The 72,089-nt window shown below is 42.8% G+C and overlaps 1 long non-coding RNA gene across 1 annotated transcript; it reads left to right on the plus strand.

Annotated features, from left to right (window-relative positions):
- Positions 1-6,815: 6,815 nt before the first annotated feature.
- On the plus strand, positions 6,816-35,475 carry LOC104006407 (uncharacterized). Its single transcript, XR_680124.4, has 2 exons — positions 6,816-7,250; positions 35,319-35,475. It is a non-coding gene; the product is annotated as an uncharacterized LOC104006407 (long non-coding RNA).
- Positions 35,476-72,089: the final 36,614 nt, after the last annotated feature.

Raw genomic sequence — 72,089 nt, forward strand, 5'->3', positions numbered from 1 at the left:
TTTCCTCCTGAACCAGCCCTGAAGGCTGCCAAAAAGAGTAGTATAGTTGTTTTAGGCAATTGCAGCTTCCCAAAGTATTGATATCAACTTTAAAGGGCTAGCATTTACTTGGCTAAAAAGGTTATGAATTACTTGGGTTTTTAAAAATCATTCTTATTACTTAAAATCACACACATTTATGTAAAAACTCCTCCTCCTCTTAAATAACATGTGATTTTGTTGGCGTTTGAGCTTATTAACCAGCACTGTTTTTCCTGTATTTGTCATAGGCCATTAATTTATTTCAATAGTCCTACCATCACTCCTGTGTTTTCATTGGCAGCAGTCCAGTTCCTGAATGTACTGCCAAGCAAGGAGCAAGTAGTTTATCATAACAAGGGGCCAGGATTATTGTCGAGAAAAGCAGAGGGAGGTTGCATCTGCCCTGCCGGCCAGGGGCTGGAATTCGATTTGGGCTTCTTTTTTATCCAGGGCAGTTGTTCCAGGGAGGTCATCCTCTGCCGTTCAGTTCATTTCACTGTGATTTGCTGAGCACTAAACCTGGTCCTGGCATTGGGCTTGGCACTTGAGAAGGTTTAAAGAGAAGGAGAACATGGTTGCGCCGCACCCCCGTCCCCCCTCCATTGCCTCAGGGAGTTCATCAATAACTGCAAGTGAAGAAAAGGCAAACGCCATGAAAGAGGTGCAAATAAAATGCCATGGGGCCACACAGGGGGAAAGACAGAAAAAGGCGTCCCAAAGCAAGGGGATTGGAGGCACCGCCCACAGAGGGTGGCAAGGGTGGCATTGGCAGTGTTGGTGCAGAATCTGCGGCCACCTACCCTTCTTCCAACAACCGAGTTCCCAGCCAAGCAGTGACAAGCCAGGCCAGTTCCATGTATGGGATTACAGCGTTAGGTGAGAAGTTAATCACAAACATGAATCAGCCTTGTTTTTCCCTTCTAGGCTTGGCTCCCGAGCTCTGCAGGAGAGTGGGCAGGGCCCCTCGCTGTATGTACAGGAAATCATACTGGGGGAAACATGAAGCCAGCCATTTCTCACCAGGGCCAAGCTGTTACCTGCATCTTGAGATTATAGGGGAATTTATTACGTTACATAGGAAGAGAATCCCCTTGGTGTGACAGGCAGGAAGAAAAACCATTCACGGGCCAACTGACTTCTTCAGTTCCACCCAGGCTGTGACCACTGGGCAGTGTCTCCTTTCAGGGCCCCCACATGCCCCACCCCCCTACCCCAGCTCTGTAGCTCTTCTGGACTGAAGGCATCTAGTTCAGAAACCCTTTTGTGCTAAGGTTTCTGTTCTCTGTTTTCTCCCAGCCCAGATGGCCAGCCTATACAGAAACTCCACTTGTTGTCTAAACCAGCAGGACTGGGTTAGGACCTGTGGTTCTGCCAAAAACCCTGCCTAACCCTCTCCTGGAATGTCCCACACTCTCGGCCACTCTTATGTTCCCTCACATCCTTACTACTTCAGCTCTAGAGCATCCCACTTGCCACCTAATATTTGCAGGGTGGCTGTCACTTGCAAAGACTGGCAATAGTGTCTGTCTCCATCGCGTTGGAACTCTCTGGCCCTGTTTTCAGATTTCATAAATGCCACCCCTCTGTCTTGATGCTGACCTGGCTGGGCAGCCTTTTAGTGAATGCTATGCTTGGCTCAGAGTCACGCCATCATGAAGTATTTCCCTCCCTTCTGAATTCTGTTTGCAAAATCCTCAGTTGCCAGCAGCTCCCTACAAAGAAAAGCCCTCAATGTCATCAGAGGAAAGTAAACCTCTCTAGAATCTTAGTAAATCTTAGTAGGTAGCCAGTATTGCAAAGTGTTTTATTTATTTCTTTCTTTCATTTCTTTTAGAGCACTAAAGTTACTACATGCAACTAATTAATCAGAAAACTTTAGTGACTTTGACTTCATAGGTCATTGCACAAGCCTACTAATGTTCGAGAAATTCCATTTAACTCTGGATTTGAATGTCACATCTATTTATGTAGCAAAAGGAGTCTAATTCTTTTTTTTTTTTCCTTCTGCCCCAAGAAATGTTCATCTGGGAAACAAGAGCTAGGGAGTACTAGCACCAAAAGGGTTTCTTACTGTTAAAACTTAAGTCAATCTCAAAGTTGGAGTCAAAATTAAAGTGGACTTCGGCAGTTTGATCCAGAAGAGAAAAATCCTGAAGGGAGTGGATGGCCCAGAGATGGCAAGCGGGAGAGGACTGAGGAGGCGTGAGAAGAGCTCACAGGAAAAGTCACACACAACACATCATTCAGGGAGGTTTTCTCCCTTCCTAACCAACAGAGCTGCACAGGGGAGGGCCCAGATAACGTATGTGACCAGACACAGACATGTGTCCTTTTAACATAGACACACATACACCAGAGGTTAGGCACACATGACACCCTTAAAAGTCAAAATCACTTGTTATTAACAAAGCCCATGCTCACATCTGGGCAAAGGTGAAGGGAAGGGGACGAGATCACACACAGACACACAAACACGCACACACTCACCCGAGACACGGATAAACAAGCATGCTGCCTGGAGCTGTCACCTCTCTCTGTAACAGACTGCAGGGGTCTTCTCTTGGGCCTCTCCTGGTGTGTTTCAGGGCTAATTGTTTTCTCAGACCTCTGTTATTACTTTCAACACAATTCAACACATTAACAGCTCAGCTTAGCCAGGATATGCCAAGACCATGGGTTGGGGGAGGAAGGGAAGTGGTGCCCAGAAGAGGTGCATAGGGTGGGTGAAGAGACGGGGGTGGGCCTGTGGCGATGAGGGAATTGGGGCATGAGCACCAGCACCTTAGAAAACATATGTGCCTCAAAAAAAGCTTACGGCCAACCTCAGGAACCAAATTCACAAAAAGTCTCAGTGGAAGGTGGCAGCCTCGTGCCGAGGCAAGCTGTTTGTGGGACAGCCCGTGATGATAGCAGATGGGAGGCTCAACAGTTAGGAGAGTTTCTGGCTTTCAGATGAGAATTGACAACAGCCCCTGGCAAACTGACATCATACTAGATTCTTAAAAACCCTGCGGTTTGGCCACCTTCCAACCTACCTATTCACTTGGACGTTCCAAGGTCACCTGAGTGAGGCACTCCTCAAATGTGAGGTTTTACACTGTTCAACAGCTGATGAATTTCAACACTGTTTCAACTACCTTTCTAGGTAAGTGAGGGAAGTTTTAGGGAAATGAATCAAATTTCCCTTACACTGACTCAAGTGGAAGAATTAGTCCTTTAATTCTGAAGGATGGTTGAAAAATGCTAATGGACATTTATATTAGGAAAATGGAAACAACTTTTATAAAATTCCAGTCAGTTTTCCAAATACTTCCCACTGACACACCGAGGATGTGTTCTAGTTCTTTCAACATAAAGCACACATTTAGGTAGCTCCCATACAAAGGAACGAGATACACAGAACCTCACCATTGAAGGACTGGTGGTGCATGGAGACAGTGTGTCTTGAAGTTTCCTGCTCCAGGAGACACCCAGGTAGCTAAACGGTGTGCTGGGCCCAGTGCCTTGCTGTGGCCTTCCCCACCATCATTCTACTCGGCCAGCAACTGCTCAGTGGCAGAAGACCAACAACATTCTACACACAAGGAATCCGAGGTCTTTCTGGAGAAACAATGCCTGTCCACCGAGGGAGGGGCCTAGGGCCCAGTAACTGAAGGGAGAGCTCAGAATTGAAAGAAATGTTGCAGAATGTCTAACAGGTTTCAGTGAAGATGCCATCTCCTAATGGGACTGAAGGCCCAGCACTTTGTTAGATGCACAGGATGCAGCATGGAGCTCCAGCCTCATGCAAAATTTATAATACAATCAATCCATGGCGTCTGTTTCCCCAATTGGAAGAGGCTTTTAGTGTATTTAAATGCCAAAGAGAAAGAACTAGTATATACAGAGAGAGGTAGAAGATATGGGAAAGGAAGAGAGATTGGGAAAGAGGCAAGAAGCAAGAATCCAGAGAACAAGTTGGGGGGTTGGTCATGAACAGAGGAAGCAGCCTCTTTCCCTGTCATAGGAGGGTAGGACCCGGTTGCAATTGGGCTTATAGGTTTGGAGTCTGAGCTGCTCACCCACAGCTGCTCACTGTTCGAATTTTGTGTGTAGGCAAGAGCTGGCACATATCACCTAAGTATTTTTGCAAGCACTCAGTCTTTCAGAATTGGAGCTGAACAAGGGGAAAGAGAACAATGGTGAGTAGTCAGGATCCTGAATGGAGCAAGGCTGTATGACAGGAGTCTCTTGTATTTGTATGATGTTTTTGATATTTTTCCAAACTTTTCACTTTGGAGTGCTTAGAGTTAATCAGAGAAGCTGGAAGACACCCTGGAGATGTTACTCATGCAGTGCCCAGAGATGACAGGTCTAGCAGATCCCGGAGGCAGAGCCCTTGGTTCAGCAAAGTCTTTAGGGGCCATGGAGGAGCAATTTCAGCCCAGGTCTGGGTGTGCTGTCTGGTGCTCAGCCAGGAAAGATGACAGCGGAGCTGCTGCATGACACCTATTGTTGTTCTACCTGGAAAATCTCTTAAAGGTGAGCATTTAAATTACACCCTCTCTCTGTCAATTTAAAAATGAAACCACCTATACCCAGTTATTTCAAATGAAAGCACCTTATTCTTAGGGTTAGTGACTTTGCTTTTACAATGCTGTGTCTCCAGAGTCTCACACAGCCCCTGGCACATAAGAGTCATACAAGAACTCCTTGAGTAAATGAATGTCTGTAGGACAAGAAAGTACCAAGAATAAAAATGAGAAAATAATTTGGAAATGCATGAAAACCCACTGAAGCAATTTCTACTTCCTCTCCATCCTTGTGGATTAAAAGGTTAATCTGACATTTGAATGAAAGATTTTAAATCCTTAACTTCATTATCCATCCACTGTTAACATCTTGTTTGTAGATCCTTTTAGATTTCTTTTTACATACATATTTTTTTCTTTCTCCCATTTTGCATTAATGGGATCAAACAGCACATCTTATCTTATGAGCTGTTTTTCTCTTAGCAGTACACTTCAGACATCCTTTCCCAATGTCGATAGATACCATTTTGGTGTCTAGTTCTAAGTGACAGTAAATGTTGTGGGTAGACATAAGATCACTACCCAAAGGACTATGGGAGAACACTGGTGACATCTGCATTTAAGGGGCAGGCAGAAGAAGAGAGACCCATGAGAGACTCAAAAATGGGCCAAAAAGATGAGGGAGAAGCATGGAGAAGTAGTAACACAGAAGTAAGGAAGGAAGAAGTTTCAAGGAGGAGAAAGTAGCCACTCGCCCAAATGCTGCTGAGGAGTTTGATAAGTCAAGGGCTGAGAGGTATAACTAATTCAGCAAGAGGTGAGTATGTTATGCTTTCCACTTTCCACTGTCTCAACTTCCTCATGCTGTGAAATGAGAAAGGAGATTCTTGTCTGTTTACCTCCGGGGCAGGAGCATTCTTTGACTTAAAGTGATGTGAACTTTGTGTTTTGGAAAGGTATTGGTTAGGATCACATTTAGCTACATTTAAGAGAAACCCCAATATAAAAGACTTAACCAAATGGATTTTATTTTGCTCAGCTGAGAAGAAATGTTGAGGCCGGCAGTCAAAGGGTTGTTACAACTGATCAAGGTAGTCAGCAAGGACTCACACCCCTTTAAGCTGCGGATCCACCATTCTTTGAAGATTTCCTCCTTGCGGTTGCAAGGTGGCTGCTCTGCCACCAACCATCATGTTTACATTCCAGTCAGGAAGACAGATCAAAGGAGGATGTGCAAAATGTTCATATTATCTGATTTTTTCCATTTCCATAAGAAACTCTACCCCCTAGACTTTGCTTACACATCATTGGCCACAACTGGGTGGCATGGCTGCTGTCATGTGTCGGAATATCTGGAGATGGGAATATTTTCTCCTGAGCACGTTGCCAACCATTTCTTCTGACAAGGAAGAAGGAAACAGACCATAGGGAAGCAACCAGTGGTATCTTCTACAGGGTGATTATATGAGAAAGATTAGGCCTGAGCATAATGGCAGGCGGGCTTCTGAGATTTAATACATCTCTTTGTAAAAGGCAAAAATATTAAAGCAATCCATTTAATTCTAACAGGAAGTAAAGAATAAATCACAATCAGTCCCAGGCTGGTTTTCCTCATAAAGTAGGTCAGTTAGAGGGATCAGTGTCAGCTAAACCTCTGTATTCCAGTCCTTTCAGTTTTAATGACAGGCCCCTTATATTTTAAAAGTAAATTTCACCTTGCAAAAATAGTTGGAAAGATCCAAGCTCAGCAAGTTGCTAGGAGACCTGAGGGACCTCACTGGGTGAGCCATCTGGGGCCTGAATTTCTCTTTCCTAATGACAGATGCGCCTGAAACCTGTTCGGTCTCCAAAGTTGGTTGGAAGTGGGTGGAATTTCAGCTCTGAGCAAACACAGGGAGATTCCCCATCACCAGGCCGCAGCAACTTCTGCAGGGAAGAGCTGCCGCCAGTTCTCTGAGGTAGAAAGAGAAGCCAAACTGCTGAAGTAGAGAAAACGTTTCCCAACCTTCCTTCATTAAGCAGTAACCCAGCTACAGCTGTTCCATTTTCTCCAAGGCTCCTCTGCCCTCATCCTGTTAAAGTTTTCTCCCTAGGGGGCTGGTCTCGAAACAGCATGCTACTAGGGGAAAGGGTCTGTGAGCTGCAGCCCACGAGAGCCGAGGCCATCTGCAGATGCCACGATAGATTTGCTTTTCTGCCAAGCCCCCGCCATCTCTCTGCCCCCATCTCCCTGCCCTCCACATTGCTAGAATGATATCTTTGTTAGCTAAATGTGAGCACATGCCAGAAGCCGTTCATCTAAATGAGCAAGTGCTTTCTGGGAATAGGCCTGATGAAAGAGAATCCGAGGAGAGCTCTGTAAGCCTGCCAAGCCCTGGCTGCTGAAAGGAAGGCAGTATTATTTTCAGAGGATGGGGTGTGCCAGGCAGTGGTGAGACACCAGGAAGAGGCAGAGTCGCTTAGCAGGATCTTCATTCTTGCCCTGCTCTCCCGGCCCGGCACCCTCCCACTGAGGATGGGAGATGGCTCTGGGGAAATTCCATTCCGTAATTCATTTAAGCAGGATAAACAGAGCTCCTGCTCTGGAAGATCCAGCCCTGAGCAAAAGGCACTTGGAATCGACATGAGGGGCTCGAATGTCCCTGTGAAACATAAACATAAGGAGGCAGGAGACATGAGATGCAGCCGGCTCTGACCCCAAAAAGCCATGGGACCTGAGTAAGTGACTTCGCCTCTCTGTTTTGGTCTCTCGGTAAAGTGATGCTGGGCTTTGTGGATCCCCAAAGGGCTGCAAAGGTTTTTTAGAGTTTCCACAGACATTATTTGATTAAATTTGATTTAAAATTTTTCAACAATGTTAAAAAATAGGAGATAATCAAAAATGACATGGGCCAAATTTTAACCCACTGAAGACTGCCAATGTGTTCATTATAATGCCGTGTAAACACCTACTTGTGGGTAAACCTTGGAATGAAGTTGTCCTGCCATCTGTTTAATAGAAGAGTATCTGAGGTTGCAAGGAAAGCTATCTTTGAAAAATAGAAAGAAAAAAACAGTTACCATGTGCAACTAGTTATCTGAATAAGGATTTTCTCCGTATTGCACAACGAAGCATTCCAGAAATAAGCAGACCTGACTCCTCTTATCCATCTAACTTCACTTTTTGGGGGTCAACAAAATAGCCTTATTACCTCAGTGACTAGCCTACAATTTACCTTCATTTTAACTTCAAAATGTATTAGCACTAATAAAATACTGCTTTGTCTAATTATCTGTATAACTGTTCTAATATGGTTATATTACTAAAATATTTGAAAATCACTACAGCAGAGACTGCAAAGGGGCCTCAGCTATTATGAAGGTTCTGGGACCAGGCACATGCTGTGGGTCAGGCAATCACCGAGACAGGAATGCCACATGAAAACGGGCAACAGTGAGCAAGCAGATTTCATGGGGAGGGGACAGTTCAAGATACCTTCTACATAGCAAGCACTCAATAGCTGTTTGTTCATTGTCAACAAATAGAGCCAACCCTTGGAAGGGGTGTGGTTCTGTTCTAGATTCCTGCACATCCAGGAATTCGTAAAGGAGCAGGGCAAAGACGAGGGTGTAGCATTGGCAAGCAACGAGGAGATCAGACTGGCTGCCTCAAAGTGTTTATGGGGGAGTGGGTGCAGTGGGAGAAGAGAATGTAAACTTTGGACTTTCGAGAGTGACCTCTCAGCTGGTAAGCAGCCCTTAATCCTTGCTGCTGATTTCAGAAAATGTTCTGTTTAGGACCACAGGCAGAATTGCTGCCTATTGGCCAGGAGAACCTTGTAACCCGCTGCCAGGGTGTTTGGTTTCATAGAACTGGAAGGAGCATGATACTCTCCCATCACTGTCACTTCATTCCTACAGTGGTAAGTTGAGACAGCAAGTCTCATGCTAGATAGGAATCACCTGGAGAACTTGTTAAAACACAGACTTCTGGACCTTAACTCTCAGAAATCCTGATTCAGTGGGTTTAGCATGAGGCCTGAAAATTTTCATTTCTAACAAGCTCTCAACTGAGACTAATACTGCTAGTCCCTGAACAACATTGAGCAGTATCTTAAATATTGATAGGACACTTAATATATCTTGGTCATGGTGCAGGGGGTCTACAGAAGATGGGGAAAAGCTCCTCAATAGAATAACCAGGACAGGGTGTCCTTTTTCACGATTGATGGGTGGCATGGATTAAAGAGGAATCTCAGATCTGAATCCACAGATGGAGGAGGGAAGTCCCATGAACATGGAGCAATAGGGCAGGGTACCCATCTCTGACCCAGCTTCCATATAGTTGTCAGAGAACAACGTGAAGTACAGAGAACAATGTGAAGATGAAAAGCAAGTTCAGGTCAAGAGGAAGCCCTAGCAAAATGAGCATGAAAAATGAGAGAGAGTCCAAACGTGCTCATACAGCATCCTCAGTGTTGGGGCTAGCAGTCCATGGTTATCTGAGCAGTGGGATGAGGCATGTTCTTGAAAGTTCTGTTGTGGGAAGAATGTACATTTGATGTCAAGAGCGAATCTTGCCCATGGTTACAGATTCAATAATTTGTCTAGTCACAGACCACTCACCCTATTTTCTTTATACTGCTCTTATTTTCACAATGAATAACTTTCTTTGGCAAAAGAGATGCCGGAATATTCCCCTTCCCACATCATTGGTTTAAAAAGTATGTACAGCTTGACAGGATCTCAAAAACAGCTATCATCTTTTGATGTAGTGTCTCTTTGCCAACATGGTGGTAAATGTAGCCATGCTGTTTTCAAATTTGCTGTTAAAATTCTGTTCTAAACCTTTTGAAAGAGACAAACAGATGTCATACAGGGCAGGGTATTGTGGCTTCAGTTGGGAAAATCATATGACTCACTCCTATAAATGTGTTGGAATACTTTCTTTCTTCCATAATTTAGCCACAAGTATTAATTAAAGCATCAAATGTGTATTTGGACCTATAAAATCTTCATAACCAGCCAAAGCAAAAGGAAAAGCTATTGAACACTTGGAACTTTAAAAATACATTTTTGAAATGGCCATGTTGGAGTTGAACATTTTCTTTAGCAAAGCTAAACTCCAAAAAGGAAAATAGCAACTAAGACGTAAAGCAAATTGCTTTTAAGAATGATCCTGTGGTGGCCAGGCATGGTGGCTCACACCCGTAATCCTAGCACTTTGGGAGGCCGAGGAGGGCGGATCACCTGAGGTCGGGAGTTCACGACCAGCCTGACCAACATGGAGAAACCCCATCTGTACTAAAAATACAAAATTACCTGGGCGTGGTGGCGCATGCCTGTAATCCCAGCTGCTCAAGAGGCTGAGGCAGGAGAATTGCTTGAACCCGGGAGGCAGAGGTTGCGGTGAGCCGAGATTGCACCATTGCACTCCAGCCTGGGCAACAAGAGTGAAACTCCATCTCAAAACAAAAACAAAAACAAAACAAAAAAAAGAATGATCCTGTGGCAAAATTGTTTTACTTTGAAGAACCATCCTAGAATGCATTTGTAGTGAGTGCTCCATATTTACATATGGTAGAGATGGTCCTCAACTTAAAAATAATTACAAAAGCCCATTTTCAACTTGGCGTTAAGAACTAAGAAGACGTTTTCTCATTTAAAAAGTCATTGAATGTGGTAGAAAAGTGCCAGGATGGACACACACAGGCTCCACAGCCTGTGATTAAGTTGGATAGTGGAGCAAAGGGTGTTCACCTGAGTGAATGAAGCCAGTGTCTCATGAACAGGGATCTGCAGTGGGAAGGAAGACTAGGAAGGGGAACGAAACCTCTTTCCCAGTCTTCCCCCATCCTTTCCTGGATGTCTGAGTGTTGAAAATAGGTTGTTTTATTTATTTATTTTTCAAATAAATACATTTTAAAATATTTCTTTAATTTTTTAAATTTATTTTAGAGACAGAGTCTCACTCTCTTGCCCAGGCTGGACAGCAGTGATGAGGTCATAGCTCACTGCAGCCTCAAACTCGTGGGTTCAAGCAATCCTGCCTCAGCCTCCCAAGTAGCTGGGACTACAGGTGCATGCTGACCATGCTTGGCTAATTTTTTAATTTTTTGTAGGGATGAGGTCTCACTATGTTGCCCAGGGTCAAATAAGCACATTTTTATTGAGTATCCTATGTGCCAGATATTATGCTGGGCCACAGGATGTAATGAGAAAGACTGAAAGATCCTTCCCCTTAAGGAGCAAATAATTTAAGTGGGAAAGAGACAATTTAATAAAGAATTACAAGAAACAAAAAAAATTAAAAGAGAAAGAATTATGGCCGGGCACGGTAGCTCATGCCTGTAATCCTAGTACTTCGGGAGGCCAAGGTGGGCAGATTACCAGAGATCAGGAATTCAAGACCAGTCTGTCCAACATGGTGAAACCCCATCTCTACTAAAAATACAATAAAAAAGTAGCCAGGTGTGGTGGCACACACCTGTAATCCCAGCTACTTGGGAGGCTGAGGCACGAGAATTGCTTGAACCTGGGAGGTGGAGGTTGCAGTGAGCTGAGATGGCGTCACTGCACTCCAGCCTGGGTGACAGAGTGAGACTCCGTCTCAACAACAACAACAAAAAGAATTACAAGCATAAGCTTATGAGATTACAGAAGCATCTGACTTATATTTGGTGAATCAAGAAAGGCTCCCTAGAAGAAGCAACATCTAACCTAAGGCTTAAGAGATAATAGCCCAATGAAGGGGTCAGAGGGGCAAGGGGAAAAGGAATGTTTTCAGGCTGGAAAGCAGCCTGCACAAAGTACCCAGGACATGAGGCATTGGGCTGGTGGGGTAGGGAGACACTGTGATGGGTTCCATTTTGGAGGTGTTGATTGATGTGTCTGCGAGGTGTAGATTGTCCTGTAGACAGTTGGGTACAGGGATGTGCCGCTCAGGAGGGAAGTCTGGGTGGAGAGTACAGACATGGGAGTCATCAGTATGAAGACATTGGGAGTGGATGGGGATGGGACCCAAGAAGCCAAGAAAATAGAGAGTCAAGAAGTAGGCAGAAGTCACCATGATCAGGGCTTTGGGGAGGTCACGTAAGCCAAGAATGGAAGTTTTCATTGCATTTCATCATAACGTCACTGGTGATTTGAGCAAGAGCAGTTTCATAGCAGGAAAACAGGCAGAAGACAGATGAAGTGGGTTGGAGCTAGAGTGGAAGGTGAGGACCTGGAGAGCACACAAGGCAAACGACTCTTCCAAAACCCTTGCTGAGAGAGGGGGCAATGCCAGAGTGGAGCGGGAGTTTAGGGAGAGGACATTTTTGCTTGTTTGCTTAGATGGCAGAACAGACGGAGGGAGGCAGTAAAGATAAAGCAACTGAAGATATTGGAGGCAAACAGGAAAGAACTAAAGTAAGGTCACCGAGAGAGCAGTAGCAGGTGGGATCCAGTATGGGAGGAGGACTCAGCCCAGAAGGAAGGACGGTGGAAAGATGGGTGCTTGCAGGTTGTTTTGGAGAGCTGGTGGAGTTAGGAACAGGAAACTGAGGAAGTTCTTATGGGTTTTCTCTGTGTGAAGGAAGGCAAAGTGTCCTTTAAGAGTGAGGGGGAGAGGGAGGATCTGAGACCTGAGGGGCAAAGAGGACTGCTCTCTCTTCAAACATCTCTGTGTGCAGCTTTCTTCAGCCCCCTAGGGTCAAAGTGCTCCCCTGCTGCCTTAATCTTCAAGCTGTGCCCTTTTGTCCCCACCTACCACCTAGCTCCCTTTCTGTATCATCAACATTTCCATATTTCAACCTGGCTGCCTGGGTGTCAGAAGGGAAGTTAGACCAATGTCTCATAACCCTATTGAGGCATTTGTATTTCTGTGGAAACAATCATGTTAACCTAAATAAACCTCTAATTCAAGAGTTTCAACAGAGGAACAGATGGAGTGAATAGTTCTGGGCAGTGGCCAGGATAACTATCTGGAGTCTTCCTTTGGGGGTACCTTTTATCCACACGGTGATCTAAAAGACAAATGCAAATAAAACAGGAAGGTCTGCAGACCTTCAGGTGCAGGGAAGGCACTTGGCAGCCAGCTTCATTATCTAGATGGAATGAGATCTGAGAGCAAAGTTCTGCATGCTCTCCCAGCTCCAGCTGCTCCCAGGACCTGGAATGGCCCATCATCTAGAGATTGTGGCTCCTGGAACAACCAATACAGTTAAAGCTCACAGCCAGGGTCAGCCTGGCCTCCTCCATAGCACACTAGCCTCCACTGTGTTAACTCACGTGGTGTAACACACAAGGTGTAAAGCAATGCATCATCCACAACTGGAATGGATCTTGCAGATGGTGTCTACCAGTGGTGATGGTAACAATTTGCAATAGGTCAGAACACTTTATTTTATCATCTGTTACTATAGCCTGGGGCACTGGAACTGTTAAAACATGTTCAGACTAAAGTCTTTATACCTATCTATGAGCTTATGCCAAATATGTGAGACTGTATGTGTGTACTTCCTGTTCCCTTGGGCCTGGAAGTTCAGTAATACACATAGAAACTCTACCTTTAACCACCCTGAACTCTATCAGCTTATGTGCTCAGACTCAGAGGTAAAGACAGTTGCATTTTGAGTGAGAAATCATTTTTAAAATATTTTATTGATTTTTATTGTCAAAGAAAAACATCCTCATTGTAGGGAATTTGGAGAATACAAAAAGGCCCCAAAAGAAAATAACTGTGATGTGCAAGCCCAGTTCCCAGGAATGACCTATTTGGATCCATTTCATTTAATCTTTTACCTCTGTCTGTCTTTCTATCCCTGTTTCTCTCGCTGTCTCTCATTAGGGATCATATCTCTGTGCAATTGTATATCCTGCCTTTTTCACTTAAACCAGGAAATGTAAAAGCAGTATCAGAACCTTTTTATTTCCACATTTTCCTCCTTTATTTCTGTCTGCATCTTTCCTTCCTCCTTTGCCAGTATGCCTTTATTTTGGAGTTTTTCCATTTTTATCAAAGTTCAATTCAAAATGTAAAACAGTTTATGCTTTTTGAGTTTTATTTCCTCCCTACACTTGTTAAAATAGACTAGTAAAAAGAAAAGTTTTCCAGATTATGATAGATCCGCCTCCAACTGTATAACTGATTCAATTTAGAGTCTTAGGATAATGATCTGCCACCATATGTGGGTTATAACTTGAGGTTTTATAAAAATGTGTCTTGGATTAACTGACTATGCCACAGTGCCGGGTAGCTGGCTTGTTTCTAAGAAGTAAAATGCCTGACATTTGCTTGATGCCGTCAGTAGAGCTTTCTGATGAAGGCAAATGAAGCAACCAATTAGGGATGTGACTTCAGGTGTGGTCTCCTTCCAATAGAGGTGTTGTGCTCTCTGTCCAAGAAGTTTTCCTACAAGGAGGCATAATGCCTTAGAAAGCAATTATCTTATTTAAGCCTACACTTGTCTGGGGAGCTGAGGTCAGCCACAGAGCCATTGGAAAGAAGGAGCTGTCTGCCATAGAAAGCACTTTCTTTGGTGGGGGAGAAGGGGTCAGTTTGAACAACTTTGCTTTTGAATTGAGTGACCTTCTGAGCCCACAAGCCTGGTAAGATTAAACGCAGAGCAAACCTCAGGACGCGGTCACCTCCTCTCTCTTCCAATCACTCCCATTTCAAAACAAAAACAGAAATACTTTAAACTTCGCTTTCCAAAGCTGATGCCCTCCCCAAAAACTCTGTTACTGCTTCTGCTTGGATTATTTTCATTTCGGTTGTGTTTTTCTGACCGAAGGCCAGGCCCTTGTCTTTGTGTATTTGTAAAGTGCCATGTCTGCTTACTAGTCTTTAGAAATTACAGACAATAACAGGAATGCAAGAGAAACTGGCAGCTAAAGCCTTGCAGCTTTTCTGAACTAACGCTCTGACCAAGAACCAGAATGGAATATTTCTATAAGGCAATATTGAAACATTCTAATCCCAAGAAACTAAATGAAGTCTGCTTTAGCGGTATATAAACCAGCACGCCATGTTGGCACGGGGTCTCTGCTACTCGCATGGTTAGCCGTGATGCCACGTTAACGAGCTGTTGCTTGCAGTCAGTATGAAAGGGAACACATCCTTTCAGTGAGGGAGCCTCAAGACAATTTCATGACAATAATGGCTGAGTTTAGACTTCACGCCGCCCTCTGTCCTTTCTATGCCAGCCTCCTGAAGATCCAGAAGTTCCCTGGGCATGATGGTTTGCATCTTGTGACATGTATCTGGCTGCACTAAACTTGCAGAATTTAGGAGCCACAGGAAAGAAAGCCCAGTACTGGAGGGAGAGCAATGTGAATGTTTGGATTCCGCTGAGAGGCACGACGAGGCCGGGTCAGCTCAGCAAAACGAAACAAAGCAGAGGCAAAGCAGACAAAGCAAAAGAGTTTTATTTCCCTCTCTCCCTCCCTCCCTCCCTTCCTTCCTTCCTTCCTTCCTTTGTCCTTTTCTTTCCTTCCTTCTTTCTCTTCCTCTCTCCCTGCCTTGCTTGCAACTGAACTTTGCAGTGAATTGTCTCCTCCTCACTTCCGCTGTAGTCATGACTTCGAAAAGGCAGAAAGAACTTGAAAATAACATTTAAGAGCTTAATATCATGAACACAACCCAATTTAGAAGGTAATTCATACATGAGGTGTGGATTAGACAACAGAATAGACCTTGAAGGAGTCTGTACTAATTGTTCCAGCCCCTAGAATACAGTGATGGCGTTATTACCCATGCAGAAGCAGAATACACCAGCCTAACAAAAATGTGCAAGCTGAGGGTGGCTACGAAGGCAAGGTCAGTATCACCCCATGGAAAGCATTCCTTCTTCTCATTATGTGGTCCTCCTCAGGGCATGCGCCGAAAGAGGCTGGAACTGTCCTGAAATGAGCTGGCAGTTTCTGGGCAGCTTATATCACCAGGGTGCTAGACCAGGCCCTGTTAAGGCACAACCAGCCCAGGAAACTTTTAGCTGGAAGCATAAGTGTATTGAATTTAATGACCCAGGCAGCAGCAGAGGTCACTGCAACAGAACTCTAAAATGAAATCCTCCCCCATGGAACACTGCTCTCTTTTTCTTTAAAAGCAGCCCTGGAAAATTAGAGGCAGAGCCCAGTCAGAACACAGACTTTTAAATTTCATTTTTCATTTTAGGAATCAATAATTGAAATATTTAATGAAATGCAAATCTCACAGAAATCAGGTTTGGAAACTTACAGTTAAATTTTCGTCCTAGATTTGTTTCCAAATGTACATTGTTGAGGCAAAGCAGTTAAAATATAAGTTTTAAAACAATTGTTACTATTCTAAGAGGACTTTTTATGAGTACATTGTTCAATGTAGTCACATTTTATTTCTAAAAATAGACAAATAACAAAATGATTCACAGATGTTGATTTACAAGAAAAATAGTGAACTATATAAACTGAAATGTATTTGAAGGAGGGATAGAGGCCCTCATTATAAACCATTCCATAAAAAGAAAGCAATGCCTTCTCCCTGACTTCCCAGGAAATTCCAAATCCCGGCTGGACCCGCAGCACCCGGATATGAGTGCACCCTGGTCCCTGCTTAAGGCCAGTCCTGGGAACCAGAGCTGCAGACAGTGACAGATGGCATAAGCATCTAGCATCACACCCTGTGACAGGAGTGTACCCTGGTAAGGGTGGATTTTCTGAGATGGCACTTCTCAATAGTTAATCTACATCAGAATTGCCTGGAAAGCTAAAAAAGATGCAGATTCCCAGTCCCCACCCCCTAGAAACTCAGATTCGGTATAACTAGAGTGGATCCTAGAAATCTGCACATTAAATCTGACTTTCAGGTCATTCTGCTACAGACAGAATGTGGACTACAACTTGAGAAACACGCTCCCCCCTACCCTTGCCCAGGGATACCATTGAAATCATTTACCTACTTTCAGAATCCTGCCTGCCGCTGCCAGATAGGGTTCATCCAGTCCATCCTGTGGTTTATATTAATACCTGAGGGCATCTCCAATACCCAAATTTTTGAGAGCCACAAAAAAAATAATTAGAAATGACTGACCTCACGTTTTGACTCTAAACTGTTCACTATACAATTAACGTAAGCATAATTATATACATCAGACTGCTGTTAATAGATGATGTGGTTCTGGAAATACAGCCTAATCCCTGCTGTATTATATTATGTCCAAATATTCCTGCCCCTCCTGGCTTGGCCCCAACCCTAGTAGTCTGTCCTAGGAGATTGAACTTCCTGCCCATTGAAGGTGGGTCAGCCCAGTGACTTGTTTTGTCCGATGAAATGTGAGTGGGAAGTGGGGCTGCTGCTGTGATCAGAAGCTTTAAGGGCCATGCTGTGGTTCTGCCCTCTCTCCTCCCTCTGCCATGAGAACAGTGCGTTCCAGATAGGAACTGCTCCTTTAGTCTTGATCCAAGTGGGGAGACTTGGGGCAGTTGGGAGTTGAGCTACAGCAGTCTGGGGTGAGAAATAAACCTTTGCTGCTGTAAGTTCCTGAGACTGTAGGGTTGTCTGATACTGCAGCCTAACTTAGCAAAACCAGCTGGCTGTTACAGCTTCTCATTAGTACTGGTGAAATACTAGGCTGGGCGTCGCTATGGGAAATGTCTTCGTCCTGGTTCAGTCTGGAATTTTCTTTTGTCATATGAATTCTTTCTGTTCCACACATCAGAATGTGCTTCCTTTTAATGGCATATTTAATATTAACTGCAGAAAATTATGAGTAGTCTTAAAAATGCTCAGAGTTGAAATGTAAAAACTTAACTCATCAGCTGTATCTCTAGAAGTTAATTCTTAATAACATTGAACCTAGAATGTCCCCCTGCCCCACTTCCAGTATACCTTGCAGAGGGACCTGCCACCAATGACTGATTAGCAGGACCACAATCTGTGTGTGTGGTATTGCAGCTTCTTGTCTGATTTTCTGCTCCAAACATGTGGTAATCTGTCTTACATGTCTCCATAAGGCTATGGCGGTGAGAAAGGGTGTTTACTTGCCGCTATTTTGTGATGGGAGAAAAAAAAATTCCCATTTCAGACCATGGTTTTAGTGCTCTACCATGGGCTCCATGATATTTCCTGTGTAACATTATCAAACATTTCTGTGGAACTGCGGTTTTATGGTTTAACGATCTCATGCCCCCCTCTGTGTTAAGCCAGTGACCATATATCACTGTCAGAACACACCTGTGAGTTCAGATGAGTGGGAGAGAAAGGGATGGGTCGTAGCCAGTTCACTGAGGATTTCTCATAGGTCACAACCTGTCTTAGCTCCACTGGCAGTATGTGGCCCTTCCTATTAGTCACACCTAGACTTCTACCATGTCAACTCCCAAATTTTCTGTGTTGCCTTGGACTAAGCCCCTGAAGCTAGTTTAAGCACAGAGAAAGGAACTTATTCAAAGATAAAGAAGTTTGCAGCTTGGCCTGGGAAAAATCCTGGAAGCAGAAAGTAGAGAATCAGTGGGAGCCAGCCCAAGCTCTCCCTCTGCAGATCCCTCCCTCCAAGACTCCTTGGTGTCCAAAGACTGGCTTCCCCTGCTCCCCAGGCTCCATGATGGGATGAAGCTGCCCACACCTCCAGAGTCCACATGTGAGAGTTCCAGCCTCAAGCACAGGAGAAAACTGTTAGTCTCAATCCTTGATATCATCAATTTAATAAGTATTTCTTGCACACCTAGTATATTCCAGGCACTGTTACATGCTTGGGATACACAAAGGAATGAAGAAGATCCCTATGGGGTGGGAGGTAGGGGCCAGAATTCTGTTTCATAAACCCATGGTTACCAGGAGCCCAGCCTCATAGGTCTCATCAGAGGCCTCAGTAAGAAGTGTCATCATCAGCTGGGCTAATATCCCAAAAGATGACACACAACCAAAAAGAAAATGGCAAGTGGGAAAATTCTGGCATGGTCTCAAACAGCATTTTCCACTCAGTTCCACCAGTGTATTGCAGGCCTAATATTACGGCTCTTAATTTGTTCTCATTACTTAGAGCCAGGAGGGTGGCTCATGCTATTACTTTCATTTCACAGAGAAACAAAAACAAAAAGAAGGACAATACAAGAGAAGGAGTTGGATGAAGTCAATGTTGCTTGGGCACCATTCCTTAGAGTCCTTTCAAAACTGATGCCTCTCAAAATATGGTCAAATGGCCACCAGAGTTCATTTCTGGAATGAATCAATGGTTTTCTCACAGCCTTTCTGAAAGCTGTTGTATCCAAGGCAATACTATTCTTGTGACACATTCTAATGAGGTCTGTTTGGGAAGAGAAGTGGAAATTGTGGTATTGCATAAGTAGGCCCTGGGCCACTCTTCTAAACCGTATTCTACTCCTTTCAGGCATGCAATAGGCCTCCAGTTGGAGATTTAGAAAGCTATGGTATGCATGGCTATTTTGTAAGTGAAAATACACCTTTGACTTTGACTTTGGTACAGTGAAAACAACCAGGCTCAGAGCAAGGCCTGCCCCAAATGGAGCTGCTCCACGCCTGCTGGGGAGACAGTGCAACAGGGGGCAAACTAAAACCAAGAGTGAGAATAGAAAGCAGGTATTTACCCAACCCTGCCGTAGAAGTTGCTAAGAAAATCATGGAGACTCATTTCACTAGAACGTGCTGTGCCTTCACCAAATAGAGGGTGGTTCCATTTAGAGAAAGAAGAAAACAGTTGCAGATGGTAAATGTTAGTCCAATAACGAGTGATAATTGCCAGTCCCACATCCTCGTAGATACACACTAACCCAGCAACCCTCAGAATGCATGGGAGCCTCAAAAGGTAACTTCCCAGGCATGAAATGAATGACTTCTATGGAAGGAAGAAGGAAATTTAGGCAAAGAAGATGACTCAAACAAAGACCTGTGGGCAAGAATGAACACAGACTGAGGGGCTGCAGGTTATTTCAAATTCACATTGTGAAGCAGGGAGAGGAGCAATGAGGCTGATAGAGGCAGTGGTATTAGTGTGAGGGTCTTTATTCAGTAAGTATGAGGAGCCACTAAATGCCCTGATTTAGATTTTGGCTGTTGCTGGGAAACAATTCTCTCTGGGTTTTTCACATTTCTGCATGTGTTGTGAGTGAGGTGCTGTCATTTTGTTCTAGATTGTTTTCAAAGATGTTTGTATAGCAAACGTCCTTGGAAGTTAAAGAGAGTGACTCCCTTTGGAGCAAAGAGGAGGTAGTTTGCTTGCAGCGCAAGAAAAAGGACTCACATTCTCTGACCTGGGCATTTCCCAACTGAGATAGAACTTCATGGTGCTTGTAGCATCCACCTGGGTCACTCGATGAGGCTATGGTTGCCCCTGTGGGATTTAGGGATCAAGGGAAACTGAGGTAAACATGAAATTCGTGCCTCATACTATGCTGGGAATTACAAAGTCCTTTATCTCTGACCCAGGAGTTTTATGTCCTCTGTCAGCATCTGCAAAGCTGATAGCATCCAGGCTTGCAAGTCAGGTAAAATCTCAGAGTCTTGGTAGTTCTTGACAGCTGTATATTGGTCCAATAGTCTAGAGGCTGTTGCAATGATTCAAATGACAGATCGTACATTTCTTAACTAGGGCTGTGAAAGTAAGTATAGACAAGAGGCAACAGATTCCAGAAATATTTAGAAAGTAAAATTGACAGAACTTGTGGTGGTTTGGATGGGAGAGTTGGTGAAGGAGAGTGGTCATAGATAATCCCAAGATCTAGTTTGAGTGTTTGAGCCATTGCTGGGCTTCTTACTAAGACAACATCGGAGAAAGAATCTGGCTTGGGAATAGAATAAAGAATTCAGTTTTAAACATGTTGCCTTTGAGGTGCTCTTGGGATATCCAAGAGGGAACGACCGGAAGAGACCTTAACTCTAAGTGTCTGATGCTCAGAGAGAGATGTCAGGACTGCAACCGAGGTTTGGGGGGCCTCAGCATATAGGCGGGTCCATAGCCTATGATGGGCAGCCACCAAGATGGTTCCTAAGGATCCCTGCCTCCTGGTATTCATGCCCTCATGTAGTCCCCACTACATTGAATCAAAGTTGGTCTGTATGATCAATAGAATACTGAAGTGATGTATATGACTGCCAAGGTTAGGTCATAGAAGATGTTGTGGTGTATGCCTTGGTCTCTATCTCGGATTGCTTGCTATGAGGAAACTGGCTGCCATGTGGTGCGGATACCCAAGCAACCTCCTGGAGAGTTCCATGTGGATGAGCCATAGTGGAAGCCAATCCTTTAGTCCCATGAAAGCTTCAGATGTTTGGAGCCTTGGCTGATATCGTGACTGCAACCTCATGAGAGATTCTGAGCCAGAACCACCCACTGTAGCCACTCCCAGATCCCTGACTCTTAGAAAGAGACTGCGTGAGACAATACATATTTGTTGTTTTAAGCTAAGTTTTGGGGTAATTTGTCATACAGTAATAGATAATACAGGTGGCAATTATAGTGTGATCACCTTCCACCCCTTCACTCTATGAAGTTGTGGGTGTAGATGATCCACATCCCCCAACTTCATAGAGAAAAGATGCCAACAGGCTGGAACTATCCAGCTCCCACTCCATCACTCCCCATCTGCAAACTTATTAGCCCTACACCTACATTTACTTTCCCTTCAGTCTTAAAGGACTCACCTGTCTGTCTTTGCAACAAAATGACGGTTCCTCACCTTTACTGCGTGTTAGTTTCCTAGGGCTGCTGTAACAAAGCACCACAATCTGGGGTGGCTTCAACTAACAGATGTTGATTCTCTCACAGTTTGGAAGGCTAGTCTGAAATTAAGGCAACAGCAGGGTCATGCTGTCTCTGAGGAATCTAGAAAAGAATCTGTTCCGTGCCTTCCTCTTAGCCTCAGTGTTTGCCAGTGATCCTTTGTTCTCCTTGGCTTGCATCTGCATAACCTCAATATCTGCCTTCATCTGCACATGAGATTCTTCTTCTGTATCCAACTCTTCTCTTCTTGTAAGGACAACAGTTGCATTGGATTAAGGCCCCACCCTACTCCAGAATGACCTTGTCTTAATGTACATCTTAATTTAATTACATCTGCAATGACCCTATTTTCAAGTAAGGACACTCTCTGAGGTTCCAGGGATTAGGACTACAATGTATCTTTTTGGGCCTGTAATGCCAGCACTTTGGGAGGTCATGGCAGGAGGATCGCTTGAACTTGGGAGTTCAAGACCAGCCTAGGCAACATAGTGAGACCTCATCTCTACAAAAAAAAAATCAAAAAATGAAGCAGGAGAATCGCTTGAGCGAAGAGGTCAAGGCTGCAATGAGCTGTGATTGTGCCGCTATACTTCCACACGGGTGACAGAGCAAGACCTTGCCTCAAAAAAAAGAAGACAATATATATTTGCGGGGGGTGGGGGGGCCACAATTAAACCTATAATATACTACAGTGGAGAGTTGGCAGACCCTTCCCCATCCTCAGCTTACTGGCTTCCCTATAGTGGGATTTGACACTATTGATGACATCCCCTCAGAGTTCTTTTCTCCCTTGGCTTTTAGAACACCACCCTTTCAGTTCTCCCACTGACTTAACCATTCCTCAGTCTCCTCAACCGACTCCTCTTCTTCCACCCATCTGCACTCTTGGGTTCCTTGGAGTTCAGTATTTGGCCACCTTTTCTTCTAAAGCTACATCCTGTAATTGGGTAGTCTCAGTCAAACTCATGGCTTTAAAGTGTACCTAAATACCTATGGTTCTCAGGCCTCTATGCTTAGTCCAGGCAATGACCTGAGTCCCAGACCATGTATACAAATGCCTGCTGCACAGAGGAACCTCAGAAACCACGTGTCCCAAACTGACCAAACTCTTGATTGCTCCTCCATACCTGCTGCCCCTCTTGTAATTCTCTTCCTCAGTGAATCTCTCCTTCTCCTAGGTCTCCTAAGTCAAATGTCTGGGATTCATTTTACACCTTTCTATCCCACACCTGAGTCATGTCACTCCTGCCTCCTAAAGAACTCCCAGGTCTGGTCCCCCTGCATTGCCACTTATTTGGTTCAGGCCCTCAGCATCTCTCCTCTCCAGTCTTCCCCACCTCCACCCTCTGTCCCCTACTCAGTCTTCCACACTGCTGTCAGAATCCTCTTTCTACACATGATCCAATCCAGTGCTGGCACGTCCTTGCTGAAACATCCTTCAATAGCTCTTCATTTCCTTCATGTTAAAATCCAAAATTTTCACCATGGCCTACAAGGCCTTTCACCAGGTCCCAGCCCTGGCTCTCCTCAAAGGCCCACATCACACTAATCCCTTGTCCCTCCTATCACAGTCCAATCTCCCACCCACAGATTTACTTATTTCAAACATGCTGAATTCTCTCATGGCTCTAGGGGACTCTGACTCCTTCTCTCCCTTTTTCAAGACCTGGCATGTTAGCCGTGAAAATGTACCTCTCAGAGGTACCCTCCTGCTGAGGGTATATAACTGACCAAGAGCCCCAACTGGTATGCTCTGAAATCCATTGCTGCATCTGGGCTAAGGCCATGCTTCCCAAGGGATCCTCTCAGCTATTAACAGAGCCTGGCAGAATATGAAGGCAGGACTTTCCCTAGGAGACACAGAACTTTCTAACAGTCAACTCTGGCTTGAATACTCCTTGAAACCCTTGCTAAACCTTCCTTCTACTAAGGCCAACCTTCCTTTCCTCTCTTCTTTACTCAGGAGCAGACTTGCAAAGTGGTCTGAAGGTCTGAGGTTTCTCTCACACGTAATTTCCCTAATAAAGATGTTTAATTCCACATTGGTGTCAGCTTCTCAAAGGTATCAGACTAAGATACTGAACTTAAGTGTCTTGAAGTGTCATCTTTTAGGAAACTAGAGAAACAAAAGCAATTTAGGCCAAAGGCAAGAAGAAAATAAATAATAAAACTTAGAGTAGTATCAGTGAAATCTAAAACAGAAAAGCAGGTTAGCCAAGGAAAAAAGAGAGAGGACACAAATTACTGATATCAGAAATAAAAAAGGAGTGATTAGACCAGGCATGGTGGTTCATGCCTGTAATTCCAGCACTTTGGGAGGCCAAGGTGGGTGGATCAAAAGATCAGGAGATCGAGACCATCCTGGCTAACAAGGTGAAACCCCGTCTCTACTAAAAATACAAAAAATTAGCCTGGGATGGTGGCATGTGCCTGTAGTCCCAGATACTCGGGAGGCTGAGGCAGGAAAATCTCTTGAATCCAGGAGATGCAGCAAACCAAGATCCGCCACTGCACTCTAGCCTGGGCGACAGAGTGAGACTCCATCCCCTCCCAAAAAAAAAAAAAAAAAAAAAAAAAGAGTGATTACTACTAATCTCATGCTGATCTTGTGGGCATTTAGAGGATAACCAAGGAATACTGCAACAACTCCAGGCCCATACATTTGGTAACTTAAATGAAATAGATCAATTCTTGAAAGATGCAAACTACCAAAGCCCACATAAGGAGAAATAGATAATCTGAATAGGCCCAAATTTATTAGAGACATTGAATCAATAATTAATAATATTCCAAAAAAAAGCACCAGCCCCAGATGGTTTCACCAGTGAATCCTACCAAATAGTTAAGAAAGAAATGATATCAGTTCTCCACAATCTCTTCCAGAAGACAGAAGCAGAGGGAATACATTGTAACTAATTCTATGAGGCCCACCTTATCTTAATACCAAAATCAGACAAAGACACTACAAGAAAGGAAAACAACAGATGAATATCTTTATGACCATAGACGTAAAATTTCTCAACAAAAGATTAGCAATCCAAATCCAACAATATATGAAAAGGATTATACATCATGATCAAGTGAGATTTAATCTAAGTAAACAAGGCTTATTCGATATACAAAAATCAATTGATGTATACAACCACGTCAAGAGGCTAAAGAGAAAATATCACATTGTATTAATAGATGCATAAAAAGCATCTGACAAAATCCAGTGCCTATTCATGATAAAAACTCAGCAAACTAGGAATAGAGGGTAACTCCCTCAACTTGAAAAAGAACATTTACAAAAAAAGCCTATGGCTAACATCATGTATAATGGTTAGGAACTAGAAACTTTCCCCCTAAGATCAGGAACAAGGCAAGGATGTTCCCGCTCATTACTCTTTTCAACATTGTACTAGAAGTCCTAGCTAATGCAGTAAGACAAGAAAAAGAAATTATAAGTATACAGATTGGAAAAGAAAAAATAAAACTGTCTTTCCATATGACATGATTATGTACATAGAAAATTCCATAGAATCAATATAAAACTTCTGGAACTAATAAGCCAGTATAACAGCGTTGCAGGACACAAGGTTAAATGCCTCATCTTTCATTATTCCCTGCTTCCTGTGAGGCAGCCTTAGTCACTCCTCCTCAGGCCCTCCAGTGTACTTGCACACACCTCTGTTCCAGCACTGTCTACACTGTGAGGTCATGACTTGCTGGCTTGTCAGTCATCTACACTGTTCTTCCAGATCCTTGAGAAGGAGCAAGCGTGGCTCAGACCTCTTTCTGTTCAGGCACCCAACACCTTCCTTAGCACATACAAACCCTGAAGTACTTGTTTAGTGTGTGCTTATGAACAGAGTGTGTTACTCCTAAAGGTCTCCTGGCGAAAAATCTCATTTCACCTGCTGTTTTCCCCACAAAAGCTCTTTTTGCTAAAGAAAAGAGGAAATGCATATGATATCCTCACTTGGGTCACTTCCCTTTTGAGAAATGTTATTTTACTTCAATATTCTGGAATGTCCAAAATCTGTGCTAGGACAATACTTTTTATTTTATTTTATTTTATTTTATTTTATTTTATTTTATTTTATTTTACTTTTTGAGACAGGGTCTTGCTTTGTCACCCAGGCTGGAGTGCAGTGGCATGATCCCGGTTCACTGCAGCCTCAACCACCCAGGCTCAAGCAATCTTCCCTCCTCAGCAACTACCCTTCCCACTCCCCAGTAGCTGGAACTACAGGTGCCACCACCACACTTGGCTAGTTTTTGTATTTTTTGTAGAGATGGGGTTTCACCGTGTTGCCCAGGCTGGACAATACTTTTTAAAATTGACATATCTAATTATCTTAGGGACAGCAAGCAAACCAGCAGAATTCATCCCCTCAATTTATATATGATGAACAGATGACTTAATATCATATCTGGATTTTAACACTGTCTCAGTCCTATGTCAACAGAATGGTTTTTGATATCATCTCCTGCTGTATGGTAAATTGTTGCCAGGTTCCATACCAGATGAACTGCCAAATGGCCTGAAAAAGAGCAACATGCCACTGCAAATGGCAGGAATAATGAGGATGTGATAACACAGAAGGGGCTCTCAAAGGGAGCTGGAAATGCACCACGGTGAGGTCTGTGGGGAGGTGTGGGACGACGAGAATGGACGTGTAAAGGCGCTACCTAACAACTTTGTGCACTGACCCCTGTCCTGCTGGGGGATCTGAGTAGGCAAACCTGTCTATTATACTCACATGAGGCTTTGCCTTTGAAATTTAAGGCTGTGCTGGTAGAGAGGGAAGAGAATGCCTGCAGGAGGATCATTCTTGTGAGAGTAAGCCACTCCATAACAGCTTCACAATCGCCTCTCTGTGATAATTCAGGTCAAAAGGGGAGCAGGTTCCTCTCCTTTCCTCCTTCCTAACTCAATCTCACTTTTGTCCTTTTTACCTAGAATCACTTTTTTCAGTGCCTCTATGTAGTCCTTACTAAGCATAGTGGGGAAATGAGTTTTATCACCAAATGTTTGGGTAATTTTAAAACAATAGTCAGAAACACATTATTATAAGACATAGTAAGTTGCCCTATATCATCTCTACCTGAGGCTAACTCAACATGCTGGGTAGTATGTTCCTGTGAGGAAGGTCGGGGTGCTGTATTCTCTCTAGTAACCATATGCCCTGGCACAAAGTTGTAAAAATTTTTGGATAGTTAAATATTATTCACTTTTGCCTTATCTGCAATGAAGACTCATCTTCCTTCTGCCAATTAGACCACATCCTAGATACTTCTCTGCACCAGCCATTTATGAACACCCAGAGAATGGAAATTAATTTTATTAACACCTTTCAAAACACAAGGATAATAAACACACTGAACAAAATCTGAGCATTCTCTCCACCCGAATACAAATTTTCATCTTAATCAACCCTCTTGCCTAACATGGCTGGATTTAGATTTCCGTTAGTTGAACTGTCTGTGGCACACTGCTTGCCCTGTTGGCCTGCATCCTTGAGAGCTGACTAAACCCTTTATTTGTGGGCTTAGACAGAAATCTGATTTTAGACCCTGGGACAAGATTTGGCCCAATTTAAAAACTGGTTTTAATGAAATCAATGAGTTCTTAGCAGCTTACTCTCTCTTAAAACTCTAATCTGTCACTTTAAAATGTAAAAGGACCTCACATCAAGAAGTCATGGAGGCTCCTGAGAGCCTCATTGAAACGTTCTGTTAGCATCAATTGGGAAGGGCTTGCTAATGGGTCTACACAACACTGATTTATTTAGAGAGTGTCATGTGCTTGAGAGCTGCCTTGGCGAGGAACTGTGCTAAACATAGAGATACACATTCCATGCCCACTGGGCTCACATAAAAGGGAAAAAATACGCAATAGGGGTTTACCTCAGTGGGGTGAGGCTTGATATTTTCCAGATGGTGACACCACAAGTGAGTTCAATAGAAATATCTTTAGAAAAAGATGCTCAAATATTAAATAAGCAATGAATAGACACAAAGCCACGATCTGCTGCATTTCTTTACATCTGGGCTGGGAGTGTCTCTTGTCCCTAGCTGCAGATGGGGTGGTCTTCTTTGTCAGTGGGAGGCCCCATTGTATTTCCCATTAGGAAGATTATTCTGGCAGGGCAAGTTGTAGAACCTGAATGTTATTCATAAATAGATTCAGGGCTTCTCTTGGGGTGAGAATGGAGGAAAGAGAAGAGAGCAGCAAGGAAGATATTTTTCTTGGATTCAGGAGTCCAGTTCTATGCATTGCATGTAAAAGATCAGGCGTTTTCTTTTCAACCTTGGTAAAGGTCAGTAAACACAACAGTCAGAAGGCAGAAAATGGAGTGGATCAAAATGATGATCATGAAATAGCTTAGAAACAAGCTGGTCAGGACTTCAGACAGCCAGTGATAAGGCAGGAGACCATGGAAAGTGTATTAGTCCATTTTCACCCTGCTGATAAAGACATACCCGAGACTGGGAAGAAAAAGAGGTTTAACTGGACTTACAGTTCCACATGGCTGGGAAGGCCTCAGAATCACGGCAGGAGGTGAAAGGCACTTCTTACATGGCAGCAGCAAGAAAAAATGAGGAAGATGCAAAAGCGGAAACCCCTGATAAACCCATCAGATCTCCTGAGACTTATTCACTACCATGAGAACAGTATGGGGGAAACCGCCCCCTTGATTCAAATTATCTCCCACTGGGTCCCTCCCACAATATGTGGGAATTATAGGAGTACAATTTAAGATGAAATTTGGGTGGGGACACAGAGCCAAAAAATATCAGAAAGGGAAAACAGAGTCAGCCATGGGAGGCAAGGACAGGCAATGTGGCTGTATCCCACCTGGTGCTTACTAAGTCTATACTTAAGGAAATCAAGGAAGTGATCTGCTTTGCCACCTGTGTGTGTGGGTAGGTGTAGGTATGTACATGTGTTCACGTGTATGTGTGTTGGCAGGTGGAGTTCAGGAGGCCCCAGGAAAGTAGGTGGAAAAGGCCTCAGCCTGTACTTCCCTGGGGCTGTGTTATCCCCCTCCACACTTCTTAAAGGATTACGAGGCCTCTCTTTCAGTTTTTGGCTAAAGTATATAGAATGCTCAAGACAAAGAAGTACCATCAAAATACTGTTTTTTGGTTGCAGCACTATCAGTGGATGGTTTTGAAGATGTATACTTGTGTAGTGCTATTAGCTATTTCAGCTTAGGGTTCCCAAAGAGCCATGCCAATTTACTGTGTTACTCATCTTCTTCAGCTCAGCCCCATGATGAAACAGTCAAACATCCTCCACAGGGTCTTTCTACCATCATAGACAGATGAATGTTTAGAGACCTACTTAAATGACTTTGCAACCTACTCTCTAGCTTTATTTCCCTAACTTCCCTTAAGATATGAATTACCTGGGGTACCTTGTCAACCACAAGTTGCCAAGCTTCAACCATAATCCGCTGAAACAGCATTATCTGAAAGAGAGGTGTGGTGATCTACACCTTTAATAAATGCTCCAGGTCATACTTATGGTCAGGGTTCAAAACTGTCTATGCCCCAGTTTAGTGCTTTCATAGTCCAGTAGTTCAGTTGTTGTTGTTGTGGGATGGAGCTGGGACATGGATGAGTTTTCAGAGTTCCTCAGGTGATTCTAAGAAGCAGTCAGGGGCCACTGTGGCATACAGCACTTTGTCATGTTCCCCTTGTGGGCTTTGCAGTCAGACTATCTGTGTTTAAATCCGGCTCTGCCATTGCTTGCTACCTGTGCAACTCCAGGCAATTTCTCTAACTTTTCTAAGCCTCAGTTTCCTCAGTTCTAAAATAGGAACCACAATATGACCTGCCTCCTAAGATTATTTTGAGGATTAGAGAGCAAATTGTGTAAAATAGGCTGGCATGTTGCGAGCACTCAGTAGATTTTTTGCTGTCATTATTAATTTCACACGTGCCTCTGTATTAAGAACTGGGGTCACGAAGATGAGTAAGATGCAGCTCCTGGGCCCTGAGAGAGTTTGCCATCTCTCGGGAGAGAAAGACCAGTGCAAACTCATGGCTAATCCAGGCTGTAGGAGCAATAGGAACAAACTGTTCTGAGCTTAGTAGAGATGGTGAGTTGTCTCCAGTGGGAAAAAGTGGAACTAGGGACATGAAAGGCAGGTGACTTTTGAGCTGAAGCTTGAAGAATGGCAGGTGGACAAACCCTGTAGGGGGAACAAACTGCAAGCAGAGGGAGTTCATGGTGTCACCAACAGACAGTATTTCAGAGTGGCTGTGTTTAGTGTTTGCGAAATGAGCCTTAAAGGCAGATTAGGATCAAATTCTGAAGACCTATGAAAGCAATATGGAGGATTTTAGTCATGTGACAATGGGGGCCAACCACCAGAAGGTTTGTAAGTGAGATAATTGGATCTCTAACTTAGAGCAATAATCCTGACAGTAGCATGCAAGACAGGGATGCAGAATGGAGATGTGGGACACAGGGGTGAAGACTGGACCAGACATTTCATTCATTCATTCATTCAGCAAATACTTTTTAGGCACCTACTAATGACAGACAGTTGATGCTGAGCTGCAAGAGCGAACAGGACAAAGTCACTGCCCACATAGTTAGAAGGCAGTTGCAATAGACCAGGTGAGTGAGTAGGAAGCCTGAGCAGACCAGCAGCTGCAGGACAGGAGAGGAGAGGTGGAACAGGAGAGAGATCATGCAGGTCCAACCAACAGACATGGGGACAAATATCCAGATAAGACTAATACCTCAGGCAAAGAGGAAAATTGTATGGGACCGCAGGCACCAAAGGGGTGTGTATCGGAGAGACCACATGTGCCAACCACTCTGCCTTCTCTCACTTCTCTCAATCTCTTGGTGCCTCCAAGCTCCTTCCTGTGACAGGGTCTTTGTGCATGTCATTTCTTCTATTTTTAAATTTGTTCATGATTGGCTCTTTCTCATCCTCGAGAGGCCTTTCTTGACCAACCCATCTAAGTAGGATTCTCATTGACCCCTACCATCACAAACTGTCCTGCTTATACTTTTCATAGTGTCCATTTGTGAGTGTACTCCCTTCCCACCAATATAAGTCCATGCAAGTAAGAGATATGCCATTAGCTCATTGCCGTATCCCTGGCACCTTGCACAGTATCTAGCCATAGCAGGCAGCCAGTAAATATGTATCAAATAAATAAAACTCTATTTCAGGCATCACTTGTCTAAAGCAGAGGAGGAGACTGCCCTGCTGGAGTGTGACATTCAAGACTTGGGCCCATGACTTGGCGGTGGCATGTTGAGGACGTTGAACCCTGATCTGGGCAGAACGTACTGATTGGCCCACAAGATTGCAGGTGAAAGAGACACATGGAAAATGCTAACAGAAAATGACAAATTGCGAGTTGGGCATTTATAAACCATAAAACATAAGGAAAAGTGTCCTGTATACTCATTTCCTCCATCCTGCCTATTCCTCCATGTATCCCTATGTTGCCCCATAGACCTCTGAAGTCTGGGTGACTTGGTAGTGATACCGAAGAGGTGGGGAACTATTTGGTAGCCTGTATTTGCCATTTGGTGTATGGAGTTGTCTTAGTCTGGAATCACTTGGGTTGTAAGTGAGAGAAACCCACCTAGAGAGCTTAATACAATGGATAACAAGCAATCTCACAGGCATCCAGGGCCAGAAAGCCAGTGACATCTGGCCACAGGGACCTGAACTGGGGCTCTTTCTCTGTTCTCCCATTTCTCTGTACAGAGCAGTTTCTCCTGCTTCCCGTGGTCTACCCCCTCATGACTTCAACTTGCTTATGGACTGACTCCAACCCTGACTCCGTATGACCTTTATTTGGTCCATCACCATCCATCAGCAGGCTGACTCAGTCTCTCTTTCTCCAAACATAAATGCTCTGGGGAGGAAGATTAGCTCAGCCGGTCTATAAATGGGCTCCCCACTGGGGCAGGTGTTTGTTCTTGGTCCAATCATCTCAGGCCAGATCTCTGAGTAAAAGAGGCAGCTGGGACTGGGGACAGGGAAGTTAAGGGAAGTAGATCAAATAAAACAAAATTCCCTTGAATGTAACTTTTGCACCACCCCACCGCTAGTTGTACAGTTTAAAGAGCCTCAATGATGTGAGAGGGAGAGAGTCAAAATAGCAGTACCATCATTTAACAACAGTTTCTAATATTACCCAGACCTTAATAAGACCAATGAAGTCTTAGTTAAAAATAGTAACTAAAGTTTACTAAAGCAATATAATATTCTCTGTTATTTAAGCAAATCCCATTCAAACCTTCTAGAGCTTCTTTAAGATTATTTATCCTAAAATAGCTTTAAACTCCCTGAATGACTCAAATGGAAACAGATCAAGTAGCATTTCATGTGCCTTAAATATGACATGAATTCTAAGTGATTCTTATGTTTAAGCTTTTTAAGTGAAATATATTGCATGTTATATGCGTTTGTTCAGTATGCATGTAGATCATACAGTTTTGTAGAGTTAACAAAAACTCTAATGATGAATTGTAGTCCAGAGTTTCTATAAGTCTGCTTCTTAAAAATTGCCTTGGAAAAGAATAGCTGAAGCCACCTATTAAATTAAATCATAAAGATACCACAGAGTTCAATTAAGATACAAAGTTTAGGGGTATCATAATTTCTGCTCCCTTAACGATACACCCACAAGAAAAATAAAACATTACTGAGGTGGATAGTTTGTCTGGAAGACTAGAAGTTACAATGTCAATATAGTTTGCCTGACCCAAAGTGAAACCTCTGGAGTCTACAGAGTGGTGCTTGTCCCGGTTCTCATGCACTTCCATGAGCATGAACGGTGATGGAATGTCCTGAACAGCAAATGGCACTCTCATCACTAATCAAGTCCTGGAATCTCACCATCAATAGCCATTCTACCATCTTGAAACAGATCCTACTAGTAACCCAATGCTCCTGGAAGAAGGAAGTAAATTAAGCAGAGAGAACAGTGTGGCTGGAGTTACACAGGAGGTTTGAATCTCAGCTTTGCTGATTGCTGGTTGTATTCTCGAATAAGCTACTTAACTCTAGTTTTCTTATTTGTAAAATGGGATAACAATATCCACCCCGTAGGTTTGTGGTGATTGAAAGGAATTTTATATATTAAAAAGCACCTGTACATAGTAGGCACTCAATAAATGGTAGTTATTACTACTATGAAAGAAAAAAACAAAGGTAGGTCCTTTAAGGTTCCAACCCTATTTACATTAAAACCCTCTGGATTATGGTTTCTGTGTGGTTCCCAGGTGGCTATATGTCTGTGCCAAACCTCTTCTAATCCCAATCAATGTCCTGTAAGCACAGCACCTTCCCTCTTGCCTCCAAGAGTTCATTTATACCATGTGAGCCACTTGATCCAAATGCCTCTCTACCTGCCCACCTATCATCTTCTGAGACACAGCCCAAGCCACACATGCAGTGGTGGGCTAGGAAACCAGCTCCCCAGAACAAGCCCAGATCTGCAGAGTTTGCTGATTGCCATGATGTAAATATTCCCACCATGGCTGACTTCAAGCTACCAAAGATTTAACAATTGGCTAACAAAATTCCTGATTATTCTCCCTAAGTGTGAGAAGTCACTTAATGACTTCCTTCCAAAGAGTACAGTGTGGAAACACAGGGAATAAAAAGCAAATTTACAGTGAGGAAACCTAACAGATACTACCTCAGCCAGGTGATCAAGATTAACATCAACAGTGGTAAGTCATGTTGGTAGTGTGTATCCTAACATGATGAGATGACAATGGCACTTTACCTCTGAGGTCTTCCTCCCCAGAAACATATAACCCTAGTCTAACTGTATTAATCTGTTTTCACACTGCTGTAAGGAACTGCCTGAGACTGGGTAATTTATAAAGGAAAGAAATTTAATTGATTCACAGTTCAGCATGGCTGGGGAAGCCTCAGGAAACACAATCACGGCAGAAGGCAAAGGAGAAGCAAGCCACCTTCTTCATAAGGCGCAGAAAGAAGTGCTGAGTGAAGGAGGAAGAGCCCCTTATAAAACCATCAAGTCACTGGGCGCAGCAGCTCAGGCCTGGAATCCCTACACTTTGGGAGGCCGAGGCGGATTGATCACCTGATGTCAGGAGTTCAAGACCAGCGTGGCCAACCTGGTGAAACTCCGTCTCTACTAAAAATACAAAATTTAGCTGTAGCGGGTGCCTGTAATCCCAGCTACTCAGGAGGCTGAGGCAGGAGAATCACTTAAACCCGGGAGGCAGAGGTTATAGTGAGCCAAGATCGCACCACTGCACTCCAACCTAGGTGACAGAGCGAGACTCCGTCTCAAAAAAAAAAAGAAAAGAGAAGAAAAGAAAAGACCATCAGATCTTGTGAGAGCTCACTATCATGAGAAGAGCATGGGGGAACTGTGCCCATGATCCAATCACTTCCTATTGGATCCCTCCCACAACATGTGGGGATAATGGGGATTATAATTCAAGTTGAGATTTGGGTGGGGACACAACCAAACATATCACTAACCATGAGAAAAACATACAAATCTCAATTGAGGGGAATTCTACAAAATACTAACTAATATGCCTGAAAACTGTCAAGGTCATCAAAAACAATTTAAGTCTGAGAAACAGTCACAGCCAAGAGGAGCCGAAGGAGAAATCACAACTAAATGTAATGTGCTACCCCGGATGGAGTCCTGGAACAGAAAAAGGGCACTAGGTAAAAACTAGGAAATAAAGTATACTGAATAAAATTTACTATGGACTTTAGTTAATAATAATGTTAATAATAATGTATCGTGGGTTCATTCATTGTAGCAAATATATCACACTAATGTGAGTTATTAATCATAGGGGAAACTGGATGCAAAGCATATGGGAACTACAGTCATTTTTCTGTAAATCTAAAACTGTTCTAAAAATTTAAATGTATGTTAAAAATATTCTGAATATGGCCGGGCACAGTGGCTCACTCCTGTAATCCCAGCACTTTGGGAGGCTGAGGCAGGTGGATCACGAGGTCAGAAGTTCGAGAACAGTCTGGCCAACATAGTGAAACCCCATCTCTACTAAAAATACCAAAAATTAGCCGGGTGTGGTGGTGTGCGCCTGTAATCCCAGCTACTCATGAGGCTGAGGCAGGAGAATCACGTGAACCCGGGAGGCGGAGGTTGCAGTGAGCTGAGATCGCGCTATTGGACTCCAGCCCAGGCGACAGTGTGAGACTCTGTCTCAAAAAAAAAAAAAAAAAAAAAAAAAAAAAAAAAATATATATATATATATATATATATATATATATATATATATATATATAAATCTGTCCATCTCTCTGGGGTGCACGGCCCTGGAGAGCATAGTGCAAGCTCTCTTCACCCGTGCATCCCCAAAGCTCCTTACAACTTACAACGAGGGCACAGAGTAAATGCCATAGTGTTGAACCCGTGCTCTGAACTAAAAGATACTGGGGAGTAATTCGCCAAGAACATTCAGCTTAACTCTCTTTTCTCCTCTTCCCATCTGGTTTCTGGTCAAATACAGGAGATTCCAGCATAGGAACTTAGAGCACGGCTTCTAGCTGAAATGCCTAGTGCCTGGTGAAAGCCCTGCCTTGTTGCTTTCCAGCTCTGCAGTCCTGTGCTAGTTGTGTAATTTCCCTGGACCTCAGTCCCTTTATCTGTAAAATGGGAGTGATCATGCTATCTTCATCACAGGTTTTTGGGAAGACCAAATGAATGAATCCACATAAAGTTATTGGTGTAGTGTCTGGCCCATGGCACAGCCTCTGGGAGAGTTGGCTCTTACTATCCCATCCATTGTTCCTCACTTGAGCTGCAAGGGTTTCTCAAGTGAAGCACTGCATTGAGTTCTTGGCTCAGCTTCAGAGCACCTTAGATCTTCCTTACTCACCCTCTGGTATCCTGAATCCTCCTATTAAATCCATATATACATTCTGGCCATTCTCTTTTAGACATCTTTGAACCTGCAAACCGCTAACTTCTCTTTTGTTTTAGCTTGAAATCACCACTAGGAATGAACTGGTGAGAACTGTCACACAAACATGTCTCCGTTTACTCAGGAACTCAAATATTTAGATTCTATAAGGAAGTGCAACTTTTTCTTTGCTCTCTCTCTCTTTAGCCACCTGGGAGGAGCTAGAGGACGAAGAACTTCACAGAAGAATGGAGTCCCAAAGAAACAGCTTCAGGAACTGAGGAGAGCCAGAAATTTAATGTATTTAGGGCTCCCTTGTGAAAACACAAAAACAAAAATAAAAATGCCTCCCGCTGCCTCGACATCTCTATTGCACTGATGCCCGACCATTCTTTTGAAAAACAAACGGAAAAAGTGAAGTGTTGATGACAGTCGCTGGGGGGTTAGAGTAAGGCCCTGTTGTGGAAGAGCCCTGCTGTTTCACAAAAGACGAGCTTTGTCTTGACTGACATGTCCTTAAAAACAAAACCACAAGTAAACTCTGGGATGTGTGTGTGTGTGCACGCGCGCATGTGCATGCTGATACCCGCTAATGGGTGAATTGGGGGTGGGGCTCTGCACAGTCTGGATTTGATTTGCAGGATTATGAATTGTCTTGAATGTTTTGGGAAAAGTTTGAGGATTTGGTGGATATTTGAGAATTAATTAGAAGTTTTATTTGAGGAGCATTTAAGTACTGAGTTGGTTATCTGGTAAACATCTAGACTCTGTCCTTAGCTACTTTCACGAGTCTCCTTTCTTTCCAGAAAGTTTGAAGTTCTTTAAAAGAAATATTTGTTCCTGAGATTCAAGGGTGGTGACGAGTGTGGTCTTAACTGTAAAGGAAAGAAAAAAGTGAAAAATCTCAAACATTGCTTGAAATTTTTACACTAGATAGTCATATATTCCACTCTGAAAATATAAGATTCTATATCTTGTATATATATTTAAAACATCATACTAATTTCTGGAGTACATGAGACAATGTTTTTTCTTGTAAAAAACCTTTAAAACTAGTTTAATAGATACGATTGGTGTCTCATTTTAATCTTCTTTGATTACTAAGGAGGCTATACATTTTTCTATATTTCCTTTCCTATAAATTGTTTAGTCATGTTGTTTTTACATACATATTTTGGAATTTTAGGAGTTCTTCCTTAGCAACTTGTAAGTCCTGTTTTTTTAATTACAGAATATTTCAGACATATGGAAAAGTAACATATATTTAAAGCTCCCTTTGTAACCTTCCCAGTTACCATTTCCCACCCTCTCCTCCAGAGGTAATTTACCACTTACAGTTGCTTTACATCTTTCCCTTCCACATTTTAATAGTTTTAGTCCTTGGTCATCTCTCTCTATATTTCTCTCTCTCTTTTTCTCACACACTCATAAACATACACACACATTCATTAGTTTTTAAACTTTATATGACTGATAATATGCTAAACTTAGCATCCTGCAACTTGCTTTTTAAAAACTCATTTTGACAGATTTTAAGATCCATTTTATTCATTTCAATGGCTAAACTAAATTCCGCTGTATGAATATAACATAAATTATTTTTCCACTCTGAGGGACTCCATTATGTAATTACATATATTCACTCTATTTCTGGTTGGTGTGTGTGTATATGTGCACACATACTATAAATATATTTCCCTATGTCTTCTTATTTTATTTTTGTACAGAAGTGTAAAGTTTTTTATAGAGTTAAGTCTGTTAATTGTTCTCTGTGATTTCTTCTGTTGCTTCAAAGCATATAATGTGTTTACTCCGCCAAACAGCTAACAAATATTCATTCATATTTTCTTGTACTTTTTCTGAGATGCAAGAGTGGTGATGAGTGTTGGCACTTTGGGAGGCCGAGGCGGGCGGATCACTAGGTCAGGAGTTCAAGACCAGCTTGACCAACATGGTGAAACCCCATCTCTACTAAAGATACAAAATTTAACTGGGCATGGTGGCACATGACTGTAATCCCAGCTACTCAGGAGGCTGAGGCAGGAGAATTGCTTGAACCCGGGAGGTGGAGGTTGCAGTGAGGTGAGATCGCGCCATTGCACTCCAGCCTGGACAACGGAGCAAGACTCCATCTCAAAATAAAAACAGAAAAGAGAACGGCAAGTGAAAAATTTCAAACATCACTCAAAATTTTTACACTAGGTAGTCATACATTCCACTCCAAAAATGTCAGATTCTATATGTCATATACATATTTTAAAACATCATAGTAATTTCTGGACTATATGGGACAATGCTTTTTCTTATAACTTTTTTTATTAACTTAATAGATGTGATTGAGATTTTTCTTTCTAAAGAATTAAACTTTTTAATTTAATTATTTAGCTACTCTTAAAATTGTGGGGTGGGTAGAAACACACACATAAATCCTCTTCCTCCATATGCTATCCTAACAGGATTTATTCAATTATATATTCCTTGGTTATAATTTCTTTATCACAAATTACATTTTGCATTGTTATATATGATAAATTTATTTTTGGACTTTCTATTCTGTTTCATTGATATCTATGTTACTTCAGTATTTGGATCCTATTTTAATTATTGTTGTTTTAGAAAACATTTTCAGAGCTGATAGTCCCCATAATTTCTCTTTTTCAAAATTTTATTTGATATTCATACTCACTTATATTTCTTATCAATGTTATTAAAGTTTTATAGCATTTCAGGGAAAATTGTGTTGAATTTTTCAATTGGGATTGTGTTAAAACTACACATTAATTTGGGGAGAGTTTACATTTGACTCTGTTTACCCTTCATTCCAAAACAGTTTCCAGTTGTCTTCTTTGTCTTTTCTTTATATACAGTCATCTACCAAAAAGGATGTTTTGATTGATTATTTGAAATATTTATTCATTTCATTTTTATTTCTTATCTCGTACTACCCAAAATTTCCAAAATAATATTAATATTATTGAGGCCAACGTTGTTCTGGATTTTTCAAATGAATGTGACAAACGTATCTTTGTATAATTTTGGATACTGGCTTACGGAAGTATCCTTCTTTTTTTTTTTTGTTTTGAGATGGAATCTTGCTCTGTCACCCAGGCTGGAGTGCAGTGGCATGATCTCGGCTCACCTGCAACCTCCGCCTCCCAGGTTCAAGCCATTCTCCTGCCTCAGCCTCCTGAGTAGCTGGGATTACAGGCAGGTGTCACCACACCTGGCTAATTTTTGTATTTTTAGTAGAAATGGGGTTTCACCATGTTGGCCAGGCTGGTCTCAAACTCCTGACCTCAGGTGATCCGCCTGCCTCGGTGTCCCAAAGTGCTGGGATTACAGGCGTGAGCCACTGCGCCCAGCCGGAAGTATCCTTGTTTTCTGTCATCCTATAATGTTTTTATTTGAGCATCTATGAAAATGATCATATTCTCTCTTAGTGACTCATTAATACACATTTATGTCACTGTATTTAATACGTTTCTCTAAATTTTAAGACCCCTGAATTTTTAGGTCAATATATTTTATGTAATTGTTCTTTGTATTCAATATATAATGTTCAATTCTGTTTCTCTGATTTTTGCATTTTTGAAATGCCTGTAGTTCTTGTTTATTTATATTGATTGGGTTTGGTATCAGAATTGTGTTTGCTTTATACAATAATCTGTGTAGCTTTGCAGGTGTGTAGAGGGACATCAGTCAGCGTGACAGCTGCAGCTTCCTTCTGCCGAAGTAACCTATCTTACAGGTGAGTTTGGGACAGAACAGGCCCTGCCTCCTTGCCTCCTCCTGGGAACCAGCCTGCCCACAGAGAACATGCTTTCTGAGCTATAACTCTCACCATACATTTCACAGGGGCAACCTCCATGTGGAGACACATGGTGATTCAGTGCTGCCTGGGCAGAGGGTGTGGGTAATTCAAACTCTAGGGTTTGGTGTTGAAAGATCTATGGTTGTCACTCATCTAAGCCACACCCTCAAATCCAGTATTTATTACTGATAAAGCTGTTCTTTTTATTTCCATCTATCTAATTTCCTTGCCTATCTCTTAATTAACTCTGACTTTCAGTGGAGGAAAAGGGGTGTTACATATTAGTCGCTCAAACTCCAATAGTCTAACATGTTTAAAAGGATTTCCAGAAAGAGAAAATAAAATGGATGAAGGAAAAACAATATTCTAAAGATAATGTGGCGAAGGTTGCACAACTCTGTGAATATACTAAAACTTTCAATGGTTGAATACTGTCAATGGTTGAATTTTATGGAATGTAAAATACATCTCAATAAAGAGATTTTTTAAAATAGCTGGAAACTTTTCAGAGGTAATGCAAATTACTGATTTTTTCAGAAATTACAATATAAATCAAAATGAAGTCATCCCTAGGTGTATCATAGTGAAAGAGAAAAACCCTTGAGATACAGAAAAGATCTTAAAAGCTACCAGAAAGAAAGACAGATAATCTATTTTTAATGGTGGTTAGTTTAGCAGACTTCTCAGCAGCAAAATAGAAGCTAAAAGACAATGGAATCATATATGCAAAGTGCTGGCAACCAGAGCCCTACCACCAGCTAAACCATCAGGTCAAAAGTCAGGGTGAAATAAATATCTTCTCAAAGTTGGAGATAATTTATCATTATTTCACCTTCACTGAATAAATCCAAAGAAAGCAGAAAGGAGGAAATAAGACAAGAGGAGAAATAGATGAAAGAAATAGAAATTGAAACTTAAAAAGAATTATCAAAGCTAAGAATAGGTTTTTAGAAAAAAAATAGTTTTAAGACTTAAGATTAACCTAAGAAGAAGAAAATGTACAAATACAGAAAAATTGTGAATTAAAAGGGGTATACATAAAGGTAAAGAAAATATTTTTAAATTGCATGATAATCTTTAACAAGTTTATGCCACTAAATTTGAAAGCTACAAGGAAAGGGTCATTAACCCCTGAAAAATATAAATTTTCCAAGCTATAGGTGAAACTAAATACCTGAATAGCTTATTAACTATTAAAAAACAGTATCATTGGTTTAAAAACTTCCAATCATTCAAGGAACCGGTAACCCAACTATTACACAAACTGTTCCAAAAATAAGAGAAAATGTCCCGTTATTTTCTCTATGGACTCTTGAGCTCACTCTCACTTCTTGGCTATTTTAGCCCCCTCCTCACTATCACTCTTTCCAGTATTACTCCTCTCTTAATTCTCGGTGATTCCAACATACACTCAGCAACCCTTCCAGTAGCCTAAACCTTCAGTGCCTTAAGCTCCTCTCCTCCAATGATGTTATCTTCCACCCCATCTCAGCCACTCACTTCCATAACTGGCACCCTCCACAACTTCAGTTTCATGTATCCGCTCACTGACCACCACCTCCTCTTATCTTTCCAGCTCATTATTTCAGCACTCTCTATTTAATAAACCCTTTGACCTACCATTCCCTTCCATTCCCTTCCTCCTACCACATTTTCAGCACCCATCATGCCCTGATGTTCTATCTAGACAGTGATCCCAGCTGAAAGTCCTCAGTACTCCTGCCCCTCTTTCCCTTAGTTATACTTACTCGGCCAAATTATGATCCTATTTAATTCAACTTTCCATCTAACCTGAGCCTACAGAAGAAAAACATGCCATCAATCTAATGGACTCATCTTAAATTCAGAATCACAAACCTCAAGTGAACCCTTAATGCTCTAACGGGCTCATTTTAAATTCAGGATCACAAACCTCAAGTGAGCCCTAATGCTCCCTGGCAGACGTACTGTATTTCCTAATCCATTTATCTCCTACTGTCCTACTTTTTATTTATTCTCACATTTTTGATACCACTCCCCACATTCTCACTCATGGAAAACCTTGCTTCCCATCACACTGAGGAAACTGGAGCAATCAGAAGAGAATTTAATAAATTCCTACCACCACTTCTGCCCTCCTCCTAGCCGATGGGCCTCCATGTTGTCTTCTTAGCAGCTACTCCAAGTAAATGAGCCACTCATGCTCCCATCTGAACTCAATCTCCCCACTTTGGTGGAACTAGATATTATTTCCTATTACTTATGTGGAACTAGATATTATTTCCTTTTACCTATCACAGGGCTAGTAAAGGACAGCTCTCCAGCAATTTCTCTCTCTGTCCCTCTGTCTGTCTCTCTCTCTGGTATCATTAACTTTCCCATTCTACTGGATGGGAAATTTCCAAATTTCCATTAGCACATAAACATATGGTTGTTTCTGCTATCTTAAAAAAAAACTTTCTCCTGTCCCCATGTCTCCCACCAGCTCTACCAAATTTCTCTGCTCACCTTTGTGTGAAAAATCCTTCAAAGTGTGGTCTGCACTCACTTCAATCCTTTCCTCCCACTCTCTTTGAAATAAAGATTCCCATCAGGTGTTCATTCTACAACACCCCACTGAAATCCCCTCTTCTTCAAGTTTTCCACATTGCTAATTTCATGAACTTGTACCTGCTCTCTTAGCAGCATTTAAACATAGTCAACTATTCCCTTATCCTTGATACCCTTTCTTCACTTGGCTGCCAGGACACTGCACTCTCCTGGTTTCCTCTTACCTCACTATGCAGTCCTCAGTCTCCTTAGCTAGTTCGTCATCTCCTCCCTGACTTCTCAATGTTGGAGAGCCACCAGCACTCAGCTCTTCATCCTCTTCTCTATCCATACTCATTCTTTTGTTGTTATCACTTAGTCACATGGCTTTACCTCTTACCAATATGCAACAATTGCCAAATTTCTTTCTTTTATTATTTTCTTTTTCTTTTTTTTTTAGACAGGATCTCATTCTGTCATCAAGCTAGAGTGCAGAGCAGCAATCTCGGCTCACTGCAGCATCAACCTCCTGGGTTCAAGTGATTGTCCCACCTCAGTCTCCCAGGTAGCTGGAATCACAGGTGCATGCCACCATGTCCAGCTAATTTTTGTATTTTTTGTAGAGATAGGGTTTCACCATGTTGCCCAGGCTGGTCTCGAACTCCTGAGCTCAAGCTATCTGCCCACCTCGTTCTCCCAAAGTGCTGGGATTACAGGTATGAACCACCGTGCCTGGCCCAATTGCCAAATTTCTGTTTCCAGCCCATACCTCTTTGCTGTGCCCCATACTCATGTATCCAACTGCCTGATAGAAATCTCCACTTGGATGGTCAGTTGCAACCTGAAACTTAACCTGTCCAAAACTGAAGTACTAATCTTTCCCCACATATGCCAACCTAGTTCTCCCCAGCCCAAATGATCACAGTGTATTTCTAGTAGCTCAACTCCAAAGCCTTATAATCTAAAGCTTTCTTTCTCCTATACTCCTCATCCAATCCATCAGGAAATTCTGTTGGCTTCATCTTCAAGGTATGTCTAAAATCTGACCACTTATCCTCACAGTTATGCCACTTATCAGCCTAATTGAAAACAAACTACTTAAATGAAGATGGCTTTGTAGTATAATTTATTCCTCTGGTCTTGTAAACCAGGAATAGAGGATCACCTCTCCAGGACAGCCTCAGGGAAAAAGCATCCCACTTCACTTCTACCGCTAGCGCCCGGGACTAAGCTTCTATCTCTTCCCTGCAGTTCTGCGGTAGCCTTCCTGGCTGGTCTCCATTCTTACCCTTCTGCAATCAGAAGTCCTTCAAAAAGCTGGTTGGGTCATGCTTTTCCTCTACTGAAACCTTCACAGGCCCATGAGGCAGAAGGTGTATACCACCGACATTCCCTCTCCGAAGCACCCCCTCCATTTCATCTCTGACCTCATCTGTTACCTCCTCCATCACTTCGCTCCAGCCTTGCCAGCCTACCCACTGTGTCTTAGATAGCCAGAGTCTTTGCTGTGGCTGCCTCCTCTGCTTGAAGTTCTCTGCTCCAGACAACTGCCTGGGTAATGCCCTCAATCCAGATTGTTACCTAAATGTCATGTTCTCAAATAGGCCTTCTCAGTGAAAAAATCTCACGTAACCCCAGCACCACCACTGCCATACTCCTAATCACCAAACCCAACCTTCATTTTTTCACACACTATGCAATTCACCCATTTAAAGTATACAATCCAAGGGTATTTAGTATATTCACAGAGTTGTGCAACCATCACCACAATCAATTTTAGGACATTTTTGTCATCCCTAAAAGAAACCACATTGTTATCAATCCCCATTTCCCCAAATTCCTCCTCACGGGCCCTAGGCAAACACCTATCTATTTTTCATGTCTATGGATTTGCCTGTTCTGTACATTTGATCTAAACGAAGTCGTATACTACGTGGCCCTTTGTGACTGGTTTCTTTCACTTAACATTATGTTTTCAAAGTTTATCAACGTAGCATGTATCTACATGTATCAGCAGTATGAATACATGCAGAATACAAGCAGGAATCACTACTTTATTTCTTTTTATGACTGAATGACATTTCATTGTATGGATTTGCCACATTTTTTTCTCCATTCACCAATATAAATTTGGCTAAAAACCATTGGATTGTATAATTTAAATGGGTGAATTGAAATGGAAACATTTGGGTTGTTTCCACTTTCTGACTATCATGAATAATACTACTATAAATATTTGTGTACAAGCTTTTTTGTGGACAGATGTTTTTATTTTTCTTGCATATATAGCTAGGAGTAGAATTACTAGGTCATATGGTTAACTCTATGTTTAACCTTTTTAGGAACTACCAGACTGTTTTCCAAAGTGGCTATACCATTTTGCATTTCCACCTGCAGTATATGAAGGTTCCAATCCCTTCATATCCCTGCCAACACTTGTTATTGATCTTTTTGATGCCTGCTTTAATTTACAATAGCACTTATTACTTTCCAACATGCTATAATATGTTTTTATTTCCTACCGTTTAAAATATTGTGTCTCTCTCTACTGCAATGTAAACTCAAGGAAGGCAGAAATTTTTGCTTTTTTAAATCTGTTTTGTTCACTCTTGAAAGTGCCTAGAACACAGGAAGCAGTCAATAAATATTTGTAGATTGATTAGCCCAGTTACTCAGATGGCTGAGCTGGGTGGATCCCTTGAGCCCAGGATTTTGAGGCCTCGCCACTACTGCCAGCCTGGGTGACAGAGCAAGACCTGGTCTCCAAAAAAAAAAAAAATTGTGGAGTGAAATGGGATGAGTTTAGCATAACTGATACCAAAACCAGACAACAGCATGAGAAAAGGAAGTATAAGTGAGTTCTGTTTATCAGCCTCAAAAATATATTTGTATTATTTAAGTTATGTTTTTATTCACAAATTTTATATATATATATATATATGGTACAATGTGATGTTTCTATACATGTATACATTGTGGAATAATCAAATCAGGCTAATTAACATACCCATTACCACAGATATTTATCATTTATTTATGTTGAGAACACTTAAAATCCTCTCTTTTTGAAATTTTGAAGTATATATAACTATTAGCTATATTTGCCATACTAGGCAGTAGATTTCCAGAACTTATGCCTCCTGTCTCACTGCAACTTTGTACCTTTAACCAATGTTTCCCCTTTCCCCATCTTCCCCTCTCCCCTGCTCCCAGCCTCTGGGAACTATCATTCTACTCTGTACTTCTATGAATTCGATGTTTTAGATTCCACTTATAAGTGAGATTATATTATTTGTCTCTCTGTGTCTGGCTTATTGCACTTAGCATAATGTCCTCTAGGTTTATCCATGTTGTTGAAAATTACAGAATTTCCTGTTTTTAAGAAGTTGAATAGTATTCCATTGTGTATATATACCACTTTTTTAAACCCATTTGTCCATTGACGAGCACTTCAGTTGTTTCCATATTTTTGTTTGTGTGCTTGAGAAGGGTCTGGTTCTCTTGCCCAGGCTGCAGTGCAGTGGTGTGATCTCGGCTTACTGCCACCTCTGCCTCCTGGCCTCAAGGGTTCCTCTCACCTCAGCCTCCCGAGTAGCTGGGACTACAGGTATGCACCACCATGCCCGGCTAATTTTTGTGGGGTTTTTTTGTAGAGACAGGGTTTCATCATGTTGCCCAAGCAACCTGCCTGCCTCTGCCTCCCTAAGTGCTGGGATTACAGGCATGAGCCACTATGCCCAGCCGTTCCTGTATCTTGACTATTGTGAATAATGTTGCAATGAACATGTGCAGACATGTCTTCAACATACTGAGTTTAATTCCTTTGTATATATACTCAGAATGGGGATTGCTGGATGGTATAGTAATCCTGTTTTTTATTTTTTGAGGAACCTCCATACTGTTTTCCAAAGTGGCTGTACTAGTTTACAATACCACCAATGCTGTACAGGTTCCATATTTCTCCACACCCTCACTAAGACTTGTTATCGTTGATCTTTTTGATAATAGCAATCTAACAGTTGTGAGGTGATATCTCATTGTGGTTTTCGTTTGCATTTTTCTGATCATTAGAGACGTTGAGCATTTTAAAAATATATATGTTGGCCATTTGTATGTCTTCTTTTGAAAAATGTCTATTTAGGTCCTCTGCCCATTTTTTGATAGGGTGATTTGTTTTCTTCTTATGGGTAGTTTGATTTCCTTATATATTTTGGATATTAGCCCCTTATCTGATGTATGATTTGCAAATATTTTCTCCCAATCTGTGAGTTGTCTCTTCATTCTGTTGTTTCCCTTGCTGTGCAGAAGTTTTCTAGTTTGTTGCAGTCCCATTTGTCTATTTTTGCTTTCATTGGCTATGAGACTCAAAAATTTAAATAAGATATTACCAATGAAATAGATTAAGATCACAAAAACCATCTGTATCTTGGAGAGATAATACAAGCTTACAAAGACAAAGCTACATATTAGACAGTTACTGGGAGACACTGGGCCAAGGATTCCATGGAAATGTAAAACAAAAAGTCATAATTGAACTTTGCTTCCCACAGGGCCCATCATAGCTCATTAACTATGAAAGAAGCAGAAAATAAATCAAGGAACCACTTTATCCTTCAGGAAGCCAGGAAACAAAATAGGGTACCAACTTGGCATCAAATTTTGTTATAACTTGAGCAGGTTCACAGGGCAAGCATGCTGGGCCTTAGAGTGGCAGGAGTGGGAAGGAAAAGGTAAACAGAGAGTGGGGTGAGAAGCTCCTAGCCTAGAAGCTCGGTGCAGTGCAGGATTCCAGTGACCCTGGGCAGCAGGTTGTGTGCCCTGGGGTCCAATCCTGTACAGGGTGTGGGTATTGAGTTAGGCAGTCAGCTCTCCTAATAACCAATCTATTCCTAGCAGGAACCCAACCACTGGCCAAGGTAAAAAGAACAGGATAGGCCAGGTGCAGTGGCTCATGCCTGTAATCCCAGCACTTTGGGAGGCTGAGGTGGGCAGATCACGAGGTCAAGAGATTGAGACCATCCTGGCCAACATGGTGAAACCCCATCTCTACCAAAAATAGAAAAATTAGCCAGACGTGGTGGCCCATGCCTGTAATCCCAGCTACTCGGGAGGCTGAGGCAGGAGAATCGCTTGAACCCGGGAGGCAGAGGTTGCAGTGAGCCAAGATCGTGCCACTGCACTCCAGCCTGGCAACAGAGTGAGAGTGAGACTCCATCTCAAAAAAAAAAGAACAGGATACTGTTCCGCCTCTGTGCCACTTCCAGGGATTGGCAGGAATCAAGCAGGGTGTCAGACCAGCCAAATGGGGGTAGAGGGCAGGGTTCCAATCCCAGGGATGGGGAGAGGTGAAGAGGGGATCAAGGTCTGGATAGCCAGGAAGTCTAGCTGTGGAAATTGACCAGTTTAGTGTGGCATATGTGATATATATTGGGCGAGGGGTGGGGTGGGGGGTGGGGAAGATGACAAGCACAACATTGTTACCAGTTTCACATATCTGGCACTTAAAATATCTTGTTTTATTTCAAGGGGAGGTGTTTACCTAGCCCCTGTAAGACTTTGTAAACCCTTGTCCAAATTTTGCATTTCCCACTGCACCCAAGCAGGGCCCAGCACAGTATCCAATAATCCTTTGCAGTTTATAATTGAACCCAGTTCCCTGAATAAAGACTTTCCACAGTGCAGAATCTACATCCCCACGGTCCTCCCAACTCTTTCTGTCATTCCGCGGGGGTGGGGGTGGAAGGCAGATCTCCCCCAGGGCAGAACCGTGAGATTCAACGGACATCTGAACTCTGCCCACAACACTTTTTAACCCGATGGTTACCCCTCTGACTCCGATGACCTTTCGGGGGTGGGGGAGGCAGGAAAGCCACCCTTCCTTTCTCCTCGTTATCCCACCCTGTCACCTCCGTTTTCTGCAAAACACATGTACGTTTGAAAAAAACGTCTTTCATCTGGGACATGTTTTCTTTACCAGAGCAAGTGTGTGTGAAGGGGCGGGGAGGGGCGGGGAAGGGAAGGGGTACCAAAGTGCCCAGCAGCCGGAGCACCTACAAAAACAATCCTTCCCGGGCGAGGCACCGGGGGAAAATCGTACCAAGGAAGGTGACTCGCCACTCCCGGAGTCTGGGCCGTTCGCCTTGGGCAGTCCTGGGCGGTGATGGGGGAGGAGGGATGAAGGGGAAAAGATGGAGGTGGGGGAAGGGCAAGAGGCGGGGGAGGGGGTGGTCCCGAGCAATTCAATGGCGCTTTGATTTAACAACTCCAAGCCCTTTGAAAACATTTTGCCAAGAAAAGCTTGCCATCAACACGTATAATCTCTTATCAGAGGCCCCTGAAAGCCCGGGCCCCGGGGTTAATTCCCCCATCGCAATGAGTTTGAATCAGCTCTAAACCCGCAGTGACATGAAAGCGCCCGAGCCTCGGGCCGCACAGAGCCCACTGAGATCCGCCGACCAGGGAGGATTACGGGGCCTGTTCCGCGGCGGGCTCGCCGGCGGGACGGGCAGGCTCAAAAGAAAAAGAATAATTAGGGATAATTGCTTGTGTCCAAACACAAGCATTAAGGCCCCCTGTTCCCCTTTGGGACTTTGTGAGCCAGAATGAAAGAGACACCCCCTGTTTTGACAGCTGGACCAGCGGCCTGGATCGGTGACCGAGGGAGGAAGCTTTCCCGGCTGCTGGGAACGCGGCCGAGCAGGGCTGCGGGTGGGCAGGGGACCGGCCCGGCCCAGCGCGGGCGGGGTCCACGCGTGGGTCACCGCTTCGGCGACAGCCCTCCCTGCGCTCGGGAGCGTGCGGGTGGCGTCCCCGCCCCTCGCCTGAGGCCTGCGGAAGCCCGCGGAAGCCCAGGAGCCTGGTGCGGGCTTTGGGCAACAGAGGGCAGCGTCCTGCGCACACGCCGCTCGAAGACCGAAGGGGAAGCGCGGACCTAGAGCCTCCTGCGAGCCGCTGGGACGTCTGGGGCCGCAAAGCCCTGGCCGTGACACCCCTCAAAGTTCCACACCCCGCCGCGTGTGATCTCTTCAGCCCCACCAACACTCACAAGCGGGAATATCTGATCCCACCTCGTTCGGCGTGGGGCGGCCTGAGCCACATTTGGAGACACCCGAGTCCCAGGGTGGTCCCAGCCACATCCGCCCTTGAAGCTGAGGCGCGAGTAGGAGGCCTCCCTTAGTGACTGGGGAGTGACAGGAGAATTAAACGCAACGAGGGCAACGACTTAATGCATACCCTCTGGATCAGGTCTTGCCCACTGCCCCGCAATCCTGAGAGTGGCTTGATGTTGGGGTTTGGGGCCAGGGCTTTCCGGAAAGGAGCCTGCACAGGCCAAGGCCTCCAACCTCCGGGGGCCCAACTGCCTGGGAGCTTGGCTATTTGCCCTGTGTCATGCGAACTCCAGGAAGTCACAGTGCCTGAGGTGGCCAAGACATTCTTTGAGAGATCCTTGATAGGGGTGCAAAAGTTGGCTGGTGTCAGCGGGATGCCAGCGCCTAAGCGGGGATGGGGAGGAGGGCAGAGAAGGGAGGAAACCTGAAGGAAATATGCACTTCGAGACCACCCTGAACACCTGGACCACCCAGGCTGAGGCCTGGAACTGCCGAGCCTCGAGGCCAGCATGGCCAACAGGCCAGACAGTTCGGAAAGGGCAGTGAATCTTCCAGAAGGCCTATCTGGGAGGATATCGCTCTGTCTCTGGGCGGCGGCCCGAAGCCCAGCGGCGGGCAGAACCACCTCCGCGGCAACCCCAGATGCTCCACCAGCTCTCCTGCTTCCAAATAGAGATCACATGCGGAGCTGGAGGAAGAGTGGGGAAGCGGCGCGGTGGACACGCGGGCATGAGTGATTAATTAAAGGGAAACCACATCCAACAAGAAAAGAGTTTTCTGAAAGGAGCCGAGTCCAAGAAGAACTCCCGACCCTGCAGCTGCAGCCCAGACGGATCCGCCAGCTGCCAGGCCCTCCCCACGCAGCACAGGATGCTCACTGAGGCCTCCTGGCCTGCGGAGGGGACCCGGCTTTCGAAACCCGAGTGTTTTAAATAAAGCCCAAAGTTAAGAGTTTTCCAGTTCGGCCCGGGGCTGGGCAGGGAGGTGGCTGGGATGATCACTGGTCTCCTAAGGGCGGCCGCAGCCACCTGGGCTCTCCTGACTGCAGCACGCAATTGTTAGAGAAAGTGCTCGCCTCGGCGGTCTCCTAAACTCTCCCGGGTTTCTGAGTCTATACAGCAGGAATCTAGGTTAGTAAGCAAAGTAAAGCCAGCTTGAGTTCACCAGACGTGACTGTGATGGAGAGGAAGATTTGAGATCGAAAGTTTCAGACTTAGGCAAAACTCAAACATGCCCATGTTTTTCTCTCCTTCCTGCCACCCCCATGATTTTGGGGAAAACCGATGACAGCAACATTGCCACCAAATAGAGAAAGAATGCTATTTAGTGAACATCCATTTATTTTCATTTGACTTCTGATTGCCAGTGTTGTTAAAATACTCTCAGCCTGTCAAAGATTAACATACAAAATGGAGTGTATAATTGTAGGTGGATTTTTTGTTTGTTTGGGGTTTGTTTTGTTTTTTAAATTGTAAACTCCTACTAATTTTCTTCACCAGAGAATAGTTGGGAATATTCTAAATGAGGAAAGGTATTGTGTTTCTCTGCTGTATATGGATGACCTATTCCACCTCCCTCCTTTGAGTATAAAATTCAAGAAATCATAAAATGTGGATTTTTGAAGTAGTGAACTGTTTCTTTGTGCAGAAATGGGTGATGGTATCTGAATATGTGTCCTGCATCACACTTCTCAAATTAGGTCTGAGGTTTAGAGGTAATCAATGCTTTATTTATTTGTCCTAGAAGACAGGAGGTGGGAAGGAGAATATTCTGATGACAGCAAGAGAGACCTTCCTGCTCCTTTCCCATGATTCTGCAATCCTCCCTCTTCTCTCTCCAGCTGCTTAATCAGCCTGCCCTAAAGAGAGGGCTTTGGTTTGGGGTTTTGGTTTTGTTTTGTTTTTGAGATTTGGTACTGCATATATTTCAGCACGCTACATGGAGTTCAACAACACGTAAAAGCCATGAAATTTGACATTCGTTTCAGAGCCTTGGCTAAGAGATGAAATTATTATACCAAGAAAAAAATGATACTTAGGAAAGTGAGAACTTCCATCGAATCCATACCTCACCAGCATTATGACATTTTTGCTTAAGCTGCTGTGTGGGCCTGTTTCCTTGATGGGCTCAAAATAGGCGAGACAAACCGAAAAAGGAGGTGTGAAAATGACGCAAGAAGTCTGATTGCGTGCCCCGCAAAAGTCAGTTTGGCTCCCGAAGTTACTCCATGGTTACGCCTGCAGGCCGCACCCCAAACAGACTGGTAACCCCAGAGTACATTGCAGGAGTCCTGCACCTGCGGCAAGGCCGGCGTTTGGCGGACGCCGAAGTTGCAGGCCTGAGATTAGACAATTGAGAAGGGGGCTGGGGCGGGGGCAACCGTTTAAAACTGAGAACCCACAATTCGGAATCCAGGATTACTAGCGCCCCTCGCAGGGCTTCGGAAGGGGCAGTGCAAGCGAGGAACCCAGAAACTCAGGCTCCGTGAGTTTCAGGGCACATTTGTTTGGGGGTTTTAAAATACGTCTCTTTTGCCCCACATGTCCCTGCTAGCGCAGCCCCCTAACTGCTCTGGCCGACCGTGGACGCCAGCTAGTTCTAGAGGCGTGGAGTCTGGACGCAGCGCTTGGGTAAGGAGAAGCACTCGGAGAATATCCTCGAGGAGTTTAGGGCTTCTTGAGAAGCTCCCCCTCAAAGGTCTGATGGGGAGTCCCGGGCGTGAGCCCCTCCAGCCGGGAGGCCTGGAGCCGCGGAGGGTCCTCCTCCCTCTCCAGCCTCCGCGCTCCAGCCCCGCGGCCCGGGAGCATTGGGCCCACCTAGCCCCAGGACTGCGTGGCCGGCCCAGCGCTGTAATTGCTCTGTTCCCTCACGAGGCCCAGAGAGAGGGGCGCAACTCCCTGATCGTCAGATCGCCCTTCCCCGCCAGGAAAGCGACCGCGGGCCTGTTCCCGCCTCTACCCCTGAGGCGCTGGGCGCAGCGGTCCTGCTTTCCCAGACCAGGGCGCGCGTCTCTGGGTTCATGCCTCAGAGGTGGCCCCGGGGTTGGGGAAGAGGGCAGTAAATAGAATCCGATCGGCCTTGGGAATCCCCCTGTCCCGTCTACCCAGGCTTGGCAAACAGGCCGCGCAAACCCTCCTGAGAACCGGACAGTCGGGGGCGAGGGCTAGCAGTAGCCTGTCCAAACCAAAGAGAATGAGTTCGAGTTTTAAAGCAAATCTCAGGCTTCACTGTTTAGCTTGATGGACTCAGCTTCTCCTTTTAGGGAGCAAATTAAAGTTCAGATGGAAAAAGCTAAAAGATGTTGCCCACCCTCGGGTCTCCCTCTTTGTCCAAAGATATGCACATCCCCCTCACCTCCCCTTCCATCCTTCACAACTGCCTGAACTACTACAGCAATGAAACATGTGTTTTGTGGAAAATGTTACAATAAGTGACAATGAAAGCTATAATAAAAAAGAAGTAAAGATCTTTATACCAGTGTTGCTGTGCACAATGTGTGTATGCATATACATGTCTCTATGCATGTGTATCTATTTATATGTTTATAGATAGATATTTGTTGGTTTGCTTGAGTGTATACTGTAGGTTTAAATTTGCATTCTAAAACTGCAAAAATACAGTTTTATGTCACAACCACAAATGCCAAGCTTGGTCACACATGATCTTTTAAAAGGCCAACTAAAATGCTATTTTCTTTTCATTTTTATTTAGAACCTCCAAAACAGGAGCAAGCTTTACTTTTAAAATGAAACCACTCTACATGTGAAAGATGACATGCATAAATGGTATTTACAATGGAATGTTTAAAATTCATTTCTTTCTGTAATGTAACCTGACTTCTGAGCAAAGGGATTTCGCTTCTTGGTGGGGCCTCTAGGCAGAGCCAGTTCTTGGCACCAATAGCATTGCCTGATGCTGTAAAACACTAAATCTGGACAGATTTACACAGAACAGAAGCTTTCATTTCACCCTTCAAATTCCAGCCAAACAGGATTGGGGACTTTTCTATGTTCCAGACTCCCTGAATGTTTTTCCAGGTTGTGTGGTTGAGTTCCAGCCTACAGCAGCTCAACCAGAATCACCACATTATTAGGCACAGAAATGAGATCTATGTCCTCATATTTTTTATTGTGTCCACATTGTGAAACAAAGGCATTTTAAAGATGCAGCTACTGGGACATTAATGAGACAATGCATGTCTATGTGATGAAATAGCAATTTGGAGATGGGTTTTACATGTCAGAAAGAAATATTGTTTTATTTGTAGTCCTTTACTTGCAACTGTCTTCACAGTTGTTTATTTTTTCTAAATAATATTTTTATGAAGACAAAAATTAATCAAGAAGCCATTCAAGATCATTTTTCCAGACACCACATGAATGAAACTAACTTCTTTCCATTAGGACAGGCATAGATTTTCCTCTAACTTTAAAATAAATGACTGCTATTTACACTGGTAGAGAGACCACTCCAAAAGCTGTTTTCCTCTACTGTTAATGAAAAGTATACTATATTTCCCCCAAATGAAACTTAGAATTATTTAACTGGACTGCCAGGTGTATCACTATTAATAGTGTTTAAGTACATTTTGGGAGAGGTGGGAGGGCTCCTCTGCTACGCCCTAGATGTACTCGATACATAGAGTTATACTCTCAAGATGCTTATAACTTACCACAAATACAATTCAGGACATATGTTGTGAAACAAAAAGCAAAGGCATTTGCATGATCAGAGTTAGGACAGAGAATGGACTAAAAACATATCTCCTTGGTGCTAAATTCATTCATAGCTGGTAAGATAATTAAGGACATTTTTTTCCACATAAATTTAGTCACACATGTTTGAAGCTTTGTGCAACTGTGGCATGTACCGATACTTCTGCAGAAACCCCTCTAAATCACCCAAGGAGCCTGAAATATTAAGGTAGCCCCCACATCTCCCTTCTTTTACAGGACATGCTTGTGAAGAATAGCGGAAAATACAACGTACTGAGTTAGACAAATATTTAACTTGTTCCACATCCAAGGTAAATCAGATTTCAGGCCAACATATGGGCTTCAGTTCAGGGCCCGAGGCCCAGGCCTCAGGTTAGGCCTGGGAGTAAATGATGTGTATGGTCATTGTCAGAGACTCTGGCTGGGCCAGGCAGACTTGGGTCACCCACCTTCCCATGGACCATGGAGAGACTGAGCTTTGCCTTACGCAAGAACCCATCACAGTGTAGAGCTCTCTGAGGTAGGCCCTGCATGGCTGGTCTAGAATCCGAAGTTAACCTCTTACTTGTCTGAGTTCCTTTAGGGCAGGCACTATTATTTATTAGCTTGAGGTTCCTTACATTCAGCACTATGTCTGGTACATGGTAAGCACTTGATATGTCTGATAAATCACATCAATCATTTAGGTTGCTGGTGAAGAAGACCACTTAGGGTCTTTGGATCTTCAGATGGCTTCAGACCATCTAGATGTGTTCTGTGCTACAGTGGCCTCTAGCCACAGGTGGCAATTGATGCTTGAAATGTATCTAGTCCAAATTGATGCAGGCCGTAAGTGTAAAATACATTCTGGACTTTGTAGGTTGTCTTAGTAAGTCTAGGCTGTTATAACAAATTACCATAGACTGGGTTGCTTCAGCAACATTGATTTCTCACAGTTCTGGAAGCTGAAAGTTCAAGATTAGGGTGCCAGAATGGTTGGGTTCTTGTTGAGGACTCTCTTCCTGTTTACATCCCCACATGGCCTTTCCCTGGTGCTTGCAAGAGGGGTGGTGTGGGGGTGGGCTCGAGGAGGGAGAGATATCTCATGTCTCTTCCTTTTCTTGTAAGGGCATTAATCCTATTATGGGAACTCCATCCTTCTGACTTCATCTAAACCTAGTTACCATCCAAAGGTTTCACTTTCTAATATCATGACTTTGGGGATTAGGGCTTCAACATAGTAATTTTGGGGGCAGTGCAAGCATTCAGTCCACAGCAAGGAGATTATAAAATCGGAATGCAAAATCTCATTAATAATTTTATATTAGTTATATATTGAATAATACTTTGGGTATATTGGGTTAGATAAAATATGTTTGTGGAAGCCAACAAAAAATAAACAATGGGGGAAAGGACACACTATTCAATAAATAATGGCTGGGAGTATGCTGAAGAATGAAACTGGACCCCTATCTCTCACTGTATACAAAAATTAACTGAAGATAAATTAGAGACTTAAATGTAAGACATCAAACTATAAAAATCCTATTAAAAACCTGGAAAATCTCTTCTGGACATTGGCTTAGGCAAATGTTTTATTGGTAAGACCTCAAAAGCAAATGCAACAGAAACAAAAATAGACAAATGGGACTAAATTAAACTAAACAGCTTCTGCACAGCAAAAGAATCAATCAACAGACAACCTATAGAATGGGAGAAAGTATTTCCAAATTATGCATCTAACAAAGGATGAATATCTAGAATCTATAAGGAACTCAAATGAATCAACAAGAAAAAAATAACCCCATTAAAAAATAAGCAAAGGACATGAAAAGACACTTTTCAAAAGAAGACATACAAGCAGCCAGCAAACATATGAAAAAATACTCAACATCATTAATCATCAGAGAAATGCAAATTAAAACCACAGTGAAATACCACCTCATATCAGTCAGAATGACTATTATTAAAAAATCAAAAACTAACAGATGTTGGCTGGCAAGGCTGCAGAGAAAAGTGAACACTTATACACTGTTGGTGGGCATGTAAATCAATAAAATCTCTATGGAAAATAGTATGGAGACTTCTCAAAGAACTAAAAGTAGAGCTACCATTCAACCCAGCAATCTTATTACTGTGTATCTACCCAAAGGAAAAGAAATTGTTATACGAAAGTGACACCTGCACTTGTATGTTATTGCAGCATTATTCACGAGAGCAAAGTCATGGAATCAACCTAAGTGTCTATCAACAGTTGACCGGATAAAGAAAATGTGGTACTTAAACACCACAGAATACCATGCAGCCATAAAAAACAATGAAATCATGTTCTTCACAGCAACATGGAGGGAGTTGGAGACAATTATCCTAAGTGAAATAACTCGGAATCAGAAAATCAAATACCACATGTTCTCATTGATAAGTGGAAGTTAAGCAATGAGTATGCATGGATCTAAAAATGGAAGTAATAGACACTGGGGACTCTAAAGGTGTGGGGGGATGAAGGCTGAAGAACTACCTATTGGGTAGTTTACTATTTTGGTGATGGTTCACTAGAAGCCAAAACACTTCAGCATTATGCAATATACCCATGTAACAAGCTTGCACATGTACCACCTCTGTCTAAAATTTTGTTAAATGTATATAAATAGACATTAATATATGTACACACATATTTGTGGTAGGTAGCCTCTAAGATGGCCCCCGCTGAGCTCAGCCTCCCAGTAGTCATGCCCATATGTAATTCCCTCCCCTAGGCTCTAGGCTAGGCTTAGTAATTCAACACTAACAAATGACTATGACAGAAGTGATGGGCTGCAGCTTCCAAGCTGAGATTACAAAAAGACTGCGGCTTCTATCTTGGGTGCTCCCTCTCTCACTCATTAGCTTGCCCCGCCTCTGTCTCTCTTTCTATCTCAAAGCCATCGTGCATTGCTGACCCAACACAATGGTAAAATAATAAATGTGTGTTTTAAGCTACAATTTTGGGACAATTTGTTATGCACAATAAATAATAAATTCACTATTACAAAAATTAATTTCACCAGTTTCTTTACACTTTTTAAGATATGGCTACTGGAACATTTTGATTACATGTGTGGCTCCCTTTATATTTCTACTGGACAGCACTGGTCTGTCTCTGTGACTCAGATGGGACAACACTGATCCAGATTTAATTTGGGATTCTAAGGAGCTGGACTCAAATGTATGTTATCTAAAAACATGAAATATTTAGGTATAAATCTAACAAAATATGTTCTAATCTATAATCCCTTGGCTAAACCAATTTCTGATATTTACATATTAAACAGCTGTGGACTGAGAGTCAAGAGTTATCCTAGTCCCAGGGTAGCCTGTAGTCAGCTAAAAATTTTACCCAGAGAGGCACCTTTTAAGCATCCCTTGCAGTGTTAACATTTTGTGATCCAACAACTGCTCACTTCAGCATTCACTTGAAACCAAGGAGTAACAGCAGAATTGGTAATAGCTGGTTTGGTGTTTTCTTTTAATAATGAACCCAATGTTAGTAGCTCCACTTCTCTAAAATAAAGAGTGGTGAGAAGGTCATGGGGAGGAGGAAACCATCTAAGACTAAGGAGCATTCTCCAGCACACCCCAAACGGCTCCCTAAATCTTCTGCAGCTCTCCACAGACCTTCCTGGAAGTTCTTGCATCTCTGTTTGTTACCACTCCTGACATCTCAGAAGTCCAGAAAACTGTGTTTTCATTTAAGAGTGTTTGTAGCTAAATTTGAAGTTGGGAAGAAATGAAAGACTTAGCTCTCTATTTGTATTTGCAGAACCACAGAAAGCCAAGGTGATCATTAGAAAAATATTTTAGAATGCTATCTTTTCTATCAGATTGTATTTTTCTAGTACGGTGACAAATTCTCTTAAGTTTTCAATAGCTAAACATATCAGTTTCCATTGTTGACCAGAAAGCTGATTTGAGTCTCCAGTGCTCTGGTATTTATAGGTAATCATGGACTAGGACTGTGTTACAAGAATGAACATTTGTCTTGTGTGGGTTTTTTGTTTTTTTTTTTGCATTTAAGTAAGAAATTCTCTTTCTTACATGTCTTAAATGCATTTTATTTTGACATGATTGCAGATACAATACATGGCACTTCAAAGAGGGATGACTTTTCTAGTATGTTTTGACCAAAAGTGGATCGTCTACTCAAAGACTATCATTGACAGTTTCAATCACTTAAAAATGACCACTGAAAAATGTTGCTGAAGACATTCCAGCTTTGGACATACTGGGTGATTTAGTGAGGGGCAGACATTAACACAGGCCATCATTCCATAACTGTTAGTGGATTGCGGCTGCTCTGAAATTTTGCATAAAAAAGTGAGGCATGTTGTTAATGTAAATTAGCATTATTTTGGCAGATAGTACTTAACGTTTTGTTACATCTATTTCTATTGCCTTTAATTTTTCAAATTGTTGTAACAATATTTTAGTAGATTTTAGATTTCCTGTTAGAAATGAGCTTTAGAAATCCCTTGTTCAACTGTAGAAATAATCCTGAGGGAATGATAGAAGCTATGTTAACTGTTTTGAGAAAACAATTACAAATCAGAGCTTTGTATTAAATGACCATTTTAATTCCAGATTTTGAGTTTCAAATTTTAAATCAACATCATTTTTCTCCTCTTAGTGCTTGTCTAAGTACACAAAATAAGTTAATCAATCATTTCAGATGATATTAAAGTCTTTTCAAGTTTTGGCCAGGTGTGGTGGCTCATGCCTGTAATCCCAGCATTTTGGGAGGCCGAGGTGGGCAGATCACGAGGCCAGGAGTTTGAGACCAGCCTGGCCAACACAGTGAAACGGCATCTCTACTAAAAATACAAAAAATTAGTGGGGGGAACCTGTAATCGCAGCTACTCGGGAGGCTGAGGCAGGAGAATCGCTTGAACCGGGAGGCAGAGGATGCGGTGAGCCGAGATTGTGCCATTGCACTCCAGCCCAGGCCACAGTGAGAGACTTGGTCTCAAAAAAAAAAAAAAAAAGTCTTCCCAAGTTTTTAAAACAATGGAATTAAAGTAGTGTGTATGCTCTTCTGTTTTCTATAGGCACTAACGCCAGACATTGCTTCACTGAACTAAGCAAGCTGGCTTTCTAAACATGCTCAACATATGCTTCTGATAACTTTCTGAAACTAGTAATGGATGGCACAGTATGTTAGAGCAAGCTTATTTAAATTAATATCCAAGAAGTAAAGGTTCTTAATTTTTATTCTCATTTTAAAGCCAGTTTTCTTCGCTTTAGCATTTAATACCATGCAATAATCATTCAAATCTCCCATATCTTGGAGAGCTTTCTTTTTTCTTACATTTGGAGGTGTAACATAATTTTTAAAAAATAAAGAACACCATTTTCTAGCAGAAAAATTATATTAGTTTCTTCAGGAAGTGATTATTTATATTGTAAAGGTTTGGAACATGAAATTTTATACCTTCAACTCTTCGAATCTAATCAAGCCATTTTTGGCCTTTGTCTCATTTTTAATCCTTCTTCTCATCTTCCTCTTTGTGGATCTTACATCCTTCCCCAACCATACACAATTTCATGATTCTTCCCTGAAAGCCATTCTCTGTAGCTCTCTATTCTAGGCAGATCCTCTAACTTCAGTAATCTTCCAGCATCAGCAGACCCTTTCTGGTTCCTCAGCCACTGGTGAAAAACTCTGTTCCTTCCTCCAGTGGCTCCCCCTCCTCCTCCCTGACCCACCACAAGCAGCAGAAGGGTAGGATGCATTCCCTCCCTCTTTTCTCTGCTGAACCCAAAGAAAATTCCCCAAGAAGCTTTCCAGACAGACCCGGCTTTAGCAAAGGAACATGCTTACAGGGCAAGAAGAGAAAGAGGGAGGACTTCTTAAGACTTATAATAACATTAAAAACAAGGAGAGGAGTTGACATGCGGCTTTAGGTGTGTGTAGGATGCTTCTAGTTGTCTTTCTAAAGCATCCTGCTTGCTACTTTCCCAACCCATCCAGGGCACTCCCACATAATTTGCTGTTACTAGCCACGCAAGTATTTTTCTAATTCACAATTCAAACTCCACCTTGCAAACAGGTGCCTTTTAGTGCAATCTGCACGTGTGGCTATTATTCTGTTTCTTTGAAAAAGGTGATGAATGGCACAAGGGACTATCAGGCCCGCCATCCCTGGGTAATCTGCCATGAACCTCTGTGTGGATCCAGACCCTCCCTTTGTTTGCAGTTCAGCATGTGATTCCTGTGGATGACTGACAACAGCAGACTTGTAACAACATTATTTCAGGAGGATAATAACCAGCCATCATAAATTCCTTTTTCAATAGTTTATTGCAGGTTGTAGGCTATTGACAATGACTTTATTTTACAACATGAAAGAAAATAGTTCCTTGTTGCTGCTAGTCTCTAAAACCACTTTAAGACTTTTTAGTAACCTCTGAGAAAACCTAGCCTTTCATGAAATGAATCATAAATAGTCGAGTTAAGAAAATCACTGTTAAATAGGAAGAGAGAGAAAAGGAATAAAAAAGACATAATCTGTCTAAGATACAAAAGAGATGCTCTAGGAGTCCCTTTCATGCAAATAAAATTTTAATTAAACTTTCATGGCTGTTTTTCTATGTCTTTCTTTCCTGAGTGATGAGTGAAATGGAATGATAAATGTCTAAAAGTCTTAACCATAACTATGTAGAGAAATGAAAATTAGTTAGGAGGTAGCTCACTCTGAGATTTGAATGAGGAATTCAGTTTCATTTCATTTCTTGTTCTGCTAGAAGTATATCACTTCACTACTAATTCCTTTCTGTGAAAAAGGGACATTACATTTTTCACTGACAATCTCATATTTTGTTAGGATTTCTACATCTTTACCTCAAATTATGAGGCAACAGATCTTTACCAGTCAGTTCTTATAGTTTCAGACCACACACCCGTACCTATGCCAAAAATGTCTATCATGAAATAGAAAATAATTTTATGGACATTTAATTAGAGAAGAGAGTTTATAAGAGTGTGTGCATCCATTTCTCCTTTCCTTTAAACATGTGTTGTTTTTCATTGTAAAAACATGTAAGTCTCAAAATATCTTTTTAAAAAGCAATTCTTATAAAACACACATAGAGCTAGAATCATGCAAGTCAGATACATATGTGACTAATCATATTTTTGATATATCTCTCTGCCTAATCATTAAATTTAAATGCCATATAAGAATTTGTAATCCACAATAAATTATTTCATAGAAATAATTTAAGAGGGCTGCTGACTAATGTGAAACATTCTACATTTCTACCAGCAATTGGCTGCCAAATGTTGTTAAAAAAAAAAGTCCCAGATATAAGTTGACATAAATTATAGTGAATATAAATCTCTAATGATCAAGTGGCAGTTAGAGATTATTGCGTTTAGGAGACAGGGAAAAAACATATTAGACATCATGAAGCCTTTCCAGTTTCCAGTCTACATATTAGGAAACTGGATCTTTAAAATTCCCCTCAAAGCCATTGAATTTCTTTGTTTAATGTCCTCAATTCAATGTCCTACATTTCAAAATATATTGTAATAGAGTTTATGGAGCATAGAAAATAGAGGAAAAATCATATTTTAATGACAAGAGAGACTGCCTACGTTCTATTTTTAAATGTAAATTAGAAAATCAACTAAGACTTCTAACTTTTTTCAAATGTTCTTGGAGTATACGTTTTGCAAAAGATCAGAATAATGCAAAGTGATAATTACTCAAATACTAGTTATGAAGGAAGTTTCCCCCTTTTCAGATTCTTAGGTTTTGGGCAAAGCTGGAAACATTTGAGTGGAAATAATGTTCAGATTATAAAAAGCAGCAGCACATGAGTGAAATCAGGCAGAATTGGCCTGACAGGGGGTCAGAAACCAGAAACAGTGACATGCAGCCACTCAAATGGCAGCATTATTCAGGTAGAAATCCATAATTAGCTGAATTTTTTGAGTTTAAAGGATTACTATAAAATACAGGGGGAAAATAATAAGTCTGGTCAGGGAAATTAATTCCCTTTCCAAATCTTCATCCTTTCCTTCAAGATGTAACTCCAAAGAAAGACAATTGCATCAAAGAAGGTTAGGGGCCTAATTTTGAACACTGCCTTTTAAACACATTCTAGAGGCCTATTAGACATCATGTAAACTGTAGACAGCAGCGCTCCTACCACCCGAATACTTAACATCTGTACACCAGCTTCTTGGGAGCAGAAATAGAGACATGTGCATTTTAACATATTCCAAGAATAAAGTCTCAGGGGAAAATCTACCTTTCACCATACATGGCCATTGTGCAGCTCTATCCAAGAACCCAATACAGATACTGATGTAATATTGCCACTATCCACCACCCCCTGGGTTGGCAGTGGTTTAAGGAGATACTTTGGGGAGCCCCCTATAAAGTCAGTCTTCTAAAATGTGAATGGTGCTGATGGAAAAGGCTAAAATGTGTTTTTCAACCATGAATTGAACTATCAGCATGTGGGATATGTCAGAGTATTTTTTAATCAATCTTTATAAAAATATCTATGGTTATAATAATTTACAGTTATTGTATCTACTAAACATTTTATGTGCTTGGGCTTTAAGCTGTGATCTTATTTCTTTGGGGCATATCCTAGTAACCACCTGCCTAGTAATGAAAAAGAAGATCTGGGGGATAAAGCGAATGCTAGGTGATATTTTCTAAGTGGCTTTGGGAAATTGTCCAACACAGTTAGATTAAAACCTTGCTGATTATTAAAGAGGGGAAATGCAACTAATACGTAGAACTGCAATAATGTAATTCCAAAGGAAATATAGTGTTAGAAATGATACTTTGAATTTTTTAACAGACTTTCATAATTAAAACATTGTAAAATTAGCATGCATGAGTGCAGTGGCCATTTAAAGAACATATAACAGACATGACAATGTAGTCAAATAAGAGACTATGATGTTTTATTACAGAACCTGAAAGGCATGCAGAGGAGGGGGACCAGAAGGCTCCAATTCTAACTCTACTCTGCTCTTACTAGTTATCTGACTGTGGCTAAGTCCTTCACCAGGAAGCAATGGAGATAATATCTGTACTGCTTACCTCACAGCTATTATGAACATCAAATAAAATAGCATATAGAAAGGCAGGATGTGGTGGCTCACACCTGTAATCCCAGCACTTTGGGAGGCGGATCACCTGAGGTCAGGAGTTCAAGACCAGCCTGGCCAACATGGTGAAACCTCATCCCTACTAAAAATACAAAAATCAGCTGGGTGTGGTGGTGCGCTCTGTGGTGTGCGTGTGGTGCCTTCCTGTAGTCCCAGCTACTCAAGAGGCTGAGGCAGGAGAATCGCTTTAACCCAAGAGGCAGAGGTTGCAGTGAGCCAAGATGGTGCCACTGCACTCCAGTTAGGCGACAGAGTGGGACTCCGTCTCAAAAAACGAAAAAGATAACATATATAAAATTTCCTTGAAAACTGTTAAATATTGCAGGAGCACAAGATACTCTCATCATCATATTCTCAACCATCCTGCAATAATGGGGTGCCACTGCATGTCAGTGCTAATGTAGGGCTCCCACTGGGAGGAAAGTAATCAAAAGAACCCCATGGTGGTACTCCACTCAAGTTCTCTGGAAGGAGCCCTCTGGGCATTGAGGAAGGGCTGCGGCCCCTCTCTACACTTCTTCCCCTGCTCCTGATGGACACTCTATGTCCAGAATGTTCTCCAGGAAAAGGGGTCAGCACACTTGTGCTCATGGAGCAGGCATTGCTCTCTCAATGAATCACCCACTACCTGAGAGGCTCTCACACGTGCCAACTGATGAGATTTATTTTGAAAATATAAAGGCTGTTTTCTGTTGTTGAAAGTTTGGCAATTCATTAACATCTCCACCAGAGGGTGAGCAGGAGAAAGGAAAGCTGGGAACTCCAGTCCACCTCGCATTTCTTAGTAGTTAGTACTTCTAGCACTAGCTGGGTTTGGTGGGAAAAGAGCAAAGGCTCTTCTCAATACCTCGAGAATCAGAATACATCTTAAGAGAACAGAGAAGTGCCAAACCTCCAATGCTGCATGGCCTGTTCTCTTTTAATGCAACAGTAGTGCATCATCTGTTTTTCTGCTCAGCTCATCCCTTTCTGCAAAATATATTAGACTTAGAATGTGTTCAGTTAATTGTTACCCAGGAGTGATTTTAGCCCCATGGGGAGAAAAGGGGCCCTAAAAATGTTAATTATCTGGAGCATAGAGCTTAACATTCTGGATTCCAAGATGGTATTTAAGCCTATTTAGATTTTCTCTAAATTCTTTGAGGCTAATGCAACTTCTGAATGTGTCTAATAATCTCTAATTATTTGTGGAAATGGTAGATGTGAGGAGACCAGATTAAATCCACAGATAATCACAAAATCTCATTTTAGCCAGCAGTACAGCTCTTTCCCACCAAACCCAGCTAGTACTAGAAGTACTAACTACTAAGAAATGCAAGGTAGACTGGAGTTCCCAGCTTTCCTTTCTCCTGCCCATCCTCTGGTGGAGATGTTAATGAATTGCCAGACTTCCAACGACAACAAAAAAAGCCAGCAAAAAAAGAAAGTGGAAACTCAGGGGCCTGGGCCACTACCCAGCTAGAAAAGCAGATGCTGAGGAACTGGAAGGCAGGCTTCCTATCATAAAGGAGCAAAGCACATGCCCACACCTGAGCAGCTGGGCTACCATTTCCAGAAGGCGCAGCACTGTCCCAACTTTCTGTACTGTCACACTTACACCATCGTGTTCTGTCCAGTTTGACCAGCTTCATTCTTGGAAGGTGGTGCAACAGAACTATAACCTGGAGCCTCCTCTCCCATCTCAAAGCACCAGATAAGGACCAGGCCAGGGATGGTCCAAGTGTTGTCCTCAGTAGACTAATAGGATGAGGAAAGAAAGAGGAAGACAAAGACTTTGTTTTGGGGATGACTCTATAAATCCCACAAGCCTTTGCTTTAGTGTTGCTCCCTCTTAGTGCTTTTCATTTTTTCTAACTTGATGGTTTATTAACGTCAGCACTGCAGTTTCACAATCCTTTTGAACCCAGGTCTAGATTTAATGAATGCAAAAATTTTACATGATCTGTAAGTTATGTGAAGTTTCCAAATAAATATCATCAGTGAAAAAATCAATGCAAGTCATTTTGGAGCAAAGATTTTTCAAAAGACTGGAGACTATCTGATGAGACAATTTCATGTCTACTCTTGGTAAGGACCCACAAGATATTATTTGATCTTTGGTAGGTGTATTTCTTCCCTCTCCTCCTTTTCCTGGGCCATTTTCATTTGGGTTGGAGCCCTCTGGAACTTTTGGCTAGTTTTGGTTCAAATGAGTTAAGAATTAAATTTGGGCCAGGCATAGTACCTCACGCCTGTAGTCCCAGCACTTTGGGAGGCCTAGGCAGGCAGATGGCTTGAGCCTAGGAGTTTGAGATTAGCCTGGACAACATGGCGAAAAACCGTCTCTACTAAAAATACAAAAATTAGCTGGGTGTGGTGGTGCACGCTTGTAATCCCAGCTATTCTGGAGGCTGAGGCAGGAGGATCACTTAAACCAAGGAGGTCGAGGCTGGGGTGAGCTGAGATCGCCAGCCTGGGTGACAAAATGAGAACCTATCTCTGGGCTGGGCGGGGTGGGGGGTGGGGCGGTGGGAAGAGAGAGAGAGAGAGAGAGAGAATTAAATTTGGAAGCAGGGAGAAGAAAAATGGAGACGATTTGGTGAAGGAAAGAGAACCAGGTGACCATAACTTCTTGGGGTGGAATGACAGAAAGGTGTAGAAGTCTCTACTAAGAGATGAAAAATCTGACATGGAGAAAATAGAAAAAGAAAAGGTAGCCATTCAATTTTATATATATATATATATCTCCTGAAGTTAAACTTTCTGACCACAGAGCTCAGAATCACCAATAATTACTTTATGTTCTAAATGATGTCCTTTAGGGTCCCAACACCTCAAGTCTCAGAAGCTGCAAAATGGGGGTGACAGCTGGTCGCCAGCGCAGGGAAGGTGCGTTCGGAGGCTGGGGGTGGAGGGGAACGCAGGGAGAAGCTCGCCACCTTTCTTCCCGGAGCGGAATTCCCTGGAGTTGGAGTGGCTTTCCGGCTGATTCACAGCTCTGCTCTCCCTCGCGTCCCTTGCGGCCACTTCAGCGCTCGATCCGAGTCTCCGGGGGCGGCAGAGCCTGGGTGCCAAGGCGGCCGACCGCAGGCCTGTTCCCGGAGGTCGGGGATCGTCTCCCGCGGACCTTTCCACCCCGGCCAATTCTTGGGCACTCCACTCGCTGGGCAGCCCCGCGGCCTCCCCCGCTGCCTGCGCCGTCCTGGCTCCCGCGCTCCGGGTCCCTCTCCGCGTGCTCTGCGCCACGACTCCTCTCTCCTGCCCCCCTGCGGCCATCGGGGGAAAATCGCGCGGGCGCTCAAGGGCCCTGGCCGCCCCGGCCGCAGCCGCTGCGCCCTCGATGCTGGGCACTTGGGTGGTGCGCGGGTGCACCGCACTTGGGCAGGGAGGAAAAGCTGCGCTCCGAGGATGATGGTGCTGATTCTGCGGGACAGAGACTCCCTGGGATCTTCGAGAAGGTTTCGGCAGCTCCGCACCGCCCGCCCCCATCTAAGGCTGTTGACCCAGAAGTGAGGACAAGGAGGAAACCTTCTCCCCAGCGCCGCGAGGCTGGCCGCTTCGTGAACAAGAACGTGGTTATGCACGGACGGAGGGCAGGGTGTCTGCAGCGAGGTGGTGGGAGATGGGGCGGATAAAGCTTGGGGTTTAAGGCACCACGAGTAACTAACGTAGTCCCAGTCCCAGCTTTGCAGCTCCGGGCTTAGGTGCTTATTTCATTTTAAGTTCCCCCTACCACTGCTTGTACTAGCCTAGAGGGGGTTACAAATGACTTCCACATCCTGGTAGTACGTGGGTTCGTGGCCTTTCCCTTAGCCAGCCCAGCCAGCGAGGTTTCAGCTGCCAGAAAATGTGTTTCCCTTCCAACATTTCTCACACAAGGACAAAATATAACGTGTCTAAAAATGGCGAGCTTCCTGTCTGGGCTCCCCTCTCCCACCCCGGTTCCCCACTTAGGAATAAAACTTGAGGAACAAAGATTAGTTTGAAATCTATTTTTCTTTGGACATCCCAGATTTCTGCTGGTTCAGTGTCCCGTGTCAGGTGAAATTATTCATGAGGCTCTGAACTGAGTTGATAAGTCTTACTCCTTCTCCCTAGAAATTCCAAGTGGATTTAAATCACTCCCTGGTTGCTGCAGAAGGTCTATGTTTTATGGGAGTTCTCTAGTGAGCTTTGAAGTATTTGCTTACCAAATCCGTTTCTCAGCTTCCAGCTCCTGAATAAATTACCTGCCGCTTCTCTCTGCTGCCACACCCCCGCCCTCCTCAAATATGAACAGTGGGGATGTTTTCTGAACAATAGGTTGGAATGAGGGCTCTGGGACTTATCAGTCAATTGCCAGCCCTAGGACACCCATTTGCAGCCGTGGCTGACTGGAGATTTCCAATGGCTAATGGAATAGGCAGGGAATGGGGGCCCGTGGACCTTATTCCATTCACAGGTTTATCCCTCACTCACAGAATCACTTAACGAGTGTCACCATATACTATCTCAAGCCTGGTTGCTTTGTTAGAGAAATGGTCATTAGAATCCTCATTTAGAGAACACATTAAAATCCTCATGTTGAAAACATCCTGGAGCTTTTTTTGAGGATTGCCACTTGCCAGAGGTTAGTGCTAATTGATGTCAGGCACGTCTGTTTGCAAAGACTGAAGACTATAGACTTCTATTTATTTTGTTCTTTGCATAAGGGCTAGAGAGGGTAAAGGGAAATTGGGCAGCCAAGACCCTTGGGTGAGCCAAGAGGCATTTCGCATTATGTCCCAGCTGCTTAGAAAGTATTTTTGTCCATCCTCCTGTATGAACAGGATGGGGCATGTCTAAATTGTCCATTTTGATGTCTGCCAGAAAGATGCTTCCCTTTCTGTCCCTAATACCTAAAATGTCACTAAAATCACTGTTTTCTTCATTCATGCAATGTGTTAAAGAGTTCATTAAAGACTCCCCAGGGAGCTCCAGAGCAGCCTCTTCTCGGGTTGTGATTTGTCACATTTCCATGATTCACTTCACCAGGGGCCTCAGCAGCTGGAGGATTCCTTGACTCTCTCACTGGGCCTTCCCAGACATGAACAAGGATCCCATTACCCTTTTCTTACTTCGAGTTTTTCTAAACCAACAACACCAACAACAACAAAAAGTAAAACAAACAAAAAATTAAAATATACCAAAGCAAAGACATCTGGCATATTTACAAAGCACAGATTTCTTACCCTAAAATAATTGAAGCCTGTCCCAGACTTGGCTGATCCTGCCTCTGGCTGGGCTCAGGGCTTCAGCCTCCTGGTCCTCTGATTGCTGCTGCTTCATTGGAGGAAGCTGCTCCCTGGTCTTCATCTTCGGGGGGCTTAGAGCATGGCTGGATGCCCACTTTTGTGTGCACTTCACCCCATGGCCTCTGAGCCTGAGCAGTGGTCCTCTCGGGGAAGAAAAGCCTTTCCCAGTCAGGTCTCAAGGTTCCTCCCTGGGCCTCCTGGTAGCCCTAGACACTCCTTGGGTAGCACGCAGGAAGGTTCAGAGCCCTTACCTGTCACTCTCTACTCTCAGGCAGCCAGCCTAGGCTGTGGGTGCTGGGCCCCATCCACCCAGAAGCCTGCCTACTTTCTATTCACCCCTCCCCTCTCCATCTTTCCCCCAGCCAGCCAACACCACTGAAAACCACCTGTTTTGTGTTTTGAAATCCTGGAAGCACGCCCATCCTCCACCCTCGCAGACCTCCCACTGTGTTCCAGTTTCCTGTTCAAACTCCAGATTTGAGTTCTTGACTCATTTCAAGAACATTCAAAAGTCACATACGCTGAGCTTGCTGCATATTCAAGTCTTTTCTTCTCTGCTCAGGTTACCAATGGTCCCCCTCTCAGGCGAAGGGGAATCTCGTAAAGTTTCAAGCCTGGCAGCCCCCAGGGGTGATCCTCAGACTAGTCAGAGATCAAGTACCTGCAAAGTCACAGTCATCTCTACAGGGCACCGTGTAACCAATTAGTCCCCTCAAATGTGCTAGGAACAATTTTACAAGCAAAAACTATGACCCTGTTATGTCATCTACTGTAAAATCACAACCACAAGCAAACAGGTTCACACACAATTACAAGCACAAAGGAAATTACTGAATTCCCTGATTGGCAGACTGGCAGTTTCTGAATGTTCGGGCGATGCCAATTTGTTCAATAATCTCCTCCTCCTCCTTCCTTCTTTCTTTCTTTCTTTCTTTCTTTTCTTCTCTTCTTCTTCTTCTTCTTCCTCTTCTTCTTCTACTTCTTCTTTCTTCTTCTTCTTCTGCTTCTTCTTCTTCTTTTATAAATTATACTTTAAGTTCTGGGAAATGTGGAGAACGTGCAGGTTTGTTACATAGGTATACAAGTGGCATGGTGGTTTGCTGCACCCATCAACTCATCATCTACATTAAATATTTCTCCTAATGTTATCCCTCCCCTAGCCCCACACCCCTCAGCAGGCCCCGGTGTGTGATGTTCCCCTCCCTGTGTCCATGTGTTCTCATTGTTCAGCTCCCGCTTATGAGTGGGAACATGCGGTGTTTGGTTTTCTGTTCCTGTGTTAGTTTGCTGAGAATAATGGTTTCCAGCTTCATCCATGTCCCTGCACAGGACATGAACTCATCCTTTTTTATGGCTGCATAGTATTCCATGGTGTATATGTGCCACATTTTCTTTATCCAGTCTATCATTGATGTGCATTTGGGTCGGTTCCAAGTCTTTGCTATTGTAGACAGTGCTGCAATAAACATACCTGTGTATGTGTCTTTGTAGTAGAATGATTTATAATCCTTTGGGTATACAGCCAGTAATGGGATTGCTGAGTCAAATGGTATTTCTGGTTCTAGATCCTTGAGGAACCACCACACTGTCTTCCACAATGGTTGAACTAATTTATGCTCCCACCAACAGTGTAAAAGCATTCCTATTTCTCCACATTCTCTCCAGCATCTGTTGTTTCCTGACTTTTTAATGATCGCCATTCTAACTGGTGTGAGATGGTATCTCACTGTGGTTTTGATTTGCATTTCTCCAGTGATGATGAGCTTTTTTTTTTTCATGTTTTTTGGCCGCATAAATGTCTTGAGAAGTGTCTGTTTATATCCTTCACCCACTTTTTGATGGGGTTGTTTATTTTTTTCTTGTAAATTTGCTTAAGTTCCCTGTAGATTCTGGATACTAGCCCTTTGTCAGATGGATAGATTGTAAAAATTTTCTCCCATTCTGTAGATTGCCTGTTCACTCTGATGGTAGTTTCTTTTGCTGTGCAGAAGCTCTTTAGTTTAATTAGATCCCATTTGTCAATTTTGTCTTTTGTTGCCATTGCTTTCAGAGTTTTAGTCATGAAGTCTTTGCCCATGCCTATGTCCTGAATGGTATTGCCTAGGTTTTCTTCTAGGGTTTTTATGGTTTTAGGTTTTACATTTAAGTCTTTAATCCATCTTGAGTTAATTTTTGCATAAGGTATAAGGAAGGGGTCCAATTTCAGTTTTCTGCATATGGTTAGCCAGTTTTCCCAATACCATTTATTAAATAGGGAATCCTTTCCCCACTGCTTGTTTTTGTCAGGTTTGTCAAAGATCAGATGGTTGTAAATGTGTGGCATTATTTCTGAGGCCTCTCTTCTGTTCCATTGGTCTATATATCTATTTTGGTACCAGTACCATGCTGTTTTGGTTACTGTAGCCTTGTAGTACAGTTTGAAGTCAGGTAACGTGATACCTCCAGCTTTGTTCTTTTTGCTTAGGATTGTCTTGGCTATATGGACTCTTTTGGTTCCATATGAAATTTAAAGTAGTTTTTTCTAATTCTGTGAAGAAAGTCAATGGTAGCTTGATGGGGATAGCATTTAATCTATAAATTACTTTGGGCAGTATGGCCATTTTTACAATATTGATTCTTCCTATCCATAAGTATGGAATGTTTTTCCATTTGTTTCTGTCCTGTCTTATTTTTTTGAGCAGTGTTTTGTAGTTCTCCTTGAAGAGATCCTTCACATCCATTGTAAGTTGTATTCCTAGGTATTTTATTCTCTTTGTAGCAATTGCGAATGGGAGTTCACTCATGATTTGGCTCTCTGTCTATTATTGGAATATAGGAATGCTTGTGATTTTTGCACATTGATTTTGTATCCTGAGAATTTGCAGAAGTTGCTCATCAGCTTTAGGAGATTTTGGGCTGAGACGATGGGGTTTTCTAAATATACAATCATGTCATCTGCAAACAGAGACAATTTGACTTCCTCTCTTCATATCTCAATACGCTTTATTTCTCTCTCTTGCCTGATTGCCCTGGCCAGAACTTCCAATGCTATGTTGAATAGGAGTAGTGAGAGAGGGCATTCTTGTCTTGTGCTGGTTTTCAAAGGGAATGCTTCCAGCTTTTGCCCATTCAGTATGATATTGGCTGTGGGTTTGTCATAAACAGCTCTTATTATTTAGAGATATGTTCCATCAATACCTAGTTTATTGAGAGTTTTTAGCTTGGAGGGGTGTTTAATTTTGTCGAAGGCCTTTTCTGCATGTATTGAGATAATCATGTGGTTTTTGTCATTGGTTCTGTTTATGTGATGGATTATGTTTATTGATTTATATATGTTGAACCAGCTTTGCATCCCAGGGATGAAGCTGACTTGATGGTGGTGGATATGCTTTTAGATATGCTGCTGGATTCAGTTTGCCAGTATTTTATTGAGGATTTTTGCCTCGATGTTCATGAGGGATATTGGCCTGAATTTTTCTTTTTTTGTTGTGTCTCTGCCAGGTTTTGGTATCAGGATGATGCTGGCCTCATAAAATGAGTTAGGGAGGAGTCCCTCTTTTTATATTGTTTGGAATAGTTTCAGAATGAATGGTACCACCTTGTCTTTGTACCTCTGGTAGAATTCGGCCGTGAATCCATCTGGTCCTGAGCTTTTTTTGGTTGGTAGGCTATTAATTACTGCCTCAATTTCAGAATTTGTTATTGGTCTATTCAGGGATTTGACTTCTTCCTGGTTTAGTCTTGGGAGGGTGTGTGTGTCCAGGAATTTATCCATTTCTTCTAGATTTTCTAGTTTATTTGCATAGAGGTGTTTATAGTAGTCTCTGATTGTAGTTTGTATATCTGTGGGATCAGTGGTGATATCCCCTTTATCATTTTTTATTGTGTCTACTTGATTTTTCTCTGTTTTCTTCTTTATCAGTCTGGCTGGCAGTCTATGTATTTTGTTAATCTTTTCAAAAAAACAGCTCCTGGATTCATTGAATTTTTGAAGGGTTTTTCGTGTCTCTGTCTCCTTCACTTCTGCTCTGATCTTAGTTATTTCTTGTCTTCTGCTAGCTTTTGAATTAGTTTGCTCTTGCTTCTCTAGTTCTTTTCATTGGGATGTTAGGATGTCGATTTCAGATCTTTCCTGCTTTCTCTTGTGGGCATTTAGTGCTATAAATTTTCCTCTAAACACTGCTTTAGCTGTGTCCCAGAGATTCTCACACGTTGTGTCTTTGTTCTCATTGGTTTCAAAGAACTTATTTATTTCTGCCTTCTTTCGTTATTTACCCAGTAGTCATTCAGGAGCAGGTTGTTCAGTTTCCATGTAGTTGTGCAGTTTTGAGTGGGTTTCTTAATCCTGAGTTCTAATTTGATTGCACGGTGGTCTGATAGACGGTTTGTTATTATTTCTGTTCTTTTGCTGAGGAGTGTTTTACTTCCAATTATGTGGTCAATTTTATAATAAGTGTGA

This window comes from Pan troglodytes, chromosome 4, assembly GCF_028858775.2.
Source record: "Pan troglodytes isolate AG18354 chromosome 4, NHGRI_mPanTro3-v2.0_pri, whole genome shotgun sequence".
In the NCBI taxonomy this organism is placed as follows: domain Eukaryota; kingdom Metazoa; phylum Chordata; class Mammalia; order Primates; family Hominidae; genus Pan; species Pan troglodytes.